At 50.4% G+C, this 68,330-nt stretch overlaps 4 protein-coding genes across 4 annotated transcripts in view; 2 read left to right on the top strand and 2 right to left on the bottom strand.

The window, feature by feature from the left end:
* Positions 1-14,075, top strand: part of REST (RE1 silencing transcription factor) — a 15,765-nt gene extending 1,690 nt beyond the window's left edge. Inside the window, exons 3-4 of the mRNA XM_067297273.1 lie at positions 5,208-5,291; positions 8,580-14,075. Of these exons, the coding sequence (XP_067153374.1) occupies positions 5,208-5,291; positions 8,580-10,294 (1,799 nt within the window). The 3' untranslated portion in view covers positions 10,295-14,075. The remainder of the gene's footprint in view (positions 1-5,207; positions 5,292-8,579) is intronic.
* Positions 14,076-17,579: 3,504 nt separating this feature from the next.
* On the bottom strand, positions 17,580-26,088 carry NOA1 (nitric oxide associated 1). The gene is made up of 7 exons (XM_067297274.1): positions 25,143-26,088; positions 24,878-25,042; positions 23,587-23,783; positions 21,570-21,701; positions 19,286-19,402; positions 18,712-18,829; positions 17,580-18,145 (listed from the first exon to the last, which is right to left on the bottom strand). Exons 1-7 carry the CDS (start codon positions 26,071-26,073, stop codon positions 17,940-17,942), a joined length of 1,866 nt encoding a protein of 621 aa, XP_067153375.1. The 5' UTR covers positions 26,074-26,088; the 3' UTR covers positions 17,580-17,939.
* A 200-nt stretch (positions 26,089-26,288) lies between these two features.
* On the top strand, positions 26,289-46,093 carry POLR2B (RNA polymerase II subunit B). The gene is made up of 25 exons (XM_067297272.1): positions 26,289-26,389; positions 26,780-26,852; positions 28,409-28,559; positions 31,794-31,906; positions 32,174-32,393; positions 33,377-33,535; positions 34,704-34,868; positions 35,425-35,621; positions 36,420-36,539; positions 36,960-37,146; positions 38,335-38,478; positions 38,758-38,897; positions 38,990-39,101; positions 39,433-39,587; positions 39,832-40,030; positions 40,543-40,711; positions 41,197-41,293; positions 42,379-42,473; positions 42,765-43,015; positions 43,103-43,192; positions 43,455-43,562; positions 43,991-44,104; positions 44,203-44,363; positions 44,802-44,997; positions 45,844-46,093. Exons 1-25 carry the CDS (start codon positions 26,371-26,373, stop codon positions 45,931-45,933), a joined length of 3,525 nt encoding a protein of 1,174 aa, XP_067153373.1. The 5' UTR covers positions 26,289-26,370; the 3' UTR covers positions 45,934-46,093.
* Positions 46,082-63,968, bottom strand: IGFBP7 (insulin like growth factor binding protein 7). The gene is made up of 5 exons (XM_067297275.1): positions 63,512-63,968; positions 50,804-50,913; positions 49,148-49,264; positions 47,824-47,950; positions 46,082-46,277 (listed from the first exon to the last, which is right to left on the bottom strand). The coding sequence occupies exons 1-5, from the start codon at positions 63,951-63,953 to the stop codon at positions 46,258-46,260; spliced, it is 816 nt and encodes a 271-aa protein (XP_067153376.1). The 5' UTR covers positions 63,954-63,968; the 3' UTR covers positions 46,082-46,257.
* Between the last annotated feature and the right edge of the window lie 4,362 nt (positions 63,969-68,330).

The raw sequence follows: 68,330 nt of genomic DNA, 5'->3' as shown, positions 1-68,330 counted from the left end.
GGCCCTGCGCTCCCCTCCTGTGTGCGTGCGTTTGGTTTGAGCCCCGCTCCGCAGTCTTAGGGGCCTGGGAAAATCTCTCGAATGTCACAGGCCCGAGAGGAGATGATTGAGAGCGTCACATCCATCCTGTTCGGTAATTTTAAGCAGCGCCTTACGAAGAGGGCATGCCGGTGCGTGGACGCGACGAATTTCAGGGTCTGCAGCGTGAGGGGCTGCACTGTAAAACCAAAACAAACGGGTTGACAAGAGGCGCCTAAATCACACAGGTGGCTTGAAAAACGGTACCCTAAGCCTGAGCTGAAACTTGACTAAGCTGTGGTTACAGCAGAGGAGGAGCTGATACACACACAGAAAGAGCCCTCTCCCATCTGCAGAGCCAGAGTAGAGGCTGAACGGTGCTCGTGATGAATGAATTTCCCTCAACGCATATGGGCCTCATTTTCCTGAGGTCTACAGCACTGCAGTAGCCAAAAGGAGTAGATGCATACTTCTGTTGGCCTGTAGGAAGCCCTCGAGGGGGACCTTGGCCTGATTTCCTGTCTTCTCCTAGCGCTGGTTTGTAATCGCAGGAAAAGTGTAGGGCCTGTTTCTACTCTGATTGATGCTAGGTGGCCTCAGAGGACCTCGGGTGGCGCAGCCCTCTCGCTCTGTGAGCTCTTACATGGGGAGTCATGCAGCAGGTAGCCAAGCTTCAGACTCCTTTGCAGCCAAAGCTAAAATCCGACCGGGGATTTTGTAGCCACGTTTCCCCTTGGGCCAACGAGGTACAATCGTTTCACCTCCTTGTTTCCTTTCGTGAAAGAAGGGTGACGACTCGTACCTCTTTCTCGCAGTTTCTCAGCAGCTTTAATTTCCACCTCGTTGAGGTTTTCTGCGGGGACAGACCTGCTGCCTGACTCGTGGTCTGCTGACCACGAGTGCTCCCGCCTTGGTCCCCCGCACGGTGGGCCATGCTAGCTGAGCAAAACGCTGCGGAATCGCTCCTTTTGAAGCTATGCCTCATCACATCGGTGACACGAGCGTTTCTGAGGCTTCGCCTTAGTTCTCTGCAGCTGTTTGGGCTGGGACTGAGCTGAAGTACGGCGAAGCATGTGCAGGGGTTCGCGTTGTGCCAGCGTGCTCGGTGTCTGCTTTGCTAGGGGCTCGGGGAGGAGGGTCTGTTTGGGTTTTAATATGTTAAAACATATTTTTCTCCTTATAATAGCCATGTGCTTTGTGTAGAGGACACCATCAGCTTAAAAATCAGTTCTGTCTTAAATATTTTTCCTAAAAAAAAGAAAAAAAAACTCAGCAAGGATTTTTGTAAGAGGTGTTAGGAAAATGATGTGTTTTATCTTGCAGTTGTTGTTTTTCTTTGTGTGTGTCTCTGGTAGGTCAACAGGAAAGAGAGCAGGTAAAAATGACAGAACAGCACGAGAAAACTTTTACCATCCCAGAGCTCAAGACCGAGTGTGAGCCCGTGCGGTCGGCGGTGCCTGTTTTACGTTTGTCTCCGCTCCAAATCCATTAGGTTGCCACTGTGACCCTGGAAAGCTCTCCTCGAGTTTCACGTGTTGGGGCGTGATCGCGGAGGAAGCGCTCCCGTGTCACTGCTGGTGGGGCAGGCGGTGCAAAAAACAAGCTGTGCGGGGAAGTCACGAGCGAAGCAGCGTCCAGGTCCAGGCTCGCCCCCTCCCCGAGCCGCAGCCCCGGCAGGGGGTCCCTTGCAGTCGGGAGCTGCTAGGTGCTTTCAGCTGACAAGTGCTGGTTGCGTTTGTTTTTTCCCCCACGATTGATTTATATCAGTGAACCATATTAAAACAAAAAAAAAATCAAGCATGTTAAACTATGTAGAGTGCTGCCGTCCAGTTCCTCTTTTCTCCTTTAAAAATAGTGGTGAAGTCTAGGTTTCCGGTTCTTTGGTTAGTCGTGTCTTTAATTATTTTAATTAAACTGAAATGAGCGATTATGAGGTTTCAGCACCTTTTAGTCCTTCTCGGGTAGTTGCTTTCTTTGCTAGCTCTTAACTTGTTAGCTGATCTTTCAGTTAGTTTTGCTTGATTAAAAACCTTTCAAATATGTTAGTAGGCTCATTTGGGAATGTTCCTCCTTTCCGATAACGCTGATTTTGTGGGGGAGGATGCTAAGGCTAAAGGAAGAGTATTTGAAGAACAAATAAGCTACTGGCAAGTGTGTTTACCTACCAGGCTAAACAGTTTCTGCTGGTACTAGTGAATAATTGTTCTGCCTTAAAAATCCCAGCAGGTATTTAATAGTCAAAAGTGTTTGTAGGCTGTTAACCTAGCAGTACTGAAACTAAAAAAAAAAAAAACCTCTCTGGCCAGTACTGAAATATCTTTGGATTATGGTTTTCTCACTTAAAACTTAAGGAAGGTAACTCTTAAAAAAAAAAGTGAGTGATGCACACTTGTTCTTTGTTTTCTTCATACTTTATGGGTTCACATTGCTAAAGAGAAAATTGCAACTGTTTATTTCTCGGTTGCTAATAGGGTTTATAATTTTGGATCGATACTTTTCTCTCTCTCTCTCTCTCTCTCTTTCCCCCCCCCCCCTTTACCTGCATTTTCCTGTGTTGGAAAAGGCCTCCGCGCAGGTGAGCGGATGCGCTGTGTTCGGACCACCCGGTTCCCTGGAACACCGACTCTGCAGAGCTGCTGTTTTGCAGGAGCAGCTGCTCGGCTGCTGCTGCTGAAGGCAGACCCTGTTTTCCCCCGGCACCCTGGCGCTTGCTGGTTCAGCTCACTGAGAAGGCAGAAAATTGCTCCCTTCCTGCTGCCCGCGTTGGTTTTCTGCTGCTTAGTGAGCTGAATCGACCCAGCCTGGCGGGAGACCGTGCCAGTCCTCCGCATGCCCGGGGACCGCGGGAAAGCAGGCAGCGGTTATCCGCGTGCTGGCAGATACGGGGCATCTTGGGTGGAGGGGTGGTTTAGAGACCCTGGGAAAGGGTTTAGGGATGGGTTAGAGTCGTGTCTGATGAGCGCAGTCAAGCTTTGACATGGTTTACTCCCATCAGCTCTCCATGCTGCTGATCCTGGGCACTTAGTGTAAGCCAGTGTGGTATTGTCCTTTTTCTTTTTTTTCCCTACCCTTTACTGGTTAAAAACAATTCCCAGAAAACTTAAAACTAATTGAAAATCGTCCTCAGGGCCGTCTAAATAAGGTACCAATTTCAGGGAGTCCCAGTCTTCAGTGCCTGGTCTTGGAGCGTCGGTTTTTATTTCGGTTTGTCGTGGGAGCGCTCTCCTGCTTGCAGCCGTGCTGGAAGGTTCACAGAAGCGGTTTTGTTTCGAGGAGACGCAGCTTTTAATAGCGTTAGAAGAAAAGCTTTAATAAGGAGAAGGTCTTAAATTTGTTTGCTGACATCAGCCTGCCTGTTCATTTCCGTAGAGTTAAGTGTCTACTTAAGATTTTGCTAGGTTGGGGCTTATTCTTTAGTGTCTTGTGGAAAGTTTTTTTCTGGTGGCTTGTTTGCATATAATGAGCTTGTAAAATTACAATAAAAATCCTGTGGGGAACAGCATTTCATAAAACAGCCCTTGCAATGTAGTCATACGTTTAATTCTCAAGTGGCAATAACATACATTTTTAAATTAGTTGCATTCATCATACTCTAAATCAAGTAGGTTTTGTTGCTGTGTAGAAAGTATCTGAAAGAATGCCGTTTCTGTATTCTTCAAGTTGTAGGTAACGCTAAAGATACGAAATGTCAGGGACGGGGAAAGAGGCATGACTGAGTATTCAAGGACCTTTGGCCACATATTTTCAGATTGTAAAGAGTCGTTTAAAAACCCAACCAGTTCTCCATAACAAAAGGCCTACCTCTCCCTTGTACCTGACAATTTTCTGCTGCGTAGGGCACCAATCTCCCGTCTCCCTTTAACGGGTAAGGGGGGCTACGGCTGTTAGGGGGAATAGTCCTTTAAGCTGCTGATCTGGTCAAGAGTGATGGTCGAGACGAACCGGTGGGAGGAAGAAATGGGGGACTGGTCTGCATTACAAAGACTTTGCTCCCCTGCTAGATCGGCAAACCAAGGGCTTGCAGCGGAGCCTCACTTCTCACGGGGGCGGCTGCCGGGCTTCTGCTGGCATCCGCATCTCGGTGATTCGGAGAGCGCGTTGGCTGTAAGCTTCAACGGATGCGGCAAAATGCTGCAGCGCAGTTCTGACCCCGACTTGAGTAAATATTACAAATGAGCACTTTTCTTCTCCCTTGCCAGCTTTGCGGCCATCCCCTGTTGGGTGCATCCACAGTGGACTAAAGAGCGTTTCTGCAACCGTAGCGGAGACAAGGCAGCCGAGATCTCTCACACTCAGATGTGTGAGTGATGTGGGACTTATCTGGACCTGCCTAACAGATGTTAATTCTCTAACCGTCTGCCTTTATTTGGGGCTTGTCTTCACTTGAAAAGGGTTTTCAAGTATCATTGTACTGATAGTTACTAGCTAATAACCGTTTTCCTTGTGGAAACCTACTTTATGGCAGGTTAGTTTCCATTACTTCTCCAGACACAATAACTCTGCAGGCGAAAGGATCAGAGTCTTCAAAACGCTGCTGCTACTCTTGAGCTTTTGCTGGCAGCGTAGTTTCACCGAGCAGGGCGTCATGTTTTCCCACACCCCGGGCTATTTTCACCCTGCCAATAAAACTTCGGAAGTGTAGTCCCAGCCTCTATCATCTGTGCTTGTACTCTGGCAAATGCGAGTGTGATCTGAAGGGGTGGTTGCTCCCCACCTTAATCTGAGTTAAATACGGAGGTTTCAGGTAAGGTGTTACATAAGGCAAGAACACACTGGGTTTCCTACGGGTGCATCTCTCTTTTGTCTCTTCCGAGTGCTGGCAGAAGTACCCTGGGGAAGTCAGCTCTGGTGGCTTAGGACTTCCCCAAAGTGGTTGTCCTCGCCACTCTTTTGCCCAAGGTTACGGCCTGACCCCAGCTGGACATGGGACATGGATATGTGGACATGCCTCTCGCATGCTCTGCCCCTTCACTGCCCTCGTTTATAAGACATGACATGTTGCACTGGTCCGGCTAAGGCACACGTTTCTCACTGCGGTCCTTTGCTGAGGGACACTGTGCCCTCCGTCTCAGAAATACAACCTGGGGATCTGGTGAGGATCTGCGATGGCCTCGTGTGTATGGCTCGGTAACCAAAGATGAGAATCGATCGGCTGTATTTTGGTAACTAATTTGCTGTTTGTTTCACAGGAGAGCGGCCCTATCAATGTGCTATGTGTCCCTACTCCAGCTCTCAGAAGACCCATTTAACCAGGCACATGCGCACTCACTCAGGTTGGTATGGAGCAGCAGCAGCGGCAGCACGACTTACTTGGGGAAGGGGAGCGGTGCAAGGCAAACAGCCCGTCGTGTTTGGCCTGGGCTTCAGCTCCTGTTGTTACAGCTGGGTTGTCCTTACCTGCCTTGAGCTTTACCGCAAGTTGAAACTGGGGTAACGTGGACTGCAGAGCAGCAAGTCTTTCAGCACAGAGGTTGGAGATGGGCGCTGTGTTAGATCATTGAACGAGACGGTTTTCCTCGGATGTCATTCTAGTCTTACCGACAGGCTTCCTTCCCTTAGCGAGAAGGTTTGAGAAGTGGGTGGAAGAGGCTAAAGAAACGCTAAGTGTTGGTTAATACAAGTGATAGTGGAAGAGTATCTCTCTTTCTTTCCCTTTGCTTTCCAAGATGTATTCTGGGGTTCAGAGGCTACTTTAGTCCTCAGCATGTCCTACGTGCAGGTATAACTTTGTGATGATGTAGAAGCGGATCAGATCCTTGCCTTCTGTCTGCTGCCATAACTCGGTGCGAATCAATGAAGCTGGGAAAGTTCTGAGCAGCTGAGAATCTCCTCTGAAACATCTGCAGTCTCGACCCATCTAGAGGCTCTGAGGAAACCCTTAGCTCTTGCTTAGTATTACAAAAAGAAGCAAAATAGGATCTGCTTATGGCAAGGAGACACAGAGGAGGGATGAGCAGACTCGGATGGTGGTTACACATGATTCAGTCTAGTGGGACTAAAAGCCAATTTAGCAATTTTTACTAGCCTTTATTTCCCATCACTGATCGTAAAGCCCTGCCTGTGGTGTTACAACCATCTCCTGCTCTCTTTCTCCTGTGGCTCTTTTTTTTTTGTGTGTGTGTGTGTGAATGAAATAAGAGCTGTTACGGCATAGGAGCAGTGGGCAGAAGTACATCTGTGCCTTGTGAACCCCCTAGGAAAGCCTCAGGTGGATCTCGGTCCGTGCTCTTGTTTTGCTAGTGTCTGGATTGACCAGACCTAGGTGAATTCCTCTTCCTAGCAGACAGTGGTGAAAATCTCCCAAATAGTAATTGTTTCCGTTTCAACAGTTGAGGCTTTTAATTGAAATCAGAAGACAATTTTAACTGTTGTGGGGTGGGGGTGGGTTTGGACCCATTAAAAATAGCTAGCTCTAAAATGACATGCCAGTATTTTGGTTTGAGAACTTTCAAATGAAACACTCTGCCTTCAGAAATAAAAATCATTTTTGGCTGAACCTCTGGGCCAATTGCAAACGATCTGGTGTGCCCCGAGCTTCAGTTCTTAGTTTAGAAACTATTTCCGGAACGTCCTCTTCTCCACTTGTCTGTGCAGAGAAATCTGACATCTGAAGGAGATGAGGAGTGTGATTTGCCCTTGCTCCTGGACTCGAAGGTCTGGGAGGGAAGGTGGGCACCAGCCTTGTTGACAAAAATGGGAGTGCGCATGGGACTCTGGCTCTCAGGGGTGTTTTATTACCAGCTCTCCTAACCCCTATGGCCCGTTTTGCCCCATCGCCCAGGCAGCCGAAACTCTTCTGCGGCAATTTCTGTGCAACTTCTGGACTCCTGCAGTTCACAGCCTGGTCTTTTAAAGCAAACTGGTGCAGATTTCAGCTTTCTTGAAGTGTCAGGCTGTGAACTGCAGTAGTTCAGAGGCTGCTTCACAGCTGCAGCTGTCTTCTTAGCCATCCTGGTGCGCGTGGTCTCTGCTTATGCAGCAGGAACCCTGCATTTAGCAGAGGCACAAACTCTTCGTGTACAGCCTCTGAGTTATCCTGTTACGATATGGTCTTAGCAACTACCTCTGGGCGTTTTGCACAGTTGGAACGGCTCATTCAAGTGTAGGCAATGGGAGAGGCTGTTCTTGTCCTTGCTCCAAGTAACATGGAGCTGATCCATGAAGTGCAGGCGACAGAGGCTCATCCCTGAGAGAGGGGTATGGTGCCTACTCCAGTGTAGCCCTCAAGGTTAAACTTGTGGAAAGGTGGTGAGAAACAGAGGAGAAAGGAAGGAAGATAGGCTGAAGATGATGGGCAACCAGCGTAGTCCTGCATTAAGCAGTAAAGAGATGCTGCAGGCACAAGTGGAACGATCTAGATTCTTAAACAAGTACCTCTCTCCCTTTGCCACGGGGGCAACACGGCCTGATACGGAGGATCGGCCGTGTTGCTAACGCGCGAGCCAGCGCCGCGGGCGAAGTCGCTTCACCTTCATCGCAGGCCGCTCCGGTCTGCCACGCCGCGCGCTGCAGAGGAGCATCACGAGCAGGGGCAGCGTCGGGGCAGCAGGACGCGAGGAGGGAGAACCGCCGCTGCACCGTGGGCAGAAGGGGCCGGAGGGGCGGGGGGTTGCGGTGTGCCTAGGAAGTGGCACGTGCTAGCTCTGCAGATCAGTTCTGAGAGACTGGCTTAGAGTTTCAGAGCATCCCAAATTCCTCAGCCGAATTTGCACGCGCACAGATGTTTGCAAAGTACTCCTGAACTTAAGCTATTGCACTAAAACTGTATTTGCTTTGATTCGGAAGTGGAAAGCTGGTTCTGCTGCAGCAGCACACGCTGAGCAGAACACTTCCAGGAATGCTTCTGCAAGAGGCGTTGCAAAAACGTAAATGCATATTTCAGTAGCAACATGATGGCTTTGGACTGGATGCGGGTGGCTTGCCAAGAGCAGCCTGCAGCCAACACGCCACATGCTTAATACACCATAACGTTTGAAATGAAAAACTCAGCAAACTGAATTATCAGAGGTAAAAATCATCTGAGCTGTGTATGGTTTTTCACATGCTTTGTTTTTTGCTAGCTTATTTTCCCTCGTTTCCTTTTCAATGCAAACATGAAGTATGCTAAATTTGTGTAAAGTTGGACTTTTTTGAAACATGTGTGTGAAATTGCTATTCATCAAATGTTAATTTCCATTTTTCTACAATGCATTCAATGGACCAGTTGGGTATGGATTCCATTTGCTAATATTACTGTAGAGGGATCTCTGCCGGTATGTATGCATAGCCAGAACCTGTGACGTTGTTACTGCTTGTTTGGTTGTGGATCCCCTTCCTCCCAGCCCTTGCCCCTTCTCTTTTTTTTGTGTATTTTTTGTTGTGTCTTGTGAACGTGTTCGTGATTTGTGGATTCCTCATATTGACTTTATTTATTTAATTTTAAAGGCGCATGGAGAAGTTTTCCTTCTTTCTTTTTTTTTTTATTTTTCTTTTTCCTCTCTCTGTATCTGTATTGGTGGGAAGCAGTTTTTTACCTCTGTGCTTGATAATCACCATCATTCCCTTCCACCCTCCTTCCACAGGTGAGAAGCCGTTCAAATGCGATCAGTGCAGCTACGTGGCCTCCAACCAGCACGAAGTAACTCGTCACGCCAGGCAGGTTCACAACGGGCCGAAGCCTCTGACTTGCCCGCACTGTGACTACAAGACAGCTGACCGCAGCAACTTCAAGAAGCACGTTGAGCTCCACGTCAACCCACGCCAGTTCCTCTGTCCTGTTTGCGATTACGCAGCGTCTAAGAAATGTAACCTGCAGTATCACATCAAATCCAGGCACCCTGACTGTTCCGACATCACCATGGATGTTTCAAAAGTGAAGCTACGGACTAAAAAGAGCGAAGCTGACTTTTCTGAGGGCATTAACGACAAAGCGGAGAAGGAACAGACGAAAGGGGATTCGGCTGCAAAGAAAGCTGAGAAAACAGTGAAAGTGGAGAAAAAAGAGAATTTGGGAAAGGAAAAGAAGCCGGCGAGCAACGTTTGTGCAGGCCAGGTGACGACCAGGAGTCGGAAATCGGCTTCAGAAAACAAGGAGGTGGACATTAAAACTGAGAAAATTACTGAGAAACCATGTAAAACAAAGAAGACCAAGAGAAAGGCAGAGGCTGAAGTAACTTCCTCAAAGGAAGAGCCTGCGAACGACACCGCAGCAGTAACAAAAAAGAAAAAGAAAGTGGAAACTAAACCCAGAGAGTGCCAGGAAGCTCAGAAGAGTGACATTGTTCCAGAGGAGGAGCCTAAAAAGCAAAATTCTTGCCTGAAGAAAAACAGAAAAAAGAAAGCTCTGAAGAATAAGCACAGTAAGAAGAGCAGCAAGTTGGATCGGGAGAAGCTGGAGGAAGAGGAGGACCGCGAGGAGTGTCCCCCCGCGGAAGAGGATGGATGCGGGAAGCCTGACAGTCAGGGCGGCAGCCAGGAGAAGGAGCGGGACCTCGCCGACGTGGTGACACTGGATGGCGTCGGTGGTCACGCTCCTCAGGGGGAGAGCGCCAATCCCGACGGGGGCCGCGTGCCAGACCCAGCACAGCTTTGCTTGCCGCCTCGAGACGCAGACATGGAGGCCGAGGAAAAAGACCGAGAAATACCTGCTTCAGCGGCAGAGAACACGGACGCTATTAGTGAAAAAGAGGAGGAGGAGAGAGAGGCCGAAAAGGGGCAAGACGCGTGCTCCGAGGAGACTCCCGGTGCGGCGTCTTCTGAACAAAGCTCGGATTTGCCCATGGATGTGCTACCAGATGCGGCACCTGGGACGGAGCTGGAGGAAACCTGCGTGGCGGAAACCGTGAGCGACCCAGACCCAGCGGACCTCGCTAAGACGTGCCTGCCGGCGCCGGAGCCGATGGGCGACGCCGTGCCGGCACCCGCGCCCCCGGAAGGGTGCGTGCAGAGCCCTAAAGCGGCGCTGGACTTGCCGTCTCCAGATAACACAGCAGCGAACGAATCTCAGGAAATGGATGAGGACGAGGGCATCCACAGCCACGAGGGCAGCGACATAAGCGACAACATATCAGAAGGAAGTGACGATTCAGGGTTGAACGGCGCTCGCTCCGTTCAGGAGGAAACGAGCCCGAAGGCATCGCAGGGAGCTGCGGCCGCGGCGGCGGCGGTGGCCAGGGAGAGCTACGTGTGCATCTTCTGCGACCGCTCGTTCAAGAAGGAAGGGGAATACAGCAAGCACCTCAATCGTCATTTGGTCAACGTGTACTATCTGGAGAAGGCGACCAAGGGGCAGGAGTAGAAATAGCTGTGGTCTGGGGGCACGTTTATCTTCTTCTGTAAGATCTTATACAGCTTATGTACAGATACTGTAGATTTCTTTTTTTTTTTTTTTTAAGCATGGTTTGCTTTAATTAGTGTCTGCATTATTATTTTTTTTTTCTTTAGTTGAAAATATTTTTTGCCAACTTTTTGTGTAATGGTGAACTCAGCTATCGGATCTCTTTATTAGAGAAGGCAGGTAGGGTATATGAGGCTGTGTCCTGTGAAATCAGTGTAAGCTTCTAGTCTACTAGCTTACGCAGTTATTTTATAAACCGAGCTTTAGGAACCAGACTGTAGCTACCCATACACAAGCGAGACGTATATAGTGCCACTGGCATTAGTTGCTTTTTGTTCTAGCAGCCAATTCTTCCTCTTTTTCTTTCTCTTTTTAGTTCTTAATGCGTCTTGGTGTTCGAAGTGTTAAACTACTCAATGGTTTTTCTACCAGGAAGATAGCTTCTATTACATAAAAGAGCACTTTGTAAAACAAATCAAAGTTGGCTAGCAATGAACATAACTGTTTAAGGTAATTATAATTGTGAACGTACATTTCAGATCCCCTAAGCGTGAATGGTGAGCCAAAATCTGGGAGTAGTCCTTCCAGCTTTTGATTGGAGAACCTCTATCTTGATTAATATCTTAATAACTATGATGTGTAATTGGCTTTGTTGTGGGGGAGCAAGGTTGTTATTTTTTATTTTCTACTTTTTTTTTTTTTGATTGTGCTTTAAGGGCTTAAAATATTGCACATTATGTTTTTGATTTTTACCTATGCAGTTTAATCCTTTAGGAATAGCGCTTGTGCAGTACATGTACACTTTATATATGCATGTTTGGTTTTGTTTGTGTAAGCTTTTATTTTGATTTTGAAACATTCAGATTCGTTGCTTACCATGGGCCAGTTTTCTGTGATACTCTTTGCTACAGGTTTTCTTGTTTTCATGGGGTATTATTAGCTGTGCATGAAATTACTGAAATTATGAACTGTTTGGTTATGTATTTTTGACTAGCTTTAAAATTGTATAGTTCTTGGGTAAAAGGATACCAATGCAAGTTCAAAACACTATTTTGAATTGTAGTCGCGACATTTCCATAGGTTTTATCCCATGGAAATGCCACTTGTGATAGTTTTAATATGTATACAGAATAGTAATTATAATTTATAATTTGGGATCATCAGAAATCAAAATACTCACTCTCGGTGGAAATGGTCTGCAGATCCTGCAAGTCGAGATGATTTCTTTCCCCTTTTCATTTCAGTGGTGGACAGCAGTCAAACTTCATGAGCTAAAAAAAATATATATATATAGTAGCACTGATATAAGTATGGTTCATCAATATCTAACATCTCACGCACCAAAAGAAAAAAAAAATTTAAAAAAAAAAAAGATAAACCAAGTGGTAAGCAACAAACCTGGCATTAAGAACTGTAGGAATTGCTGCTCCTTATTCATTCAAGTTGCAGTCGATAGGATCATCTCGCTTCCCTGCAGACGGAGAGACACGCAAGCGGTCAGACCGTGGTCTACGTGCGAGAAACGTCCCACCAGGAGTTTCTCATTCTGACCAGACTTCTCTTCTGGCGCGCAGCAGCGTAAGCGAGCTCGCGGGCCGACCGGTGGCAGAGCGCAAACAACACCGAGCCGGAGGGAGAAAGCAAACCCTCCGGTCCCGTCTGCTGCAGAAGACTCTCCGCAAGGCCCTGCGCGGCCGGAGCGGTGGGGGCGACTCTGAAGAAGCAAGCTTTGGAGGCAGGTGTCCTCCGGAGAGCGCAGAGCCGAGCAGCTTGGTCGGCGTTCGTTCGCCGAAGCGCTCGACGGCAAACCGACGGCGATAAACTCCGCTCTTCTCTGCCGGAGCCCCGCGCCGTCCTGCCCACCCAGGAGACCCTCTGCCTTGAGTGAATAGGGAACGGCAGCGCTGCATCGCTTCTGCTTCTGGGAGGGGGCGGTAAGAGGAGGCCAAAGATTCGAGAGGGAGGCATCCCTCCCTCGTGGCAGAAATAAGTCGTATAATATGTACAGCGAGTTCCTGTCCGCCTAGATAGCGTTCAGTCCTTACCTTGGCTGCGACAATCATTGTCAACTGAAGATCGAGTTGCAACTATATTTATGTTGAACATTAAGAAAAATCTAGTTGAATTGTTTTTCTAAACGACCGGTTGTAATAGTCATAGATGTGTTGTTTTTTTTTCCTTGACGATAGTGTGTTTCCTTTATGTACAAGCGTTGCCACTGCGTGTGAGCGATGAGAGCAGATGCTGGGAATTCCAGTGCTGTGTAGAGGCTTTATAGCTCCCTCCGTATCCTTGCGAAGAGCCTTTTACCATCTCGCGAGAGACGCCGAGGACCCCGGCTGTACTCACATAAACCTGTGGGCTGGCCTGGCTGTTTTTGCTTGTTCTTTAGATGGAAGCACGGCGTTGGCCGACTCTAAATCTCTCGCTGCGAGCTAAAGGCAGAGGTTTGGCTCTCCGAGACGCGCTGCCGTACGTTTCTGTGAAGCGGGCAAGGCTTGGACGCTTGCGCTGACGAGGACTCTTGGAAGAGGACAGTGCTTCTGTTCAGCAGTGTTTCTTGCCACGAGATTAGAAGCTGAAAATAAATTACTGAAACGTTAGGAAGAAGAAAAGTCAATCTGAAACCCTGCCAGCAATGTCCTGAAGTACCCAGCGTCGATGCGTAACTGCGGTGGGATTCTCCTTTTCGCTTTTTAGAAGAACTAAAGACCAAGATGTGGGAGGATGTCAAGGTAAAGCAGCAAATACGTAATGTGTCCTGTGCACCTAACGATGTTGGACATTGCTAATACTGAATATTTGACGTAGGGTTTACAGGCTAGGTAACCCGCCATGCACGGTGGTCCCTTTAAACAGTGATTTTTTTTTTTTCCTCCCCCAATATTTCTAAATTATTTTGCGTAGGTTTTGCCATTACTCGCCTTTTCCCCGTTTCTCCGCAGCGACACCTGTAGCAGCGTTCAGTCCCAAGCACGTGGCTGGAAGGATCAGCACGACGATACCCCCCACGCTGCCGGTCCCCTGGCGAGCACGGCGGTGTGCCGGGCTCTCGCCTGCGTGGATCTGCACGCTCAAACTGCCTGCCCTGAGAAGTGACCTAGATGTGGGTAGCTAGGCTTTTATAAGTAAGTCACTGTATCGTAATCGCTGTTTCTGGGTTTTGATGATCTAGGCTGGAATTTTAGGCATTTGAAAAAGAATATTTAACAACTGACAGGCCACTTAGGATATGGTAATGATGTCATTGATTTCAACAGATTTAATGTAGCTCGAAAGTATTAACCAATTCAAGAGTCTTCTTGAATGCTGGTTGTGTAGATATGTGATGTGCATACGATATTAACAGAATCCAAATAGCTAATGGAGTTGTCCTATGTGTGTATATATTTCCCTCTAAAATTACACTAGCTAACAAACCTTCGTAAGCTGGCATGGAAACATGTTTATGATGTTTGGTTGCACCATGTTTGAGGCTTTTACAGTGCAATACTTGTATTCTCTCAATTAAACCAAAGGTAATTTTTTTTTTCATGCTCTTTCTCTACTGTAGTGCATGACAGCCTTTTCTACGTTTGTAATAGATGTAAACAAGCCAGATCATACATCCTGTTTTTACCTAAAACACGTATAAGTCTTTTGTCCAAAATGTAGTGTAAAGTTAAACTAAATTGCATTATATTAACCCTTACAAGTGTATTTTCCTAAGCATAGTTATGATTAAATAAACTTTATTAAGGAACTTGGGGCTTCCATCTGCCACTTATTAATGGCTATCCTTAACGAAGGGCGGCAGCAGCAGCGCAAGCATCGGACGGAGCTCCTCGAGGCCAGCAAAGGCAGCAGATATCAAGCCAGCGTGGTCTTGCGGAGCCGGTACCTGGATGTACACGCATGCACCAGCCTGGTGGCAGACAGGGACAGGGGCTCTGGAAACATATTCATTTTCCTTTCATCCTGTTATTGATCTCCTGGTCCGCCTCAGTGAGAGCAGGGCACAACGCGGGAAGTGCATGCGTGCAGCCTAGCTTCAAGCTTAATGCTGGAACTGACCCGACTTGGCAGGAAAGGTGCAACAGCCATGAAATGTGTTTCGTGCTCCTCTTAGTGTCTCGTCAAGGTGCTCTCGGCGGGACCCTGGCAGAAGACAGGAGAAAACCTCGCAGCTTGAAAGCACGCTTACAAGCTGCTTTGTGCTGAGTTGTTCTTTTGCAGGATGGTTTAGCCGAGCACGAGCACGTGGCTGTGCGGCTCCTTGCAAGCCAGCGTGAGCCTTCTGCCCGAGCTCGAGCTTGGGCTCCAGCGCGGCGGCTGAACCCGTCCCTGCCCGCGGGCGGGCGGCAGGGGCTGTGTGAGCCGCTAGGTTGGGCCGAGCGCTCAGATTGCCTCCATCCGCAGCGGAGGCCGTGCCAGGTGCTTTCCGTGGGGCTGGGCGAAGGGCGCAGCTGGGTTTGCTTCTGCCGCAAGCAACCAAAGGAGAGTCGGGGCAAAAAGCTCAGCGGGAAGCTAGTGACGGGTCCTTTGGTGGGCAAGGTGGGGACAGGCACACGGGCAACGCTGTGGCTGGTCACAACGCGGCAGGCCCACCTCCAGAAGAGCGTGCCACCACGAGTGTCCAAAGCAGGACCTCCGAAAGGTGAAACTGCCACCGAGGAGTAATTTTTATTGACGTGGCGATTGCAGGAGCACACTCACAAGCTTCCCTGCCCTCTCACCCGGCTTTGCTACCTGCACCACCTTCTCAGTGCCCCAAGCCCTGCAATTACGGAACAAAAACCCCAAAGAAGACCGAGCCCCTTGCCCATTGCTGGGTTGGGGGACCTGGTTTTAATAAATGGCCTTTTTTTTCCCCCTCCCCAACCCCTCCCCTTTCTGCTCTGCTCCTTCCAAAAGGCATCAAGTCCTGGATCTGCATAGAGCTGTCCCGAACGACCCTGCAATGATGTGAGGGCTTTTCTTCTTCCCTCTTCCACGCTCTGGCGCTGCCTGGTAAGGCTGGGTTGGAAACCCGAGGCACAGAATAATTAAGACCTGTGGCACCGGGCACCCAATATCCATGGCGTGGGAAGTCACCACCAATTCCTCACCCACCCAGAAAGGTCTCTGCGTTGCCTGGGGCTGCCACGAGCCGACCTCGGTGGGCACAGACCTCCTCCGTTGCGTGGCCCAAGGCGCAGACCCGGTCGGTCTCCGCTCTGCCCCGAGCGATGCTGGGCGACTCCCGGCAGCTGAGCTACAAGACGTGTGAAGACAGTTGCCGGGCGAGAGGAGTTTATAGGTAATTACGAGCTGTGAATCACAGGAAGATCAGCAGGAAGCAGACGCTGGAAACTTCTGGCCCATTTGGCTCCCAGCCCCACTGCGCCTCTCCCCGCACAACAGGCTGTTTGGGACCCATAAAAGTGGGCAAAAAAAAAAAATCTCAGAGAGAGCTTTGCTTGGGACGGGTTTTTGCTCTCGCTGTGAAAAACGGCAGCCTTTTTCCTAGGTTGGGAGTGCCAACCTAGGGACTGAAAAGCAAATAGCCACCGGGCAGGGAAAGGAAGCTGCTTTTTTTGTTGGTTTTTTTTGTTTGTTTTTTTGGGGGGGGCAAGTCGGTGCCAAATCAGACGTGCGCCAAAGCAACCGATCCCGGGCTCCCGGCCGCAGCAGCACGTCGCTGCTTGCAGGACGCAGCCCTCCCGTGCCCGGCCTGGCCCTGCACAGCGCCGTTCCCCTGCTCCGGCTGAGCTCTCCGGTTCGCTGGGAAGCTGCGGCGCTGCCCCGGCCGGGGACACGCGTGCCCCAACCGCCGTTTACCTGTGTTTTAACCACCCCACGCAGAGCCCAGAGCAAACTTTTGCTCAGTTCTCCGCAAACCGAGCTGCTCCTCCCAATACTCGTTTTTCGGATGATTTCTCCACTCTTTCGGAGCAGCGATAAATAACGGCACCCAGGTAGTGAGCACTGGGAGAACCGCAGAGGACAGCTCTTCCCAGGGTTTTGGGGCTTTCCTACCCCCTTCCTTATGCCTTATTTTTGCGCACGGGCTCAAAGCACCTTTGTTTTTGGCTCCCGTGGCAGCATTCACTTAGCTGTCATCCACAGACATGTTAAATATTGCCTGGCTTTTCAGGCTGTCTGGCACAGGCGTAAAATAGACACGAACTCTCCCTTTGAGCAGCATTTCGGAGCAGGTCCTCAGCTCTAGCCCAATCCAGCCCCACGAGCTCATAAAAGACATTTCTCGGCTTTCACATTAAGCTAATTGCTTCCATGTTACAACCTCCCACACGTCAAGCTTTAACATCTGTCAGGAACGTACGTTTTTGTGCCTAACCGGGGCTGTCGCTAACCGTTCGTTGCTCTTGCGGCCCGCGGAGCCAAGAGGCATGGCGCAGCATCCGCAAAAACGCCTGGACGCCCACGCGACCTCCACCTCCCGGCGCCGCCCCAGCCGCCCCGCCGCCAGGTCTCGGCCGAGCGCAGAGGGACGCGCAGCGCAGGAGCCGGCCCCGCCGCCCATCCCCGCGCTCGGAGCGAGCCTTCTCTCCAGGCTGCCGCTCCCGCGCTCCCCGCAGCCCCCCTCGCAGCAAGGCCGCTTTCGGGAAACCGGGGGGCCTGCGACGCTGAGCACCTGCTTTGCCCTCAAGCTCTCACGTCCAGCAACGCTGTAACAGAAGCAGGTCTTTTGGCTGCTCTTATTGCACGCGCAGCTGGCCACCTTTTACGTCGCTTTACCTTTCCCGGGCTTGCAGCAGCGGAGGAATGTTATAGGGGACGCCTGTTTTATATTTGTCGAGCCAGTTGGAACAGACCACGGCCAGACCCTTTTCCTGTTTCCCAGTTTAGCTGGTGGGGTTGTTTCTTTTTCCATGCCTGCTTTCCCGGGACTGTTCCACAAAACCTCCACAAACGAGGAGACGGTAGCAGAAAGAGGTGCTTGCTGCTGTTTTCTCCCACACCCACCACTTGAATTAAACCCATAGCACAAAACATCACGTAGCTGCATACCAGCTTAAGTAAAAATCGATGTCTGTTGTTTGCTCTGGCTGGGAACGCCGTTTTAGTGTTTCTGCACACCGGCCACGCTGATCTGCCTAAACGTAGCTGCAGCACAGGCCGACAAAAAGGCACCGTTGAGCATCTTCCAAATTACAGCAGCTTCTCAGCCGGGGCCATCCTGCTGGTGCATCTGTGCGGTTAGCAGGACAACTAGACCTGCCCAGGAGTGCTTTGCCAGCGATTTCAAAAGGAGACTAAGGAGTAAACATCCTTGAAAGGTTTTATTACACACCCACAGTGTCAGAAATCTTTACACAAGCTACAGAGATCAAACCAAAGCAGCGAGTTGCAGAAGCTTCCTCTCCGCACTACCACAAGGTACCAACCACTCGGCTCATCCGAGATGGCTGCAGTTCGGGAGTCAGACCAGGACTTGCGGAGTCCTGAATCAGATGCTTTACTCCCCCCCCAGTCCGCTCTCCAGACCGCGCTCGTGTTTTAAAAGGAGTCCAAGCTCTCCTGAACATCAGCAAGCAATGAGGTTCTCCAGGGGCTTTTTTTTTTTTCCCCCCCCCCCCATCTTCTGCTTCTCTCAGACAGCAAAGGGCGCAGACTTCGGTTGCTATCTGCTCCCCGTGGTTTTCAGGTTTTCCACCAGGGAAGGAGGCCTTTTGGTCCTGTAGGCAGCCGTGCCCACGATGCGGGCACCTCTGATGTTACAGACATACGGCAAAAGGGGAGGCTCCCGCACCACCAACGCGGTACCCTCGGGGGTGTAGGCGCGCAGCAGCAGCTTCTCCTGCGCGTGAGCTGTCACCGCCACCCAGCCTGCACAGCCAAAAAGCAGAGACAGTCAGCGAGGAGGGTCGCTCATACCGCACTGAGGGCGCCCACGTAAACTCGGTGCCTCCCAGCTTGGTTAAGAACTGCCTGAGCTGCCCAGACTCGATTTCCTCGAGAAACCCAGCCGAGAAGGTAACACCCAGCCCCTCACCAGTACAGGGCAGCACTTAAAACACATCTCTTCCCGGTGAACTTGGGGGGACGGTGGGAACTACCAGGGATGCAAAGAAAGAGCTTTCTGACCTAGAGACCCTTCCTTTTCGCTTATCCAAAAGCCTGCACAGCGTCACAGCCACTGCTGATGTTACGGTACTTGTCTGGCAGCAGTAGCACGAAGCATTCAAACGCGATCATCCTGCACAAGGACGGCTGCGCGTCCCCCTCTGCTCCTGGAGGCCGCCGAGCCTCAGCTAGACAGCCACAGCTGTGCTGGCGACAGTCCTGCTCCAAGCAGGAAGCTGGGCTTGAGCCCTCCAGAGGCCGCTTCCCATCGGTGTTTCTAGGATGCAGATCCCGCACAGTAAAACTGTAATGAGAAAATGCTAAGTTACCTGCGGAGGAAAGCTTGATGTCCGCGACTGCCTCGGTGGTACCAATTCCTTCCAGTGCAATGTCCTGAGGGACAAGCGGGGGGAACTCCTTCATTCGCTCCTCACCGCCCATAGGAACCTAACATCAGGACAAGGAGAAACGGTTTAACAGCTACGAGACGCCTCATAACTCCTCTAAGTTAAGCTGGTGAGCAAGACACAAGTGGAACTGAAGCTATTACAGCTTTGCTACTCAAGTAAGAGCTGTCTCAGATACCCTTGCAAGAGCGACTCCAGGCTTGCCAAGAGGAGAACCACGGTCGCATCCAGAGCGACGCGGTGGGAGCTCAGAGACGAGCGAGTGCGGAGCGTTCACCGCAGGACCCAGCCGGCCCAGCACCGGCCGCCTCGGTGTAAGCACCAGGGCTCGTCCTCAGCGCGCGCGGGACGGGAGCTGCCCAGACCAGGCCGGCTCACCCTGCACCCGACCAGCCTGCGGGTGCTGCGGGCCTCCACGCCGGGCAGCAGCTGCGCCGAAAACGCATCGGCTCTCCCTCTGCGATCAAGAGCCCACGACACCACCTCCTCCTCTTACCTTCAGTAACTCCTTGCCAGCGTACTTCTCATAGATGGCATCTGCTTTACTCATGGTAGTAACGTGGACCGGCAGCAGATTAGAAGCCATGACAGAAAACCAGGCGGGTTTTTCTCCCTGAGAGACATCAAGAGCAGGGGATGTTACTTATGACAACAGAAAAGGACCCCAAACTGCTCCCTCGCGCTCCATTTCTCTCCTATACTTTGGAAGCCTGTTTGGGTGACATCCCCTCCCTGGCTAAGGACAGGTCACTCGCTGCCTCTGCGTCGCTGCAGAGCAGCCAGGGTTTATCGCAGAGCTGAGCTTTCAGGAGAGAAGCACCCACGGCTTCACCACGCCACCCCGAAGCCTCCCCGACACCGCAGCCCCTGCTGTATCTGCCCAGCTCAGGCAAGTCATCCAGAAGAGGTCTCTCCTCGAGTTCCGTTCTCAAGAACAAACTCATCGCAGCTGTTTAGCAGGAGGGGTGGCGGACATCTCCTCTCGGGTGCGTCCTCTCCTATCGCCTCGCATCTCTAGCGCGTAACTCTTGTCGAGCCGCGCTCGGCTCCGAGCTGCCTTCGAGCTTTGCGAAGGCTGGTGGGGGACAGTTTCCAGCAGGTGCTCTCACAACCTTCGCACGCCAAGCAAACGAGGCTACGGAAGGGGGGGAGACCTCTGCACGCTCTCCCGGCAGCCCAAAGCAAGGGCAGCAATTACTCTAAGTTCATCGCAGACCTCATGCGAGGCAGGGGCTCCTCTGCCACGGCCTGGGCACAACTGTCCTCCTTCGAGGTCGCTGGAGGATGGAGTTAGGCAAGGCTGATACAGCAGCGGGCTGAGGCAGATGCTGAGGAGCCGCGGGGCCCCAAACGGGGACAGCCCCGCTTGTCCGGAGCGCCGCTACACGGAGACCAGGCTTTCGGCACAAAGCCCCGACACCAGTCCTGCCGCCCCGGGCATCTCTCCGAGCCTGATCCTCTCGTCTGGGGATGGCACGACGCTTCTTTGCCCCGGCTTCGCGTTCCCCAGGCCGCCAGCACCAGCCGTGCTCTTCACAACTCGTAGGAGCAGAAGTCGTCGCTCGGGACGAAATCATCCCGGGCTCGGTCCCGCGGCCGGAGCGCCTGCCCCATCCTCGTCCTCTGCGTCGCACGAGAACTCTCTTGGCCTCATCCGCACTCACGCGCCCTCCCGAGTCTGCAGCGCTTCTGTGGACGGTGCCGGCCGCCGGCAACACGCGGCCTCTTCGGGCAAGGTGTCGCCCACATCGCCGTCCCGCTCAGAAGAAGATGCGGCGTTTCCTCAAGTCCCCGCCAACGTCTGACCCAGCTCACCAGGAAGATGGTGCAGGTAAAGGCCGTTTTTGCCGCTGAGTTGCTCTCCTCGCCAATAGCGCATTTCCCGAGCGAGGCGCCGCACCTCCGTGCCGCCGAGCTGGTTTTCGGGCCGGGGCTCGGGGTCCTCCCCATAGCTGTCCTGGAGCTCTCCTGCCACACAGCATCCCACTGCCTTCACCTTCCCGCTGCTCCTCCAGCAGGCCAAGAGCATCCTCAGCAAAGTACTCATCCAGCACTTCCACAGCGATCCCGGAAAGCTGGCGGAAACACAGGGGTTGTCCTACGCCTCCCCCTCCATTATAGGTCCTCCTTCCCAAAATGGGGCAAACTATTGAGAAGGACATTATCCTTAGCACTAGACTCAAGTGGGAACCACTCCTTCCGGAGGTAACGTCATGGGAGGCCAGCTCCACGCTGCTCAAAGATGCCTCACACAGGATTTCTAACACATGGAAGAGGTTAGGGAGAAAAAAAAAAGAACCTTTAAAAAATAGTTTTTACAGACACTAAAATCCACGTGTATCTCCTCACTTCTTTGGGTAAATTCCTCAGAGGGCTCCTTGTCAGGACAGACATTTTTCTCTCTTGGCAGAGAGCTTTCACGAAACGTAGGGAAGAAGAAAAACACCTTTTCCAGTTAATTCTGGCACTCTCATGCCTCCCTGCTTTGTGTTAATTTGTACATCGTGGGAAGCCCACCAAGCTGAAAGCATTGGTCAGCGTTCAAAAGCAGTCAGCGTTACACAACGCAGTTATTCCAGGCTGGTAACCAGTATCAGACCCTTCAACTGCAACTCCCCACCCTAAGACACTTTCACTTTAGGCAGTGCTTTATTAACAGGTTGATCATCTCAAGAGCAGCAGGTGAGGAAAGAGGGGAGAAAGCTGCCCAGACAGCCCCTCATCATTTGGTACTATAACGAGAGATGGAGCAATTGCTCACAAAATCCTTTCCCCCCTACCTGTAAGTAGTCTATACGTCCCAAGGCTGCTAAAAACAAGACCATTTCTGGCTTGAGGATGAAGGTCCGCGGAACGATGGCACGCGTTGGCAAAACCAGCTTCACCTCCTCCTCTGTCAGGAGATTCAAAACCTGCAAAAGAAATTGCACAGCCGTGACTCGCTCCAGATGTTTCAACAGGGACAACGAAATTAATACTTCATAGAGGAAAAGGATCGAGTAGAGCAGTGCGGAGAACGTCCAACAGAACAGTTCTCCAGCTCTGGTCCGCACGGCAAGCGATGAACGGGAGGCGGCAGGGGTGCGCCCGTTCTGCACGGCGATGCGAGGTCCATAACGAAGGCCAACAGCTGCCAGCAGCCTGCTGGACCAGGGATTCGAGAATCCTGGTCCGGCTGAAACAAGCTCACGCCGGTTTTACAAGCTAGCACCACAAAGTACGTAGCTCACCCTCAGCTGGAAAGCTGCTCCTCTTCTTCTCTTTCAAAATATGCTCACACTCTTAACGACTCTGCCTGCACTACCAAGAGTACTGGGGACCAGTGCCTTGCAAATCATAGCTAACCTCAAGGAACGACTGCTCTCCAGGCTGACAGCACCCCTTCCCTAAGCACAGGGAACCGACAGCGGAAACGCTTCTAACTCTGCCGCCCAACCATGCCACAGCCTCGTGAAAATTCAGCTTCGCTTAGCTGCTTAGCAAGGAGGATTCGTCTCATTTCGGCACTAAAAGACTGAGCTACAAGGGTTGTGGTGCAGCCGGAAGCACAAACGCTCTTCCTACGTCGGCAAGCGGGTGATCTCTGGTTTGAAAGCCGCGGCAGCCTTTAACATGGATTCTGAACCACCAGGAGACTTTGCCCTGCCAGCTGCAGGTTTTCTGATACCTTTAGCAACGCTTGAACCAAAATTTGAGAGTTACCAGGAACCCTTTGCTACGCTTTCCAGAAGTTTGGCTTTGTAAGAAGGCATGAGGAAGCAGCTAAAAACGAACCTCTATGGAACACGGACAAATATGTTAACAGCTGCTTTCTCTCCCTCTTCTTCCAAAATATAAAAAACTCCCCCCGCCCATAACTGGAAATTTCCCCTGCCAAAATCTGGCACACAGATCACCCTGCCTGTCCTCCAGGCAGGGAGAACGCTGACTGCAGAAACCAAATCCGATCTGAAACGTGACACATATTCCACCTACCCTCTCCAAAGGCACAGCAAGGATAATCGGAATCAGAAATGGCATCACGATCTTCCTGGATGCAGGAAAACCCACTCATTTTCCACACTCGTTCAGCTTCAGAAGAATGTGCCCAACCTCTAGTTACCAAGCCAGGGCTCCGAGCCCCTGACTCCTTTTACACCAGATGCTTAGCAGCCATCAGAGCGTGAAGTGCCACGGCAAAGTGGGTTATGACCCGGCAAACCCATGCATTAGAAAACATAGCGGCGCTTGTAAAAGCAGCGTCTGCACTTGCGCTACGCAGCCTCAGCGTATTTCCTGCACTTCATTCTCTTTGGAACTTTCCTACCTCCTTGCACTTTTTAACCTTCCCAAAAAGACGACCTTCAGCTCTGCACAGATACCAAAACAATCAAAAAAAAAAAAAAAAAACCAAAAAAACCCCCAAACACAGCATTTTCAGACATGTGCAATACATCCGCACTAGTTTCAGAGCTGCTGCTCTAGCGAAACAGAGTCAGGCCTCACATACTGGGGCTGTTAATGGCAACACTGCAGATCCTGTTGGCTTCAGGAAGATGCTTCAGGTCTTCCTCAAAGATTTGGTCTGGTCACACAATACTGGTTATTCTCCTAACGCTCCGTATGCGATAACTTTGCCTTGTTCAGTAGGCTGGCAGAGCTAAAACAGTGCAAGCTTCCTTGGGCAACACTGGAAACCCAAACTGAAAGAATCCTAAACCTAGGAGCGCAGCAGAGATACTTTTCCGCGCGCACAACTAAGGCAGGACAGCCCTCCCGAGCCCCGATCCCTGCGGCACAGCACCCCAGGGCACCTACGCAGTTTTCCTTTGCGATCCCCGGCGTGTCGAAACACCAGCGAGCATCCTTCACTTCATTGTGCGTGAACTCTTCCTTCTCCTCGCGCTTCTGAGGGGAATGGCCAGGATCTTCGTCTACGCTGTACGAGAGCATGTCGGGGTCAAAGTCAACCACAGGGCTAGCCTTCGGCCGTTGAAACGTTCTTCCAACTCTTCCTGGATTAAAATGAAAAGTTTCCTGGTAATTAATTCATTAACTTGCATTTCCCTCAATTGGATGTCTGTCCCTTCCCCTCCCTTCCTTACCTACCTAACAAGAGGTGCATCACAGGTATAATAAGAGTGACAAAGATGATACGTGGCTAGAAATGCGGCTGCTCAAGAGCCAGGGGGCTAATGAATTCCTTCTGCGTTTCTTGCTTAGCCCTCCCCAAACCCAAACCCTTAGCAGCGACCAGATCACAAATACCCCGATATTTCTTTTAATTATAAAAGGAGATTTTTTTTTTCCTCTAGGGCCTTAAGCTTTCAAACGCATAATTTATTCAGATGCACACAAACTGCAGTACAGTGCAACAAGGTCCTTTTTCCATTTTAGAGAAAGTGAACTATTCCTCTTGGAATACTTGCTTCATGCAATTATTACCCTAGTCTTATGATACAGGTGTCCAGACACAGGCCGTGCCTCCATTTAAACATGGACGATTGCGTCTGTGTCTTTTGCTCTGGATACAGTGCGACGAAGGATGATCCAAACCACAGCTTTATGGCTGACTACAGATTTCACAGACATTTCAAGCTCCTGAGGTCAAAGCCATCTTTTAGCAACCCCCTCTTTCGGCTACATGCTAAATTAACGTACAGCCACTGCGGCCTGCTACCCAAACGTCATCATTAAAATTCAGCTTCCTTGTCTTTTTAAGGAATGAAAGAGATGTGCTGTCATGCAGCATCCTTGTAACCCGCTACGATATCTGGACTGATGGGAGGTGCACTGCACAGAGAAAACCTCTGGCACGCTACCGCGACAGCTGAAAAATAAGTACTCAGAAGAAATACTAACGATACTACTTTGGGAGGAGCTAGAGCTCTTGCATACATTACTGGGGAGAAGAACTGGTCAGAATAACTTTAACGCCTATTTGGAAATTCCTTATTGCCACTGTAGCAGCGTGTTCTTCCTGAAAATAAATGAAAACGAGTTGCTTCAGGGTGGGAAGAAATTACTCATCAATAGCTGGCCTTTACAGCAAACTAAGGCATTAACAGTCCTTCCTGTAACGCGGTATTTTCATGGGGACAGTACTCACCCACTAAGTAACCTTGCTTTTTAAGGTGGTTGAGGTACTTTTTTTCTTCATCGCTCAGCTGGTCTTCTGTTTTTTCCGCCTCCGCTTTCAGCCTCTCCCGCCTTCGGAATATCCTGTCGCACGTAGGGTTGATGATCGGGAATTTTAGGAGGTCGAGCGTCGTTCCTGGAAGAAAGAAAAGCACCCGGTGTTTGGGTCTCTTGCGAGCTGGGATGTTTAAGCTCTGCATGGGGCGTCATGCGTGGGGTGTCGCACGGGCACTGACCTGGCCAGGGCGAGACGGTGGCGGGGGCGACGGCGTCGGGGGCGCGGGACTTGCAGTAGTCGGAGCGCAGCAGGGCGTTGAAGAGCGTCGACTTGCCCGAGTTGGTGGCGCCCAGCAGCAGCACATCGCCGGCGGCGCGCCACGAGCGCTGCAGGCGGCTCACCAGCCCCTCGAGGCCGAAGCCCGTCTTGGCGCTGGCCAGGCGGACGCCCGCCAGCGCGGCCCCGCGCAGCCCGGCGCGGGCGCACGCCGCCTCCACGCGCCGCCGCAGCCGCTCCAGGTGCCGCGGGCCGTCGCGGGGCAGCAGGTCGACCTTGTTGCCCACCACCAGCACGCCCGCGACGGCGGCGGCGGCACCGGCGGCGGCCAGCAGCACCGGCAGCTGCGGCAGCACCGCGTCGGGCAGCTCGGTCACGTCGAGCACGTAGAGCAGCAGCGGGCCGCGGCCGTGGCGAGGCGGGCGGCGCAGCGCGGCCAGCACGGCGCGGCGGTGCTGCTCCGGCGGCAGCTCCAGGCGCGGCGCCCGGCCGCGGTGCGCCAGCAGCCAGCAGCGCTGACACACGGCGCCGCGCAGCCCCGCCGCGCCGCCGTACTTGTCGGCCGGCAGGAAGCCCGGCGCCGCGCCGTCGCGGCACTGCAGCTCGGCACCACAGCCCGGGCAGCTCACGCCGCTCGGCGACACCGACGGGTCGGACCGCCCCGTCGCCGCCGCCGCCGCCGGCCCCCGCCGCCGCTCCGCCGCCGCAGCCTTCCGGCGGGGCGCCGCCACCGCCACCGCCTCGCTGCGCTCCGGCACCAGCACCGGCTCCAGCTCGTACTCGGGGAAGACGAACTGCTCCTCCTCGCCGCTCGCCGCCCCCCGCCGCGGCACCGGCCGCCAGGCCCGGGCGCGCACCAGCCCGCCCAGGAGCGCCCGGCCCAAGCGCTGCATGGCGCCGGCCACGGGGCTCCGCGCGCCGCCGCACGGGGGCGCCGCCGCCGCGCGGCCCGGCCAATAGCCGCCCACCGCGCGTTGGGAAGGGGAAGGAAGGGCGTGGTTCGGCGCACGCGCACCCGCCTCCCGCCTCGGCGCTTCCGGGCCGCGCCTGCGCGCTGTGCGCGGCGCGCGCAGGCTCCGCCCCCTCTCCCTCTCCGTCTTCCGGCGGCCCGGCGGTGGCGGCCCGCGCTCTCGCCGCGCTTCTCGCTCCTGCGTCGGCCGCCGCCCGCGGCTCCCCTCCCCGCCGCCGCCATGTACGACGCGGACGAAGGTGAGGCCGTGCGGCCGTTCCCGGCGGAGGGGCCAGGAGAGCCGTTGGGCTCGCGCGCGGGCCGTTGTTGGGGGGGGGGGGGGGGCGGAATAGCCGTTGGGCTCGCGCGCGGCCTGTTGTGGGGGGGGGGCGGAAGAGCCGTTGGGCTCGCGCGCGGCCCGTTGTGGGGGGGGGCGGGAGAGCCGTTGGGCTCGCGCGCGGCCCGTTGTGTGTGTGTGGGGGGGGGGGGGAGCTACCGGCGCCGCCGTGAGGGGCTCCCGCAGCCTCCTGCGGCCGCGGTGCCTCTCTGCCGCAGCCCTGCGCCGGCCCCGCGTTAGGAGGCAAATAGAGGCCGTGATTGATTGATTGAGGTGATCGAAGCCTGACCTGAATGTTATGCTTCCTGCGCAGATATGCAATATGATGAGGATGATGATGAAATCACTCCCGACCTGTGGCAAGAAGCGTGCTGGATTGTTATTAGGTGACTTTCTAAAATTCACTTTTCTTAACGCTTCGGGTCTTAAAGGTAAAATCTAGTTTGGTAGCAACGTGTGATGGAAACTCCAGAATTCTTTGTGCTAAATGGTATCGTTTGTCACTTTTTGGACAGAAGGGCTTTAAGCACAAACAGCAGGGTTTTGACTGCTGGCCTTGTGTATAAACTGTTAGAGAGTAAGAAGCCCTACTGACTCCCAGTTCAGCTAGACTGTTTTGACTGAAATATGAAATGGTTTTGATCCCAAATCACACACATCAGCCTGCCCATTATTCTTGCAGGGGGTGCTGGCATTAGGAGGTCAGTACTTAACAGTTTGCCGTGTTAGTATTCTGTTAGTACTACATGAAGGCCCAGGCCCTGCAGCTTCTTGTGCCTCTGAGAGAGTGGAAGGCTGTGTGGAACTAGGCAAAAAGTGTTTCTCTGGGTGTCTTAGAGCAGCAGTTCCCAAACAGAAGCGTGTACCTGCAGAGCTGGTCCTGTAGTTTGTCTGGATAGAGAGTAGGGATGAGAAACTTTGGAGACAGAAGGAGGTCCTTTTTCTTGTCTGGCAGCACAGTGAGGAGTGTTGCATTTGCTTTGAGTCAGGTGGGAGGGAACTGGGCCAAATCCTTCAGCTGGAGCTGGAGCTCATTCCATATGAGGATTTAGGTTGCCCCTTCCCTCCTTCCCCCCTTCCCTTTATGCAGTGGCAGGCTGTGCTGACAGGGTGCACTGTGGCAGCAGCGCAATAGGCAAGGCTATGTTTCCCTTCTTGGGGAAGCCTGAAGTTACTGATGGGGGGTAGTTGTTACGAGTTTTCTCCAGAGATCTTGTAGGTGGTGGGGCAGAAGCTGGGGTAGTAAGGGTTCCCTGGCTGCCTTCAGGAATGCGGGATCGCTGGAGGAGAGGAGCTTGCAGGCAGAAGCTTATGCAGCAAACATGTTTAGATCATCCTGATGGAAGCTAGGATGCGGTTTGGCATTCAGGTTTGGATTGCCACAATTAGGGTGTCTTGGGAGGTGGCACAAAGGTTAGGCAGAATCCAGAGGCTGCAGGAAGGGGTGAAGCTGGGAATCTCTGTGTGGCCAGAACAGAGGGGATCCGAGCTAAGAAAAGTTCTGAGAACTGTTATCTTGAATTAGGGGCCTACAATTGCATGCACTCAGTTTACTGCAGCTTGGAAGATGATCTGAAGCAAAGTAATTGTCACGGGCATTGTAGAAAATATTAGCTGAAGCCACCTTTACTGAGGTTTAAGTCATCATGTTTCACTCCTAATTTGAGATGGACTGTGCATACAGCCATGGCTTAGCCAAGAGTGGGCAGCAAGTCTGTCACCTTGTTGTGTCTGCGCCTTCAAACACTGAGAGAGAATTTATTTTTTAACATTACTGAGCAGCTATTTTTGAAACTTATGCCTCAGGAAAATTCAGTGTTTGTGTTTTCATATTGTATTTAATGATTTCTAAAGGTTTTGTAATAAATAGATATTGAACTTGTCGAGTGTGAGTTAAATTAAGAGCTCTTGTTGAGTAATGTACTTTTTTTTTTTTTTTTAGCTCCTACTTTGATGAGAAAGGTCTGGTCAGGCAACAGCTGGATTCTTTTGATGAGTTTATTCAGATGTCTGTGCAGAGAATTGTTGAAGACGCTCCACCAATTGATTTACAAGCTGAAGCCCAGCATGCCACAGGAGAAGTGGAAGAGCCAGTAAGTGGACACCCTGCAGAGTTAATTTGGTTTTGCAGTGCAAAATGATTTTCTGTTATTTAGGTGGGTTTTATTGATTCCCCTCTCAAGAGTCAGAAATAAGGCAAGAGATCTGACACTGCTCTTGCAGTGAATGGGACAGAAGTGTGAGATGTCTGTATTCTGTGATGTATATGCCCAAGTTTTCAAATAGTCAAGCTTACTGCCAAGAAAAACACGCAAGAGCATTGTTATCCATGGATTCAGACTTTCCTCTTCTGTGCGGTTAGTGACTCCTGCTAGTTAAATTGTTCTTGGAGTCAAGGAATGACCGATTTGCTGCTGTAGATCATCCTGTCGGTTACTGTATGATACCACTCGGGGTTGGGAGTAAGCATCACTGACAGGGATGTAGCGGAACAAGCCAGACAGCTGAAAGCAAACCTTATTTTGATGGGATTTTGCATTTTCAGTAGCTTTATCATGGCAGGAAAGGTTTATGGCTAAAATGTTCTGTGCTAGCTTTCTTAACTGAAGTTAGGCCCTGGTTTTCAAAAGGTGCTTTGCTTGTCATCTCCCATTGGTACCGTGTTCCAAAGGAGAACAAATTGTCTAAGGTCTGTTCTGTGTGACAGCTCTTCACGAATTGTGTGTACCTTCTCTGTGGGCCACGGTGCTTTCATCTGTTTGTGCCATATGGTGTTTTGATCCCCATTCTGCAGGTGCAAAGAATGATGATCCAGTCCGCTACCACCAGTCACTACCTTGCTGCTTCCCCAGCAGAGATTTAAAAGAACTTTAACAGCCCAGTTTCTTTCACAGCTTGACTGTCCACTTGCATTTTTTTGTGGGCAAACAATTTTATACAGAGAATAAGTACGACTTCTGTCCTTTCTTGGCTGGACACACAGTTCATAAACGTTTTTCTTACAATAATTCCCCTTGATGTTCCCTCTGTTATTCATACCAAGTTCTCTAGGTGTGCAATTTGTAAAAGACCTTTGCTGTATGCAGTTAAGGTTCAGATCCCAGGTACGGTACATGCCTATGTTCTTCTCTACCAAAATATGGTGTTGAACGTTCTCGAATCAGAGAGCTTAGGTTTCTTATTTTTACCATCATATTAAAGTTTTTTAGGGTTAGGTCAAGAGGCAAGAAAAAGGAAACCCGTTTTTTCCTTTAGGCTCACTTAGAGGTAACCTTTTGCCACATATGAGGATACTTGACTCATTTAAGGAGACTTTTTGATTCTTCTTCTTCCCTCCATTTCACAGTCTTGAATTTTGAAGGCTATTTGGGCTGGATTTATAGCACACAGGAAGGCTTAACAACCATGCTGAGCAATAAGAATTACAGTAAATGTATTTCATTGCTCCCAAGATAAATTGGGAAACTTGGTGCTTCAGACTGGTGCTGCTGGAAATCCAGGGAAAAAGGTGTCCATTTGAGTAAGAAATGAGAGAATGTTTTGACCTACAGAATGTTTGCCAATGAGGTGGGGAGCAGCTCTGCTACCTACCATTGTAGGAAGCTTTTCTGTCTTGCATTTTTTTTAAATCAGGTAGTTTTCAGGTCTTTTCAGATAATTCAAGTCTTATTTTATTTATTGATCTTATAGGATCATCCTCGGAACTGATTTTACCCAGCTTGCTATGTTTTCAGATGCTGAAAATGGTCACCCTTATCCAGTAACAGTTTTGGTTAGTAGTAAGAAAAAGAGAAGATCCTGAATACAGAAGGCTAGTTATTAGTATTTCTTGCGGATAGCAGCAATGAGACTTCCATTTTGTCTGAAGGTTGTGTTGATTTGATACATTAATGCAATAATCTGTTTAATCTGTAGAAGAAACAAAACTATCTACCTCAGATGTTAAAAGGGTGTTTTCTGTAGCCCTGTGTAGGACAAAATGGATGGAATGGGTGATTTCCTCCTTTGCCTGTAATAGTGGGTCCAGAGAGAGGGTTGAGTGCGAGGACTTTGAAAAAAGACTTTAGAAAGTCTACAACCACCTGCGGCATTACCATAAGCTGACTTTTTTTGCTCTGTATTAGGGCTCGCTCTGCTAGAGCAAGTGCTGCTCTAGTGGCAAGCTACGGCAGAGTCCTTATAGCTCAGATACGGTAAGGTGCCTACATGGAATTCAGGTTCTGTTGCAGTAATAGCTGGCTTCTAAGCAGATACTTAATTGGGGTGGCAGCACTGTAGTTCTTTATTTGGGTAAGCTTCTGTTCTGTAAAAGGACACGGTGTGAGTTAGGAACTGAAGACAAAGTTTTAAGTCAGTGGGTCCTTCATGTTGCATACTTGCAGGTCTGATGATTTGCTTATATTTCCATGCGCCTGGATTTCGATCAGTGAAGAAATGCTTTGTGAATGGAGTGTCTCATCTCTAGGTCACTGGGCACACACGCAGGCCAAGCCTGTGCACAGTTTCCATGTGTTTGTGCATCAGGACTGAGACCACGCATGCAAAACACTTGAGCAAAGTTACTGTTGTGTAACTGCTGCTTTCTTTTAAGTCCTAGGTCCCATGCCAAATCCACAAAAGCACTTTGATTGGAGTATTGTTTTAAAACTTATAGACCTTTGTTTTGAAAGCCAGGTCTTTGGTTTAGGTAAGGTGAATGTTGTCTCATCACAGTAGGATTCTGAATGAGATGAGTTGGAGGTTGGAGCAAAGTGAAGACGCTGAGAATTCTGTTGCTGAAGGTGCTGTAACAACCTGAAAGGATTTTGGTGGAGCTAAAATAAAACTACTAAATTTGATATGTTCTATGCAAGGGAGCAATGCTTTATGAAAACCAATACCCTATCTAGATATGTAAACCATCTCATTGTGAGTATTGAAGAACTTGCAACTTTTTGCTTCGTAAAACTGCTAGTGTTAATTAAACCTACATACAGAACAGATTTCTAAAAAAGGCATATTCTATTTTTTTAATATACTCATTGACTTGGCAGATTTTGGATTTGTTAGCTGTTTCACAGGAGAAGACCTATTGGGACACTTTATTTCTCTTCTTTTGCCAAAGGTTTTGACCTGTCAGTTTTCCCTGTATGTTTTTATTAATGATCTGGTTATAAATTATTGACAGCTTTTAAGTGCTTTTTCAATGTAGCCATTTGAAGAGGGATCGTTTCCTTACCCTGAGCTGAAGACACGCAGCAGCGCTGGATCTTAACCTCCAGGGCTGCTCTTACACAACCAAAACCGATATTTCTTCTGTTACAGTTAAATGTCGTCTTGTTTTCCAGCCCCGGTATCTGCTGAAGTTTGAACAAATCTATCTCTCCAAACCAACGCATTGGGAAAGAGATGGCGCACCGTCCCCCATGATGCCCAACGAAGCCAGGCTGAGAAACCTCACGTAAGAAAGACCTCTGTAGAGGGTAACGCAAGGAAGGAACAGCTCTCTGCATTATAAACCAACAGTCTTCTTCAATTTAGTCATACACTGAAAACTTAATAATTACTGCTCCATTTAAATCACAATGTCTAGTTGTTGAATGCAGATGATGATTTGGTAATAATGCTTAATATTGCCAGTGAGTGCTTGAATAACTGCTTTCATCATCCTTCTGCGCTGTCTGGAGCAATAACTGAGAGATAATACGATGCTGTTTTTATTCTGTAGGTATTCAGCCCCTCTGTACGTGGATATAACTAAAACAGTCATTAAAGAGGGGGAAGACCAGTTACAGACACAGCATCAGAAAACTTTTATAGGAAAAATCCCTATTATGTTACGTTCAACATACTGCTTGTTGAATGGCTTAACTGACCGTGATCTTTGCGAACTGAATGAATGCCCTCTTGACCCTGGCGGCTACTTTATCATTAATGGATCAGAAAAGGTAAGGGATGATATCTTGCACAGTCTGCGTTACAGACGCTGAAAGTTTTACATTACGTATTGACATGTCTTTTGCCAGGAACACAAGCACTTTTATCCCAGTGTGCTACGTTTACCTCAGGTTCTCATACTCTTGTAGAAAGATGAGCTTTTAGTCCTCTGTTTAGGACTTCCTTGAGCCATCTTTTCTCCTCCTTCTGTGACACACATTTCTTTCTACAGTTTGGTAAACTGTTTTGTATTGAATGCCAAGTACTTAGATATTCTCCTTTCCATTTTCAACACTGCAGGGCAACATTCAGTTTAAACCTGATCATCTGTTGGAGGAGGAGAATTCCTCACTCGCAATCTTTTCCAGGTTGTTCACAGCTGTGTAGGCTCATTTTGTGGTAAGAGTAGGTTTATACTCTTCCTTTCTTCCCTTCAAAGCTGCAGACCCAGCTTTAGCAAAGCATATCCTCTATATTGCTGTGCCCCATCAATGAAACTGTCAGGTTTTTGTGACTGACACCTGGGCAAGCCCAGCAAAAGAAGTAGAATTGTATTTTTGTTCTGTATCATTCTTACCAAAAAGAATCTGGCTTTGACCGTTGGGGCTGGCATTTCCGTCTTTGTACGTGTAGTGCATTGGCCTTGGAAACGGAGAGGTAGGGAAATGCTTTCTTTATCAGTGTTGCGGCTAAAGCTAGCACAAGTGTCTCAGCACAGCTGGCGGCTGTGGTAAGTGCATCATAGAGAATACAGTGTTCTCCGTGTCTTTTGTTTCTGGTATTCCACCTTAACTGGGTGTATGTTCTGCTTAATACTGTACTTCTAAGGTGTAGAGAGTAATCCAGGTGAGTTTGGCAGCTTGACTTCATACTGTGTCGCTGGCAGTGCTCTTAAAAGTAAGGCACCTGAAGGAATGGAAGAAACACACGGTGCGTGTTGCTTTCAGCATACCTTTCTGTCAGTTATTTACTAGCATTCTTGTTTCTAACACAGGTTCTGATCGCTCAGGAGAAAATGGCTACAAACACAGTGTATGTGTTTGCAAAGAAAGATTCAAAATATGCCTACACAGGAGAGTGTAGATCTTGTCTGGAGAATTCCTCTCGACCAACCAGTACTATATGGGTTAGCATGCTGGCCAGAGGCGGGCAGGTATGCCTGAGCGGTAAAACACTCTCCCCCCTCCTCCCCCGCCCCGGTGGAAACAGCTAATGCTATGTTTGGCCTTATGTTAAAGATTGTTTTAGGAGTTCTGTTACTGTCCCGTCGCTTCATGTCATTTCCTTTGGGGATTTTGAGAAGAAATTTATTTTGATGTAAAGTTGCGAAGAAGGTAAAATTGTATGAAAATGTATTTCGTTCATCATAGATCATGCTTGTCTTTGGGGCAAAGAATTTGGTTTGGGGCCTGAGACGAAGACTCTCTTTGTGGCAGGCTGGGAGACGTGGCTAAAGAATCTGTTTAGAATTACTGTAAATGAGTTTTTAGAAAATCCAAACCAACTGCTTGTTTTTTGACAGAGGACAAGAATAGGAGTAGGGACACTGTCTTTGCTGAGAGCCAGGTTAGCATTTAGGTGTGTTTTGCAGGCCACGTATTAACTCGTGTTTAGCATCTTAAAACTGTGGCACCTGGCAAAGTGCAGGCGCTGTGCAGTGGTTTCCCCGTACCAGAGTAGTCTTGTGAGGGGGAATAGGTGCTATTCATAACATCATATGCAGAGGGGCTCCGAACCCATCTACCGCTACTGGTGGTTGAATATTCCCAAATGCGTGCAAAGAGTAACTTTACCAGAAGCCTTGCCACACTTAGAGCACCCCAGGCCCGCAGGCGTGAGAATGGTTGTCTCTCTGTATCCCGCCACACAAATAATGCAAGTTACTTGCTGGGGAAGAAAGAGAACAACGGCTGGAGGAATCATGGGAATAGGGAGTCTCACACAGTGGATTAGAAAAGTTTGATTTATTTAGGCTGTCAAAAGGCAATCTGAAGGTGAAGAGGATTGCTCTCTATAAATACACGGGGCGGGGGGGAGACAGTGATGCGTACTGCTGAATGAAAGGTATTATTTAATTTTTTTGTGCCAGGAAAAAACCTTCAAGTTTTTGTAGGCTTAAAGGTGGAAACGTTGGGGGGAGGGGAGGGGAGACTGCTGGAGCAGGGTTTCGGAACAGCCCCCTAGTTAGCCTGTTGAGAAGTAATGTTTTCCCGTAGTGCTTGAATCAGTGCATTTGTAATGTATCATTGAAGTCCAGAAAGAGATTTTTGTTTAAAGGCAAAATCGTTCAAGACTAATGTATTTTTTTCCCTATCTTTTAGGGTGCAAAGAAGAGTGCTATTGGCCAGCGCATTGTGGCAACTTTGCCGTATATCAAACAGGAAGTGCCCATCATAATTGTCTTTCGTGCGCTAGGCTTTGTGTCCGACAGGGATATTTTAGAGCACATCATTTATGATTTTGAAGATCCAGAAATGATGGAAATGGTAATAAATAGAAATAACTTATTTCCTAGCTTAACATTAGGTGATGTCTAGGTGTGGCAAATTTCACAGTATTTAAAGTATTTTGTTCCTTTCCCAATTGTAATTTATTTTTTCATATTTCTGTGGGTTGTGTATTAGAAATGACAAAAGCTCTCTGCCCAAACCCATTCCGATAGGTGCTTTAAGTGAACAAAGTGCAGTGGAAATTTTAAAAGGCTAATCAGTATTTGGAGAGGTAGAGTCTTATCCTGCTGCCATTGATTTTACTTTTAAAATCCCCATTTATATTTGAGGCAGCAGCAGGCCAAGAAGGTACTTGAATCAGAGCCATCTTCTGAAGTCTGAACTATTGTTTTGTGTTCTTCCTGCTGCGATCCATCAATGTTTTCTGCTTAACGTTTTAAAAGAGCTACTATATTAAAGACTGAAACTGTTGTTAGAATTGGATCTGTAATTAGCAGTCCTCAAAAAGAATCGTCGACAAATTGCTGTGTAGTTTTCTTCAAACCCAAAGGGCAGGGGATGCTTCAGGGTTTTGCTGTATTTTGTGCATTAGGTCAAACCTTCTTTGGATGAAGCATTTGTCATCCAGGAACAAAATGTCGCTCTGAACTTCATTGGATCAAGAGGTGCAAAGCCAGGTGTCACCAAAGAGAAAAGAATCAAGTATGCTAAAGAAGTCTTGCAGAAAGAAATGCTCCCACATGTTGGTGTCAGCGACTTCTGTGAAACCAAAAAGGCCTATTTTCTAGGGTATGTCAATTTTTTTCTTAGGTGCACTGTCACACGTCTGCAAGTGGACACTGCATACAGATTGTTCCATAGTTTAGCTGCTTATGAAGTATATGATTGGTAAAAACAAACAATGAGTACGAGTTTTCTTTTAACTACAGTCCCTGGATACTCAGTGATAAATCCTAGGGCACTTGCACATTTTCCCAGCTGAGAAAAGGCAAATAATGATAAAATAATAAAAAATTTGAAAACAACCCCTCCACATACCCTGAATCTTAGTTTAGGTGTGATGGTCGTGACAAGGAACTTTTCTTGACATCACATTGCATGGACAACATGTTTTTGTCATGGCTGATAACTGTTGACAATCTGTGTGTAATGTAATCCACTCTTAAAAACTATTAGCCTGTCCCCGTGACCACTGCTTATTGGTAGGCAGATGAATCACAGCATCAAGAGACCTATCATTCTACACCTGATTCCACGTTACTTTTGATACGCATCTCGTCCACAGTCCCCCCAGTTTAAATCTAGCCCGTCTTACTGTGTGGGACAGACACGTAGCAGAAGGCCAAGGTGCATTGCCGTTGTGATACAAGTATTAACTTCACTTGCAGTTACCTGAACTTGCAGTGGGTCACTCAGCTTCGAGGATCTGTGTGTTGAAGAGGTCTGTGTTAGAACAGCAATAATTTAATTCGATCTGGAATTGACAACGTTTGTGGAACAGTTTACTGATGTATCTTATAAAGTATGTAATCTTTGTCATGAATGTCAGCCCATGGTTTAAAATATAAACTTGTCTTATTTGATTAGGTATATGGTTCATAGATTGTTGCTGGCAGCACTGGGAAGAAGAGAGCTTGATGACAGAGATCATTATGGCAACAAAAGACTGGATCTTGCTGGGCCACTGTTAGCTTTCCTGTTCAGAGGGTAAATAAAACAGATAAATATTCTTTGGAGATACATAATGGGAGCTGCGTGGCAAATTCTGCGCTTCTAGTTAAATCAGACTGTTCTGTCGTGTCTCATAGCCGGTCTTGGGCAACACAGCCTGTGTCTGATTATGGCTTTGTTTGTGGAGTGGGGGTGGATTTCCTTTAATAGTAGGTGATTAATAGCAGCTTATGTTTTGAAGCATAAGAGGTTGATATCTTGCCGTATTTTTAGCACTTTTAATGTAACTCAGCCCAGCCCTTACGCACATTTACAAACAGATGAGTTTTTTTTCTCTCTAGTTATGAATTACTTGCTCCTGTTTGGGAGGCCAGTGATGTTTTTTCCAAGTAGTGCTAGATAGGCTGAATTGCTACAGTACTGTTTAATCATATTTCTGGGCATCTTCTTTTGCAGAATGTTTAAAAATTTGCTGAAGGAAGTGAGAATATATGCACAAAAGTTTATTGACAGAGGGAAAGATTTCAACTTGGAACTGGCAATTAAAACAAGAATTATTTCAGATGGATTGAAGTATTCATTGGCGACTGGAAACTGGGGCGATCAGAAGAAAGCTCATCAGGCCAGAGCAGGAGTATCTCAGGTAAGATGGCTGAATAAGGCATGATGCCGTTTGTCAGGTTTACCTGAGAATAAAGTTATATCGTGGAAGAGTTTAACACTGCAGCCAGGGGCCACTGTTGTGTCTTAAATAGAACTTTCCTCTGAAGGAAATTTCTATACCTGAAACAGGTGAGGATCCAAATAGCTGAAAGAGGTGGTTTTTTGTGGGTTTTCTTGTTTTGTTTTTAACTATTGTGTTCTCTACAGGACGGTTGGTGTTATTCTGTAATCGCTCCTTTTTGTGTTAGAGCGCATTCTTGTGTGTCTGGTCAAGTCTCAGGCAATATTTAGGGAGGATGGATTTCTTTCCTTTAATTATTTCCAGTATTTCACAGCGGGCTAAAAAAACTTGAGTAGCACCTTGTAATACTACAGGTATGTGTTCCACAGCTAATGAGGAGAAGCACTGACTTCATTAGCCCAGAGCGGTGCTTAGTTGAGCCTGTTCCTCATAAAGTTGGAAACAAGAAAGAAGTGAGAGTCCTTGAATGCCAGTTCATTTTGTTTTCTGGGGCCCTTGCGAGATTGTAACTTGGGGAAAGCAAAGTGAGGAAAGAGGGGACATGGTAGCTGTCTCCAGATGGCTTGTTTTCTGTGTGTATGTAAGGGGGTTGTTTGGTTTTTACGTACGTTCTCACGATTTAGGCTGTAAAATTAAATTTTCTTAAATTTCTGAGAAACTTTGAGCAGGCTCTGAAAAGATAATACAAATGTTGATTTGCTCCTAATGACTAAGCCTGCAGTTTAAAAGATCTCTCAGTATCACTGTACTGGCAAACCCTCCTGGTGAAAATAGAGCTTAGAGAGTATTTTTGCAAGTATCATTTATTTTTATTATCTGATCAGAGTAAGATATATTACCAAAAACACCTCTCTACTTGGGTAACTGCATGGGTGCTGGGGCTTGCCATGGTATAAGAATTCTCTAAAAAAACCCCTTACGTTCCTAAGCAGTGCTGTAATGGCAAAAGCTTTTAAGGGTAGAATTAGCCTAAGATCAATGGAGGTGGACTGAAAAGTGTAGGTAACAAAAATCGGAGGTATTTTAGTTCTTTTCAAAAACATTAATTTCTCAAGGGTGTTGATCCTTTCCTCTAATGTGTTACAGTGCCTGTTAGGACAACACAGCTAGGAAGCTTTCGCTAACTGAATTCATTACTACGTGCAGGTGTTAAACCGTCTGACTTTTGCATCTACGCTGTCCCATCTGAGGCGCCTGAATTCTCCAATTGGTAGAGACGGTAAACTAGCAAAGCCCAGACAGCTGCACAATACGCTGTGGGGCATGGTTTGCCCTGCTGAGACTCCAGAGGTAATGAAAGTAATATTTACAGTAGTACTTACTCATTCCTAACTGCTTTTGTCTGGTTGTCACTTCACAGCCTTAGCGCTTCCAGTGATCACTTGCACTTTATTTGAAATACTGACGTTAGTATTTAGCTTTATAGCTAACTCTGTAGTTGAATGGTAGAAATTAGTAGAGTAAATACATGTTTTGTGTCCAGTTTCTTGAGGACTCAAAGTTTAAGTGCTTGTCGTCTTGAGGGATCTGTTGGTTTGGAAATACAAAAATATTTTGTGTTTCTATTAGGGTCATGCAGTAGGGCTTGTGAAGAACTTAGCCCTGATGGCTTACATTTCTGTGGGGTCTCAGCCATCCCCAATTTTGGAATTCTTGGAAGAGTGGAGTATGGAAAATCTGGAAGAAATATCTCCAGCAGCAATAGCTGAGTATGTGCAAATAAAATTGTCTAAACAGGCTTGATTTTTTTATCCTGCATAGTGTTTCAAGGTTTTTTTTTTTCCTCTCTCTCTCTTTCTAGTGCTACCAAGATTTTTGTTAATGGCTGCTGGGTAGGAATACACAAAGATCCGGAACAACTTATGAATACGCTAAGAAAGCTGCGTCGTCAGATGGACATCATTGTGTCGGAGGTATAACTTTTCAGCTAGACTTTAGATACCCCTTTAAATGAGGAAGGATAACGGACTGAGACTACTTTGCAAGCTCCAAATAGAATTACCTGCAAGTCTCTTTTTGAACATGTGTCATGTTGCTTTCTTAAGAGGTCCAGCTGTGAAATGCTCTTACTAAAACAGTCTCTTGAAATACTTCTGTTTATAGGAGCGTGATAAATTTTCTGTGCTGCTGACAGCAACTATAAGGTCTTTGGTTTAGGGAACTTTGTTACCTTATTTTGTGTGCCGTAGTTGTGACTCGAGGCTGTGACTCTGCTCACTGGGTACTCACTGCTTACTCCTGCAGGTCTCAATGATTAGGGATATCCGGGAGCGAGAAATCCGCATCTATACGGATGCAGGCAGAATTTGCCGACCCCTTTTAATTGTGGAAAAACAGAAGTTGCTGTTGAAGAAAAGGCATATTGACCAACTGAAGGAGCGAGAGTATAACAATTACAGGTGAGATGTGTTTCTGAAATTCAACTGAATGCCTAGTTTTCCATACTGGAAGCTGCAAGTTCCTTCAGATTTGAAGTGAGAAATTTTTAAAGCTTTGTGCAGCACAGAGCTGCTTTTATATATATATATTTTATCATGCTGCGCCGGTGGTGGCGGTGGTAAGGTGGAGAAGTTCTTGTTCTTGATACTGCTGAGGAGACCCATTTTATGTGTTAGTTGAGTATTTCAAACATTGGTTGTTTAGCTGGCAGGATCTTGTGGCCAGTGGTGTAGTGGAGTATATTGATACCCTGGAAGAAGAGACTGTGATGCTGGCGATGACTCCGGATGACTTGCAAGAGAAAGGTGTCGCGTATTGTTCAACGTACACACACTGTGAGATTCACCCATCTATGATCCTGGGAGTATGTGCATCTATCATCCCTTTCCCTGATCACAACCAGGTTAGTAGCATCACTTCTGACATCCTGTTTTTAAGGTTGATAGAAAACCCACGGCTATATGTGTAAAGAGCTTGGTGTGTACGTACGTGTGTGTGTGTGTGTACGAGACCTGGATGAAGGGACAGAGTGCGCGCTCTGTCTCTCTGCAAGTTTGCCGAGGATGCAAAACTAGGAGGAGTGGCTGGTACACCAGAGGGCTGCGCTGCCGTTCAGGGGGACCTCGATAGGCTGGACTATTTTCGGTGGTTCCCAGCAATAGCATGAGGGGCAGCAGGCACAAACTGAACCGCAGGAAGTTTTGTCCGAACATGAGGAAAAACTTCTTTCCTGTGAGGGTGACAGAGCCCTGGAGCAGGTTGCCCAGAGAGGCCGTGGAGTTGCCATCCTTGGGGACACTCAAAAGCTGTCCTGGGAAACATGCTTTAGGGGGCCCTGCTTGAGCAGGGGGTTGGACTAGATGATCTCCAGAGGTCCCTTCCAGCACACACATCGTTCTTTCTTTGTCTGCCTAGTCTCCTAGGAACACATACCAATCTGCTATGGGTAAACAGGCTATGGGAGTTTACATTACGAACTTCCATGTTCGTATGGATACGCTGGCCCATGTGCTGTATTATCCTCAGAAGCCCCTTGTAACAACTCGTTCTATGGAGTACTTGCGATTTCGAGAGTTACCAGCAGGTATGTTGTCAGTAAATGTTTATTAAAAAATATTACTGTTGCGTTTAAACTAAAAATGTCGTGGGTATGTGTTGCCTAAATACTTAGCAAATTTATTTAATTCTTAAATGAATGGTAAGTTAAAATGTTAACTTGCAGCTTGGCGCCTAGACTGCAAAAACCATTACTAGGGTATTAGTGTTGCAGCTCAGACTATTTTTCCATATAGTCTGCTAATGTCTAAGTGAAAAGTGCATTTTTTGCACTGGTATTTGCTAGGTTCTCCACAAGGGGTCATTCTTGTCCTGATAAAACCTCTAATCTCTTTACCCACAATTGCACTTACTGATTAGTAAGTACATGGTTTTCACGTGTGGTTTATGGAGATTTTATCTAAGAAAGGGTAGATCAGCTTCAATGTAGAAAATACAACTTATTTTGAGTTATAAGTGACGCTCGTCTGGTATGCATGCATCTCTTCAAAGTATTTGCTCTGCGTATTACAGGTATCAACTCGATTGTAGCCATTGCATCGTACACAGGCTATAACCAGGAAGACTCTGTCATCATGAACCGTTCTGCTGTGGATAGAGGCTTTTTCAGGTGTGATATTTCGAAGAGTTTGGAAAAAAAACAGTATCATAAGTTGTCCAGAGGCTTGAGAAAAGCTCATCCTACACCTGAAGACACTGTTCTCCAAATTTGTTCAGATTGAGAAGTGTTTAAAAAAAAAAAGGGGGGGGGAAGGGAACAACAGCACAGTGAAAATGGTGAATGTTGTCTTGTTTACTCTATTAAATGTTCTTTGTATGGTGATTTAATGGAAAAATATTTGGATTCTTTGCTGCCTGAGTTGCCAGGTGTATGAACTCCTTGATGCCTCTATTGCAGCTTTGCAATATAGTCGTATCTTTAGTAGCTTGACAGTTGCTTCCTGTGAGGATTGGCATGTTCCTCTCCTTAATATTGTAACTGCTGTTGGGACAACTGGCAACTGATGCAATTTTGCTGCTCTTTAGATGACAGTGATGTAACTGTATAATATCTTGGTCAATGAGTTTCTAGTTTTATTCACTTTTGCCTGAGGTGAACCTGAAAGGTGGATGCTTGGTGCCTTCTACTGCTTGCATCTACTGCCTCCCAATGTAAAATGAGACTATTGGATTTTACGGCCCACGTGACAAACTTTTATAGAACCTCCCGTGTTCACAGGAGCATATAAATGTGTTTTCCACTGCAGCTCACTTGTACTGAGAGCGGAGCTTAGAGGTAGCAGTAGAAGCCTAAAAATGCTTGCAAAATGGCAGGTAGAAGGAAAAAGTAATCTTAGAATGATGAGACAAAGATGTGAGTAGTCCCTAGGAATAAGAACTACTACTGAGGGATCATGCAGATCTGAAGGTCTCTGCAACTCATCGATTACTAGTATGTTATCTATAGGTATTTTGGCAGTGTCTGAAAAGTGACCATTCAAACGCCACCTGAAACTGTTTTTTCCTTAGTGACAGTCAGATTAACAGGACTTCAGAGTAAAGTTTGTGTGGCATGTGAATGTTATTAGCTTTGTTTGTCGTTAATAGCAGTAGCCGCAGTATGTGGCAAAATATGGTTATAATGAAATTGAGATGTATAGGTTGAGGAAGAATGAAGCTGGTCTCATAGCAGAAAGCTTTATTACTTTGTTTCAGATCTGTGTTCTATCGCTCATACAAAGAGCAAGAGTCCAAAAAAGGGTATGACCAAGAGGAAGTTTTTGAAAAGCCTACCCGTGAAACTTGCCAAGGTAAGATACAGTAGTATATAAAGACTGCGGTTGTTAGTTAATTTTTTTTCTGGGCGAGGTTGTTAATGTTGAGCTACTTTTTTTATTTTTTATTTTTGAAACACAGTAGCAGAAATGTCTGTATTAGCAGAGTGCACTGGCTGAGATGTTCATTTAGGATGATCTTTGGACATTTTAGCGCTGGGCTGAAGTTTGCAAGCGCCCCTGTTGAGTTTCTACAAAACGTCAAAGTCAGTGTGTTGAAAATTTTGGGAATCTAATTTTTTTTTTTTGTTTTCTTTCCTTCCCCAGGCATGAGACATGCTATCTATGACAAACTTGATGATGATGGTTTGATAGCACCTGGGGTACGTGTGTCCGGGGATGATGTCATTATTGGCAAAACAGTAACTCTGCCAGAAAATGAAGATGAACTGGAAAGCACCAACAGACGTTTCACAAAGAGAGACTGCAGCACTTTTCTGCGAACTAGTGAGACTGGTATTGTAGATCAGGTCATGGTAACCCTTAACCAGGAAGGATACAAGTTCTGCAAAATTCGGGTGAGCACTGACATGTGTGCATTTTCTACTTAATCCTTTTTCTTCAGGACTTGAGTTATCCATTGAATGTTTACCTATGGCTTACAGGTACGCTCTGTGAGAATCCCACAAATTGGAGATAAATTTGCCAGCAGACATGGTCAGAAGGGAACCTGTGGAATCCAGTACAGGCAAGAGGTAGGGGGTTTTTTGTTTTGTTTTTCTACCCTCCTTCTTTTGAACATTTTATTTCTGACCTTAAGTGACTTGTCTGGAAAACTACTAGAATGTGATATATTGATTTAAATTTTAGCTAGAATGTTTAGAAGGGGACACAACTTCTCCTTATCTTACTGGAGTGCCCCTGAAATGCTTTAAAATATTTAATGTGAATCCATGGAACTGCTTTTCTTAAAGCTGGTGTTCTGGGAGGTACTGACCATCTCTTTTCCTGCTCTAGGATATGCCCTTCACCTGTGAAGGCATCACACCTGATATAATCATCAATCCCCATGCCATCCCTTCCCGCATGACCATTGGTCACTTGATCGAATGTCTTCAGGGGAAGGTAAAAAGAATGACTTCTGCTGCATGTCTGAGAAACATGAATTAAAACAGTTTTCTTTTTTTAAGATACTAAATACCTGGTATTTGTTAATCCACTAAAAAGTCACAATTGTTCTCCATTTACTTGATAGCAAAAGCAGGTTTCTTGAGGAGGACCTCCAGCCCTGTGAGTTTTGTCCAGCAAGTGTACTCTGTAATCGGTTGTTTTCATTTACTCCAAATATTCCCTGTCACTTAAGAAAAGGAGTAGCAAGATTGTTGATATTGTGCATTTTTGAAAATCTCAGCTATAAATTGTGTAGCTGATAAACAAAGCAAGATAGGCTACTGTCTTGGGCATGAAGTCTTAAGTTCTGGTATTAAGAGTTAAAACTGTTTGATCAGCCTTTCAGAAATCTTGACAGGCTTTTGCAAATCTTTTCTCTGTAGGTATCGGCAAACAAGGGAGAAATTGGTGATGCTACACCTTTTAATGATGCTGTCAACGTGCAGAAGATTTCCAACCTCTTATCAGATTATGGCTATCATCTAAGAGGAAATGAGGTATAACCAAAATATCAATTCATTGTATTTTTTTTTTTTTAATATACGTTTTATGGACAGTAGGGCTTATGATTCAGTGACTGCATTGACTACTTCAGGTCCTCTACAATGGATTCACTGGCCGAAAAATCACATCACAGATTTTCATCGGTCCTACTTATTATCAGCGATTGAAGCACATGGTAGATGACAAAATCCATTCTCGTGCAAGAGGGCCAATCCAGATCCTTAACAGACAGCCCATGGAAGGTAGATCTCGGTAAGGATGTCTGTTGGTTTCTATGCAGGGTTTTCTTTTTCTTTGGAGTCTTGGCCCTAAAAATTAGCTGCCTCAGCTGTGCATCTAGAACTTAATTGGCTTACCCTGATTAGCTACCCGTTTTGGTGTGTTTGGTTTAAGATGAGTACAGCCTGATTTAAGCACTTGCATCATTTTGCTGTGGGGTTGGGCTGTGGCTGTTAGCTGTCTGACATTTGTTTTGGAACTGCTTGGCCATATGAGCGCAGCAGCTATAAATGATTGTGTTAGCATTCTCCCTAACAGTTTTATTCTGAAGAGTTAGAGGAAAATTAATGCTTAGCTTATTCCTGCCTTGTAATGCTGCCATTGTGATTCTGCCAAGTTACTTGTCCCAGCAACAAGCACTGATGTGTTTTGCCACTGAACTCAAAAGGTCTTTTTTTCCTTCCTCCTCAGTGATGGTGGCCTTCGCTTTGGAGAAATGGAACGAGATTGCCAGATCGCTCATGGAGCAGCCCAGTTCTTGAGAGAGAGGTTGTTTGAAGCTTCAGACCCATACCAAGTCCATGTCTGTAACCTCTGTGGAATCATGGCAATTGCAAACACAAGGACTCACACCTATGAATGCCGGGGATGCCGTAACAAAACTCAGGTAGGTGCGAGTTTCATCAGCCAGTGTTTCCCTTCGTGGGTAAGGGGAAATGTCACGCGGGTGAACAGGACAATGGGGAAGTAGATGGTTAAAGAAACACCAGAACAATTGCTAGGTTAGCTTCGTAAGTACAAATGTTTAAGTGTTTATAGTGTCCTACCTAACTCAGATGTTTCCTTCCGAGTTTGCAGTGTTGGCTTCTCACTTGGCAGGAAATGTCGTTCAAGTATTTTGCCATGCAGGGTTTTCAGAGACTTGAAAAGTAAAGACTTGAGAGCTTATTGCTAGAATATTGAATAGTAAAACTCAGAATCACAAGAATCCAGAGCTGTCACCCTTGTGACTGTCCCCATGAAGATGTTATGTTCACAAAGCTCTCTAGCGTGTGCTTGGCTACAGAGCTATCTCAAGGGAGTGGCAGCACAGATAAAAATAGTTATCTTGAACAATCCTGTTCTTGTTCTGGGGACTAACTGCTGCAGTTCTAACAGTGGCTTGGGCTAAAGAAGAGATGTGTGCCGGAAGTCTTAACTGCATTTCGTGCGTGCCAAACAAACTTTCCTATGCACGTTTTCCCTTGTTAAATGGCTCTTGTTTAAGATCAGATTTCTTGGCTGCAGGTTTTATCACTAAAAATGAATTCTGAGTAACTGTTGTGTAGCCTCTACAGACTGTCTCAGCCTCCCTCTTGCTTTGTTATTGCCTTTGAGTAGTTCTCATTAAATGCTTCCGTACGTAACTTCAGATCTAGCTTTGAGCCAAAACTTGACAAGTTATTATGGAGAGGGTGGCAGAAGTTCATGCTTTAGAAGTGCTAACCACAAGTCTCCTGAAATGTGTTTCCAGATCTCTTTGGTTCGAATGCCCTATGCCTGCAAGCTCCTTTTCCAAGAACTGATGTCTATGAGTATTGCGCCTCGAATGATGAGTGTTTAGCCTTTAAAAGGATTTTTTTTAATGGTGAGACTGAAGTGCTCCGGTTTTGTTTCATTTTGTGTAGGTTGTATTCAAAATACAATTTTACGCATCTGCTATCTACTGCTCAAAAGTATTGTATGTTTATTTCCTGTAAATAGAATTAAAATTTGTAATCAAACTTGTGAATCTGTTTATTTGTATATGTGCAAAAAAGTGTGCAAGCAAATAGGTATTCAAGGAATAATGAAGGTAAGAGGGAACTGATCAGTGGGCTAGAAAAAGCCAGAGGTTGCAGCTTTCCAAAATACTAACTTAAAACTTGTGTAAGTGAAAGTCCTCGCATCACAGCTCTGCACCATCATCTGTGGAAAAACAAAAACACGTTATGCTGTGTATTGTTCCAAGGGGTAATATCACAGCTCGGGCATTAGCACAGGCAGTGAGGTTTTGATGTCTTAGCTGAGGACGAGACTTGACAACTTGGTCCTGTCCTCCCTCCCTCCCTCCCTCCCTCCCCGCTCGCACGAGTCCAGCGGTATGGGGTGGGAACTGACAGCCTTTTTCCATGCTGAGGTCACTCGAACATGGGCCACAGACTTCCTAAACGTGTAGCCATGGAGGAGTGAGTCTGAGAGTTTAGCTTCCGTTATCAGTATCCTTTACCTAAGCGCGGACTGCCAGCTTATTGCTTAGCTATGGCCTGCTTCTTTGAGAGCTTTCCTACAGCTGAAAAGAAGCGGCAGTAGCACGTGGGGTGCGTACCGGAAACCAACCATGAAGGAACAACGCTACTACAACCTGGCAGTAGTGTCCCTATGAGAGGGAGCAAATCTTTTCTGAGCTGGGGCCAAGTGTAAGTGTGCGGCTCATGGCACAATTCAGTAAAACTCAATTTCAGTCACCTCTCTAAGTAAGATGTCTGAAAAGGGATAGAGAATAGCTAAAAAATCCTATGCGTAAGTGATATTGGGATTCATTTTATGCTCTTATTTTACTGCCAGGCACTGTTAACTGTTCTCCTAAAGGAAATCTTGCGGCTATTCAGGGATAGAAGGATCCAGGAACTCAAGACTACCATCCTGATAAAGGTTAGCAAGCAGCAACAAAGCTAGCGGGATTCAAACTGGGATTCTGCTCTAAAGAGGGCTTGGGCATCCCAGTACTCTCCAGCTGGATGCTTGGCCCCCGGTGCCTCTGCCTTCAGCACTGTTATCGTTACTGTCCCAGCCTTCGGGATTCACTCCTAAGCGCAAACAACGCTGGTACTACGCGATCCTCTCCGCAGCTGGAACGCGGATGGTTGGCTTGCCATCAGCTCTGCACGCAGCCTGGCAAACGGCAGCCGGCTTTGAATACTCGGCCAGGCTGGAGAGGAGAGGCTACAGGTCTTGCCCACAGGCCTGTTGTGGTCCGACACTCCAGGGTGCAGGGGCTGGCTTGTTTTCAGAGGGGGGAAGAACAAGGAGGTGCAGGGACTTGGCAGGAATTTAGGTGTGTGAAGTACCCCTGTGTCTTGTGGATGGTTATGCCAGTACTGCTCCCAGGAAAGTAGATGGCACGTTTGGAAGTGTTCTGAGAACACTGAAAGGTATCTCGAGGATACAAATCTAGGGCTAGAAAACCACTGAAGGTTCTTTTGTTAAAAGCCCCAAATCTATTTTTAATTTTGTATCTTAATCTCCAGTATTTAACAGCACTTGGGGACTATTTGATCTTAATCCCTTAAGAACTCTAGCAGCTCAGACTTGCTGGGAATGTTTTGCCAAACAGGAAAAGCTGCATGTTAAACTGTTATTTCCAGTGTAAACTTTTTGCAGAAAGCAGTAAATAGAGGCGATCCTTCTGTATGAGAGGGCTGAGCAAACTTTTAGGGGAAAGAGCTGCTGACTGTTTATCCGCAGTACCTACCTTTGGTCAGGGCTATTTCATGTAGAGTTTCCACAACGTGGATTTTTGCAGAAGCTGTTGCTTCTCCTTTGGCATTCGATGCGTGACACTCATATTCTCCAGCATCCTCTTTGCTCAGAGGACTTATCTAAGGGAAGAAACCCGCCCCTCAATAAGTATCCTGTGTGGAGTTAGGAGTGCTTCTGTTTTAAGATACCTTTTATAACTTCTGAATAGCTCAAGATGGATAACGCAGCAACAAACAGAGGAGAGAGAAGCAGCTAGTGGAAGAAGCAGCAGTTAACCTGTAGGGACCATACTGAGTGCAGCACAGTTCAGGCCTGATTTCTTCTGTCTGCAGTTAATGGTCTGGTTCAGATGGTGGTGGCTTTCCCCTGTCAGGTTTGGGAGGCAGCAGACCCCAAGGACAAGCCCCCGCTCCCGCTGCAGTTCAGCCAGGCCTGGGTTTGGACTGCTCTGCTAGGCCAGATGGAGCATGCCTTGATGCTCTCTAGCGTTTGCTTAGTTTGGAGATGTGCTGGAGCATTGCACGCTTGGCATGGGGAGGGAGGCAGGGAGAAAAAAGCTTTCACGGAATGTGCTGCATGCAGCATGTTAGCTCAGCAAGGTCACAGGCTCAAACCCTTCCCTGTCTGCTTCCACCTCCGCTTTGGCAAGCAGTCCGGGAATGAGCTGTGCTCCCCTGCTGCCAGCTCCTCTGCAGCTGGGAGCCCTCACCAGGGGTGTTCTCATACCGCCCAAGCTCATCTGCTTGCAAACTGATGCAGTTCCCTTACTGCGATGCGCGGCAGCCCCCTTTGGCCTCCCTACCGCTTCCCTCCGGTGTGGGGCAACGATTTGCTGAGCTGCAGGTACTCCTCTGGCACAGGAGGCCTGCTGAGCGGGCGAGCAGCTGCATCTCCCCTGCGCCCTTCTCGCGCGATGTGCTTCACTAGGGCAGCTTAGCTCCGCCAGATCTAGAAGGGTTCCTCAGCCACGGGTCTTTCTTAGCGATGCCCTGCCTCTGCACTGATTGCTTCCTACAGCAGCAAACAACTGGCGTGCAGAAAGGAGATCTTCTTTTGAAGTCTAGTTTTCTCTGATCACAGGGCGAAAAGACCGCTACGGACGCTTTCCGCTGCCCTTAGGCAGTGGTGAAAACTGCAAAGGGCGAGACTGGAGCCAGCAGCTGCCTTCACCCTTTGCGTCTGATTCACGCAGATGTTTTCTGCTCCTAGATGCACCATCCCCTGCCATGTGTTTTCTGTACTGTTTTTTGTTCAGGAGTTGTTTGCGAACGGCACTGTACTGTTTATGCAGCTCTGGGCACGCACGAAATACTTACCAGTACCCAGCCAGTCACTTCGTGTTTCTCGGGGCCCCCTCGGGTCTGGATAGCCAGGTTCTCTCGGTCCCCAGGCAGAAGCTCCATCCTCTGGACACCATACTGTCCCCGAATTATCTAAACAGAAGGGCAGAAAGCATGAGGGCTTGGGGGCTTATTTGTGCTGGAGCTGTTAGGACCTCGGCTGCGCACAGGCAAGGTGCGGTACTAGTTCTGCATGAGTGTATTTTGTGCAGTAGCAGTGTTTTTCTAGAGCCTGCTTTCTACCTTGTCCTGCGTGTTTTGCAGCTCCGCTACGGCGATGCCTCTGTGTCTGCACTGGGGCTGCCTTCCCCCTTCCCCAGCAGGGACGGCTGGAGCAGCCCAGCGTTGCGTGGGTGGGGCTGGGCAGCGGGGTGTGCAAACATGCTCCGTGCTGACCCTGTCTCGCAGAACGCACGGTCCCAAGGGAGCATTTAGCCCAGGAAACGGTGCCTGCGCTGAACGAGGAGGCTCCAGCTGCCTGCAACTGCTGCTACCCATATGTCAATCCAGCTCACAGTCCAGGCCAGAGCATCCACCTTTTGGCTTGGGGCAGGGTGTGGGGGCAGCAAGAGCTGACTGTTGTCCTCGTTAGGGGAGGCCACGCACACAAAACTCTTTCGGTGATCAGGCTTTTTAGTGTGGCAGCAGCAGAGAACCGAGCGTGCGCAGGTTCCCCCTTGTGTGACCTGCTCTCTGCCACGGAGGCCAGGGACAGACGTGGGGCACTGCTGCAGCAAACCCAGCAATGCCTCCAGGCGGGCACGGCATCAACGAGAGCGCAGAAGCGTAGTCCCTCCCCAGGACTGGCGACCTCAGCCCAGAGCGTAGGGGATGAGTTGTGCTCAGCCCTTGTTACCACCGGGACAAGCAGCCTCACGGGCATGAAGAGCAGGGCATCGCTGACAGTCAGCGTAAGCACAGCATCTGAGGACAAGGGGAAAATGCTGCCTGGGTCAACGTGCCTACACTGTAGGCTCACCCAAGAGACTGGTCTGAGGTCCTTGGGAATAGGGTTTCCTGCCTCAGAACAAATGGATCTTTGGGTCAATTTAGTCTTTCTCCATAGTATTCTTAATGTAGTATCCTTTCGGCTCAATTTTAAGACCCCTCCAAAGTGTCCATGAGCCTGTGGTATCTGAAGAGGCCAAAGGGGCCAGGCAGTGGTTCTCAGTCCCAAGGCTAAGGTCCCCTGTCCTCAAGACTGGCCCCTGCTCTAAGCCAGGTGTTACCAGCACACTGCCAAACCAGCTGGCTGCTGGAAAAAACCACCCCGTGCAGCTCCCATGGCTGACCTGGGTGAGCTGCACCCAGCTGTCTCAAGAGTCACTGCTATCAGCAGTGCGAGAGCATGTCAAGGGACATTCTCTGCATGCTCTGAATACCGGGCGCTACCAAGAAAAACATAAGTCTAGTTCCACATTGGGATCAACAAGAGTTTAGGAAAAGAGATGACTAAACATTAAACAAAGCCAGATGTTTGGGGGTGGACAGAATTGCACAGATGGGAGAATTCATCCGAGATGTGTGTTTCTAAGGAGGGGTTTGCTGTGGCCTGTATGTCCTGCTGCTTACCAGGTAGTTCCACCTGCCTCAGCTTTGCTAGTCCCCAAGAGCTCCTAGCAGGACCCTTACCTTGTTCCAGGTGAGGACAGGGGTCGGGATGCCTGTCACTTCACAGCTCAGGTAGATCTGTGCGCCCGTCACGTTCCAGATGTCCTTAGGAGGAGTCACAATGGAAGGTCCTGCAAAGAGGGAGAAATGCTTTGAGGCACTGGGTGACTCCAAGCCCATCTCCTCGCAAGCCTTTTAAGTGGGGCCGGTCACTTCCGATGGGTTTTGAGGACAGGGTGAGCGGGGCTCTGTCTGGAGCAAAGCTTGCTGGACTGCTCTCGTATCACAGCATTTCTCTCTCCAAAGCCTGTACCTGCAGCCAGCCTTAAGCTATACAGGCTGATGACTGGCCTGGGCACCTGCGCCAGATGGAAACTCAAGCGTTGAGCAGTTCAGGAGATCACTCTGGCTGCTCCCAGGACTGATGTTAAAGGTAAGATAGCATTTGTGTTCTGGTATCTTAGGGACTGGGCAGGATTTTACTCACCATGGGGCTGCCGCGTGCATCTTATCACTCGGCACCCGGCTGGTGTGGGGAGAACCCCCTGGGTGGCAGGCAGATGGGGGGGCTCCCGCTCTCCCACGGTGGGGAGAGCTCGGCTAGCTTCACAGCATCCTTTACCCACCAGGATTTCAACACACAGCAAAGCCTGTGGCAGCTGTGTAGTGGGGTCTAAGTCAGTGCCCTGCTGCTCCTGTCTTACCCGTGTGCATATGTTCAGCAAAAGGGGGGCTGGCTGGAGGGTCCCAAAGCTCTCTGTGTGGGGGATCAGGGAAGGGACCAGGTGAAGAGCAAGCTCTCAGTTCCCCAGAGAGCTCTGATCCCTGGTTGAACAGGGAGTTGCTTCTAAGGCCAGACAGGAACAGAGCTGTTTTACAGATCTGGCTGGAGATGTTTATCCCTCAGGCTGGGAACTGTCGGAGACATAATTCATATCTCGGGAAAGAAGAATGGCCTTTTCTGTTTAATCCTTCCTTAGCAGGGCTGCTTTGCAAATTGCAGCTATTTCCCGCAATAGGAAGTGCAGCCCGAAGGAGCACAACATAGTGTTTATTTCCACTCGTTGATATAGCTTGAAGAACACAGATGATTTTCCCCTTCTCCTCCAAAGAGATGGGGCTTCTTTCCTCCTCGGGATCTGGGAGCAGATCCGCGCTGGCGTCACCAGCGGGAGGACATCAGCCGGCCCTCTGTCTCAGCATAAAGGATGGCAGCACGGCTCCCCACTCATGGGTGGCTGGTGTGACCCCAGAGAAACGCTTGCTCCTTTCTTGCGCGACTTCCCTGCCGGGAATGACTGTGCATGTCTTGGTGGTGGGAATCCCCGCGGAGACCAGGGGTGGCTGCAACCCAAAGCCCCCATTACAGAGGTATCCCAGTCCTGTTGGTTTTAACAGGAGGCAGGTGCATAGCAGCAGGGAGGAGATCTGTGTGGCCCTAGGGAAGGGTGAAAACCACACCAGAGATCGGTAGGGGCTGGGCACCGCGTTACCTGGCAGGCGTTACAACCCAGATGTGCTCTTTGGCAGCACAGAACTGGCTGATAAAAGGACTTAAGTGTTTCGTTAGGTAGCTACAACCAACCTGCTGGTGGTTGTAGTGTTGCAGGGACTGATTCCCTGCGCGCTGGCCAGCTCGTGGTATCGCCGTCCCTGTGATGGGGCCACCTCGGGTCGCACAGTCTGCTCCCCTGCCCCGGTGGGGCTGCTGCCGGTGGAGCCCTGCTATTGTTTTTCTGGTATCCCTTAAACAATAGGGCGTTTGGCAGTTCCGCTGGGACCCGGATGTCCCCAGGCTGCTTAGCTCATCCTGTACCCCGCAAGAACCTCCTACAGGTGTGCACTGACTGTAGCAGGTTGCTTTCCGCTCCAGGCGTCCCACACCCTCCCCGTGCAAGGTGCCCTTCCCAGGGCAGAGCTCAAGGCCCGTCCCGGGGAAGCTGTGGGAGGTGGGGGTAATTTCACCCCTGTGTGACACCTTCCTCTTTATCACCGTTTGCTGGGGTTCGCTGTGATGCCGGAGCAACGCAGCTGCCATAAGAACGGCCGCCGCCTCCCTCCACAGAAAAGAAGAGACCCTGATTCTTACGTTAAAACACAGGCAGATTTTAAGGCACCATTATGCTCTTTCATGATCTGGCTCAGTTATTGCCTGGCTGGGAACTGGCGGCATTCAACACACCACTAAATTCACTGATCGCAGTGTCTCAGCCTCGGCTGCCACTCAGTTTAACCCTGTATCACTACGGACACGGAGCAGGAGGGAGCCAGCAGAGGTGAGCTGATGCGCCGAGCGCTGTGTTTGGGAGCTCAGCGCAACGCCTGCTCCTTGCCACCGTGTGCCGGAGTCCCCAGCCACCCTCTGCCCGTGGGTGTTTCGCTCGCCCTGCAAGATGCAGGCCACGCTGGGCTTTTTCTGCAGCAACTGCTGGCAGAGGAAAAGAGAGAGGGGATTTCAACCAGTATCCTGGTTGGGAGGAGAAATTGCTCATCTGCCCTGGAAGCAGGAATACAGCTTCATAGCTAAGCTCTGGCTAGCTTGGCACAGAGGCCAAAGCATGTGGAGAGCCCGAAGGCAGCCCTGAGCCCGGTACGCAGGTCTCGATCTAACGAGGAGCAATGTGAGCGGCTGCCTTTGGCTGCAAAGCCCGGCTGCGAAACTGAACGGGAAGCGTTCACAGGCCCCTGTCTCCATCCGACATCCTGGGAGAAGCACCAGTGTCGTGAGAAGAGTCAGTTTGGTCTCCTGGGATATTTTACTTGAACGCAGATATCCAGAACTCTGGAGTCAGACTCTTTCCTCCGCTAAAAATAAATGAGGAAGGCCAGGAAGTCAGCAGATTTAAACCAGGACTGCAACAGACCATGCCTGATTTTTTTACACCCTTTAAGGAACACCACTTGGTTCCCGTTAGGAGAAAACCATCATAATTCAGTGACAGCGACACCCCCGACACAGCTCGTTGATACCCACAGGCATGGAAGGAGACCCTAGTTACCGCTCATGTCGGTACAGTGTCACACTCTCTCCCACAGCCCCCCCAAGTACCCCTCACCCCAGAGATGGGCAGGGGACCCGGGAACAACGGGCGAGGAAGCAGATGCCTGGGCATTGCGGGGACTTTGGAGGATGGGAGCACCTTTCCTCCTGCAAGCAGCCCCTCTTGCTTCAGGGGTCTGGTGAAGGGAGCAAGGCCACCGTGTCCTTGGCAGGACTGAAAACAATCCCACCTTGCACAGAGCAAATTAGGTGATTTCTGCCAGCAAGGATCCTGCAAGTCCTGCCCTCGCTAATGAGCACCCCTCTGGCCCTCGTTAGGCATCCCGCATCTTAACGGCCTTTCTGCTCAACTTGATTTTTGCTGCAGCGCTCCCCACGAAGGGGGATGTTTCTCCGTCTGCCTCCTTTGGGCTGGGAACTTGCAGCTTACGCCTGCTGATGAAAAGGGTCACCAAGATAGGAGCCCCCCAAGACGATGGAGACATCAACTTGGCCAAGTGGTCTCTGTTTCCCCCCCACCGGGGACTGACTCAGGGGTGCTGTGGATGCATAGGACGTTCCCCCCCGGTTCTTGCCCTGACTCCGCAGAAGCTTTTTGGCTGAACAGAGAGTGCAGGATGTTCACGGAGGGTGGCTGCCCTCCACAAGCGCTGCAGGCGTCTCCCTACGGCTCTGCCCGCTGTTCTAAGACAAATAGCTCCCCATGGCCAGGGAAGGAGCTTATTTACAGAGCCAGCGAGCTCGTTCGCCCCGGGAGAGGAGCCTGCAAGCCCAGGGCCTGTTTTTCTGCAGATCGTAGGGAGCTGATGGTCTGTGTTGTGTCACGAGCAGCAGTCGGAGAGGAGTTCCCATGGCTGTTATTTAGCTGCTTTTCCACCAAAGCACCATGTGGCAGACTTCCTCGATGAGGTTATCATTTGGCATTTGCTTCCAGCACCCCTCAGGCGCCTCTTCCCTGCTCAGCCATGCATGGAGTTGCCGGATTTCTGCCTCTCAGCACCCAGCCCACCCATACGCCCCTCACTCGCCCCACAAGGATGGTCCGTCGCAGCGCAGAGTTAGCCGTTCCTTGCAAATATCGATGCTGACCTCTTTGCAGCGCTCGGCCCTACACATCCTCCCTTGCTCTGGCTCTTCCTCCTGGGAAAGCAAGGACAAAACCTACAGTTGCTGGGGGTGAAGTGCCTGACCATAGTGGGGACAAAGCCGCCCTGCTCCGCACCCCAAGGGGTTGCTCTGGGCGCACCAGGAATAAACTGCTCCCAAAAGGCAGTAGACGAAGACTGCACAACCTGGAGGCTGTTGAGCCTTCGAAAAAGCTACAGTAAAGTTCTCCCCCGAGCCCCCCCAAAACCACAAGGTCAGAGGAGCACCTTAGAAATCACAAGCTTTTAAACACATGCTAATTCAGCCTTTTAAATTCTTGGAGTTTTCCCCAGTGAGGGCCAAAAATCTCACTTTGGCCGGTCAAGAAGCGAAGCGCACACCGACTGGCAGGCTTGGCCTTTCTCCTCCAGCTATGCCAGTGAGTCCAGTTAAAGACGGTTCCTCTTCCAATGTGCTTTTACCTCTCTGAACAAAGCATCTGAGATCTTTTAAGACTCAGGAACCTGTGGCTTCTTTAAAGCAAAACAGTTTGAAGAGGCACAAGGAGGCGACGAGAACTAGGACACTAACCCCCGCGACATGCCTCTGCCTGGCATGCGGACAGGACACGGCCATTTACTGGACATTTCCCTTCAAAATGACTTTATATGGAGAAGGGGAAACCTTCTGTAAGCAGCGTTTTCTAATTCTAGCTTACGTGCTGTCAGCTGCTCCTCCCCAGGGCAACGCTCTGGGAGGAGCAACAGCAGATGGGAAGTCTCAGTAGCTTCAAAGCAGTTTGTCTTTCCCCCGTCTCAAAGCTGCCTGCTCTTTTCTGGCAGATTTACAAGCACGGTTCCTTCTTCTGAAGGTTTTTTTCTCCCTCCTTGAACCAGAACTCAAAGAGATCAAGGAGTTACAGAAAGGTCCTCTGAGAGCAATGATGTGCTGCAGGATGTCCAGACCAAAAGAGATAACAGATGCTGGACCTCCTCGGATACCCCCCCTGCTCTTCCTCTCAGACTTCAGCAATCCGGTGACCCTGGAAAGGCTGCAAATGCAGACGCAGCCTGGCCAAAGAGCCATTCCCTTGCCCCAAGCCCCGGAGAGTTGAGGCTGGGGCAGCACAAGGCGAGGCCCAACAGCTGGGATACCATCTACCACAGACCTCCTCCTGCTTCCCACCCCTCTAGGCCCAGCGGGGAAAAGGGACCTGCACGGCTAGAAATCCCACTCCGGCTATTTTACCACAGTTCAGGCATGCTACCTTCATCACACAGAGAGACCTGTGTGTGATATAGCTGCTTACCAGTCCTCCTTGGGGGTTTATGTGTGGGGTAGAAGGCAGGGGGGAGGAGGCAGCATTGCAAAGCGCGAAACCCAGCCCATTTTTCCCTTCCCTGACAAATTCTCCATCGGCTCCAATGTTTAATACAGAGAAGAGGCTGCAGTTCTGCATGTGCCGTGCCAAGCACAGCCCTCCGCCGCATTCAGCAGCACCCTACATGCAACCCAGATCTCAAAGCTGCAACAACTGGGAAGCCGGTACGGCCGAGGCCATAAGCAACAGGTGTTTTCGGCGCTTGTGGTGTTGCGTGATGGGGAAAGGCCAAGATCTCTGAGCAAAGATGAAACAGCCCATGCTAACGGACTGCGACAAGCCAGTCTATGACAACTGCCTTTCCTTTTCCCTCTCTCTCCTGCCCTTTTTGCCCACCTCGTCTTCCTTGTGTTGGTCTCTAAGAGCTGCTGTCCCTGTGGTCAACACATGCTGGCTTTCTGCAGATGCCTTCACAGCTTCACAGCCACGTCTGTGTTTTGTCCCTGACCTCCTCTCTGCAGAGAAGCTCTTACCCTCCCGGCCTCAGTTTCCCCTCTTCTCTCTGCGTAACCTTGGCTCAGTTTTATAGAGAAAACTCGTTATGGCATGAGAAGGACCATGAGCCGAAGCCAAGGAAGCCGAGAGCTAATCAGCAGCTCGGTGGGTGCCTCTTCCAGACGGCGAGTGTGTTAACGCTCAGCCTACCTAGCAATTCGTTAGCCCCAGCGTCACGCCAGCGCGCCATCCAGAGCTGCTCCCTCGGGCGCACGTGCAGCTGGGAGGGTTACGAAAGGTATCGCTGCACGGCTGTGGGAGCGCTCCGCGGCGAGGCAGAGGAGAGCCGGGAGGTGGCTCAGCAGCTCAGCCGCCGAGAACACCCTCGCCGGCGACCCGCGCTCGCAAGCCACGGGCTGAGCCATTTGGTGCCGTTCAGCACGCCGCGCTGGTGCAGGCCACCCTCTTGAGCTGGAAGGACCCCGTTCTTGCAGGGTACCGGTTGCTAGTCAGCTTGCCTCCGTTCAAGAGCCCTCTTGTCAAGCAGACGTAAAGCTGGAAGGAATGGGGAAAGCTGGCAGTGTGAGGGCTGGGGCATGGCAGCATTTATTCATGGTGAAGCGAGCAGGGCTTTCAAAAGTCCAACCTGATTAGACTTGTTACTTGGTAATCTCCAGTTCAGCACGAACCTCAATCAACCTCTGCCCAACAAAGGATTAGAAAGATTTTTTTTTAAACACAGCATGCCTTTCCAGCAGCAGAAATAACAAACAGGGGGAGGAATTTGCTGATCTAAAATCATTCCTCCCTAGCAATTTTATCATGCCATGATTTTGAATGAAGACACGGGTAAAATATGGAATACTCTTGCTTAGCTGGAGTGTCGAAAAGCCCCAGGTACGCTCGTTCCTTCCTAGAGGCATGCCAGGTAATGTGCTCTGAGCTGCCGAGTTATATATTAAACAGCTTCCCTAATGAGATCTTAGCATGGTAACCATAAAAGCTCAAAGAGTATTAAGCTTCAGTGAACCAAAACCTCTCCAAATAACGAAATGCCTTTTAAGAAGGAATTAGGGCCTATCCTCTAACAGTGGAAAATCCCAAAGCTGTAGATGAATTTTAAGAATTCAAGCACACAACTTCATCCCTACCAACAGCGTCTCAAAACCCTAATCCGCTGCGTGCCGGAAGAGCGAGCAGGGCACTGAAGAACAGCCGCTTCCGTGTCCCTGCAACGCGCCATCTGAGAGGGCCCTGCGGTACGAACGACCGCCTTTCCCCAGCGCGCACACGGCTCCACGGTGCCGCGATCTCCGCGGACCCTGCACAAGGACGCTTGCGAGATCCACCCACGAGTGCAGAGCTCTTGCTCGCGGTGGGAAGAAGCGGGTAGCAGGCTGCTGCCGCAAGAACCCCACTCCCACCCGATGCAGAAGCCCAAACCAGCTGCACAGGAGGAATGGGGAATTTTTTCCGCCACGGACTTAGCAGAAACTGCCTAATCCTCTCTTTCACCAACAGCTAGAAAGTGCTCATAAAACGTGGATATTATTTGGAGTCCCTTAAAATCCAGGGAAGGAAGAGCAGCAGGAAAGAGCTAAAGCAATCCAAGCCACTTGAAAATTAAAAAACACAAAGCCAGGTGTTTCTTGCGAAATGCGATGTGATAGGGGCTACGCTCTCCAGTGCCTGAAAGACTCAGGAGCCTTTGAATGTAAGGCAGATGTGTCACGAGAATATGAGCCTATGCCAGTGATAAGCAGAAGTCCGCCATCTCCCAAGATCCTTCCCTAAAATACCCTGCTCCTGCTCTACTCTGGCAGTGGATTTAGAAAATAAATAAAACAAAATACCCTTGGCAAAGCCTGCACAGCTGAATTTGGATGGAACAAGCCAGCAAGTGATTTATGTTTCTTATTTTAAAATCAATCTGTGGGAACTCAGTTCCTCTCTGTTTGCAGAGCAGAAGTAGCTTTATGGGATGCTGAGGCATCTGCAAGGAAAAAGCACCGCTGGGGTGAAGCGGCAGGAATTTGCAGCGGGACATTTCCCCCCAGCGCTGTCAATCTCCAAAAGAGCCTGGTAGGCCCAATCCTGCATCCGTCAGCCCATTTTTTAATCCTTGTGGACAGCTGAGAAACCTTGCACCCACCTCTTCCCGAGACCCCGTGCTGGCTGGATGCACCCACCAAAAACCCTTCTAGGAGAGATGCCACCTGGGCGTCTGGCAAGCCAAAAACCCACTCCTCTGCTGCAGCATCCGTAACCTCCTGGGGAAAGCACAGCCGTCGCGACTGGGATCTCCCCAAACCCCTTTGTGAAAGGAAACAAATGTGACCCGCAATCGAATATCCAAAAGAAATCACTGCGGAGACTGGAGGAAGGTTGGGGGGGGAGAGGGGGCAGGTCCCCGCTTTGTTGCTTCCTCACAAGCTCCGCAGCCTGCAGGATGGATCCTGCAAGGTGCTGCCTTGTCTTCCCGGTGATGGGCCCGATCCTTACGCTGGGAAAGGACTTTAATGGGACGTGGGATGTGGGTTTTCCCGGCAGTAAAACGCTGTTCTCTGCCATCCGCCAAGAGCTGCTTTGCGTTATGCTGCGTTTGTGCAAGAACTGGCGCTTGGCCGGGGTTTGTTCTGCATGGCTTGCGCTGAGCCGTGCAACCCTAATTCCCTGTGCCAGCTGGCTTTGAATGGCACCGGATACCACGGTCCTCGTGCCCTGGGTCCTAGCTGCCTGTAAGCAGCCTCAGCGCATGTGCTGCGAGATGAATTTCGGCCTGAAAAACAAAAGCCGCCAAGTCCGTAAGAGGCTCTTCCCGGCATCCGAGCGCGCCTGGGCGACGGCAGCCGAGCGGCCACCGAGGACAGCTGCCAGGCCGTCACCGCGGCCTCCCGCCTGGCCAGAGCACCGGAGCCGGCACAGCGCTCGTCCCGCTGGCAGCCTTCTGGTTGCATCCCTGCCTGCCAGCGCTGGCAGCAGGCGTGAACGCAGCTATTAATATTCGCAGGCAGAACAAAGCAGCAGCAAAAGCCAATCCATTTAAAGGCAATGCTGGAAAGCAGCTTCACGGCATCCATCTCCCGCGGGGCCTCCAGACCAGAGTTCCGAAGAGGCTCCCGGAGCACAAGGAGGAAAGTGCTGCGGGTAGCGGCTCCCGGGCAGAGAGCGGGGTGAGCACCGCAGCGTTGCAGCCTCTTCACCCGGAGCAAACGCGCGCAGCTCCGGCGCGCCCTGCCCACGCAGCCCCGGAGGCAGGCACGCGGCCTCGAGGAGACGGGAATCGCGGTGCAAAAAGTTAAAATCTCGGGCAAAAGAGATTATGCCTTTCTCCAGCCCCTTCCCCATGGCCCTGCCTGTGTGCAGCCCGCTCCAGGAGGGACTGGCTGCACTCCTGCACCTGCCAAACACGGATCGTTATTTCCATCCTCTCAAGCCCTGCTCGACTGATTTCCTTTGCTCTCTAGCAGGAAACTTTGGCTTCTCTGGAAATACCTTTTTCTGAACCTTTACTCCCTCGGAAACAAATCTATGGTGGAAAAATACGTGCATCTTAAGTAATAATTTGCATGCTAAATGTTACGTAGCTCCCTCTGTAACGAGTTCTTTGTTTCTGGGCTGCTTTATTAGGCCTGCAAATGATCTCTGGTGAGATGCGACGCAAGTACTCAAGTGGCACTGCCCATGCATTTTAATCTCTGAGTGTTTTGTTGGCCGCTTCTGTGCACACTGACCTTTATCACGCACAAAACTGGCCGGGTAACAGAGAGAAAAAGCGTGCTCTGTAAGACTTCCCTCTGGGGTGGTTAGAAAGACGCTTAACGTCTCCTTAAAGTGGGACTATTCAGAGGGAATGATGCAACAGATTCAAACAGCAGAAGCGGTAAATAAATCAACTTACCAGGGCTGCACAGTGTCGCCTACCATAAATCAGCAGGACTGACCCTGCCAGCAGGTAATGAGATGTTCAGACCCTTTGAATACCCGGTATATATGCGACACGAAGGGAGACAAGGCGGGAAGAAGGGTATGAAATGCAATCCCAGTTAAACAAGGAGTAGGATACCAAATCTGTTAATTGCTCGAGGCGATCCCTGTGTCTCACGCACGAGTTTGAGGCCGGAAGGAGGCTGTGGGAAGACCCGCTGCCACCTTGCCCAGGAGGTGAAGTTGGGGCAAATGCCGGCAGCAATGACGAAAGGAATGAAACGCCAGCATTTGCCCCACTTGCATCTCTGTGTCCCGTCTCCTGCCCTTCAGCCCCCAGCACGCCGCAGTGGGCGGGTGGGTGAGGAAGAGCATCCAACAATAACCTCTTCCCAGGCTCGTTCCCTTCTTCCGCTGGACGCCCCAGCGCTAGCCACCTCCCTTCCTACTGACGACAGCGAAGGCCAGCAGCAGCCACAGCTCTGCATTTCCTCCCGCACAAATAAGCAACGTTAAATCAAAACAAGCCCTCTCTGCGTGGCTCCACTCGAGGAGAAAAAAAACTATATATATATATATATATATATATCCAACACAGTCAACATGTAAACATGTTTTTCTGGATCGCTTCGCAGACTTCAAAGGCTGCTCCCGCTCGTCCCCAAAGGACACAGGCCCAATAGTCCGAGGACTGCACACGGACACTTCAGCACCCAGTCTGCCGTGAGCATGAAGCCCAAGTGCCCCCGTCCCCCAAACACGACTTTCTGCGCAAAACACACTTGGAAGCCATCACACACAAGACTGATGGAGGCAGGATCCTGCCTGGTTGGGGTCCTTCTGTGCTGGATCCCACCTCGGCGAGCTCCGTAAGGAGACTTGTGACCATTTGTGCCGGGAAATGGCAAAAGGCCGAACTTTCACTTTTTGAATTCTGCAGCACTTTCAAGTTTCTTTAGAAACCCAGAAAAGAGTTAACGCCTATCTGCAAAGACACAGAGAGATTGTGTCCTGAGGGCTTGATGGGATGGGATGCTCCTGTTTCCAAATCCCTGCGGAGATTTACAACTCCACTTTCCTCCCCACCCAGAAGTCCTAGGAGCTGGGAGGCGCTCCTGCGGGCCACGGAAATGCTTCCAGATGTCCTGGCACCAGGTGTGGGGGCTGAATCTCTGCCTCTCAGCTGGGAGCCCGAGGGATGCCTACCACCAGAGGAAGGTCCGCAACGCAAGGGAGGATAACGCACCCGAGGGAGTCTCCTGCAACACCACTGCTGAGCGGACTGTGCCTCTCCCACTCCCTTCCCTGCGATGCCAGGCCAGAGCTCTCCTTTCGGAAGGAAAGCAGCTCCCCGGAGCCATAGAGGAGGGGATATTTTGCCAATGACTCATCACCACATCTCCAGCGGAGTTTTTAAACGCCAGATAACAGAGAGCCAATGCCAGCCTGCAAAGGTATCTTGCTGCAAAGCTGCACAGTCGGAGGGTCCTTTTCCAAGGAAAGGATGCAGTTGGTGTGTGGGGTGGATGTCCCACACATCCTGGTCCTGTTCATAGCTCCCCAGCTGCCACAGCAGCCACCCACCGACCCCAAAGCGAACATACCACAAGACCGATGCGACCCCTTCCAGAGGCTGCCGGCCTGGCAGCGTGTTGGCAAAGGCCAGTGAGCCTGCAAGGATCCTCCTGCTGCAGAAAGCGTAGAGAGACCCAGGCTAGTTTTGGCTCTCTGCTAGCACAGACAGCAGGGTACGTGGCAGAGCCGTCTCCACTCGCACTAACGTGCTCTGCCTCTCAGCGCATTCCCTCCAGGGTTAACATTTTGCATCGCAACATTTCTGGCTAATGCACAAGCCTGATCTTTTGCACAAGGCTCGCGCAGAGCCACACAAGGTGTTGGTGGGGAACAGCGAAGCGCATAATCCAGTCCTTGCCCAGCCTTCACCACTTTCCTCGGGCTGTGGGTGTTCCAGAAACATTGTTTTGCAAGACATAGTTGGCCTAAGTTATGGGAAGAAAGAGAAGGAGGAGGTGGAGGCTGTGACCCTGCACACACTGTTTATGAAAACACTCCTCCAGCAAAATAGCACTGGCGCTGCAATAGCGTCCTTGAGACATGCTGCAAACAGCACAGCTGGGGCGTCCGCTCCCACCCTGCCTCCCAGCAAAGCCCACTCGCACAACTGCTCGGCTGGAGGGCGGCTCGGAAGCCAGGATTCCTAGCAGAGGCTTAGCAGCAGAAACTGCTCTTCCTCGAGCACTTTCTCTAAGCAAAAGCCTGGGAAGAACTGGGCTCCTGCTGGAATGCAGCCCTTCTGGCTGGAAATGCTGTGAGCCCAAATCGCTACGTGCTGATTCGAAGCAAGCCGCTATCTGTTTTCACTTCAAACCAGAACAAGGCCACGACGATAACATTGGCTCTGCATTTCTGCGGCTTTCACGGCCATTTAACTGGAGGATTTCCAGACCTCCTCTCCTCGCTGTTTGCAATCCCCCCCCCCCCCCCGGCGTGGCTCAAGCCCTCTGTCCCATGTCGCAGCATCCCAGATCGCGAGCTGCAGGCAGGGACCATTGGAGCACCGCAAAGCGGGGCTGCGCGGCTCTCCCACCGCCGGAGGCCCATGGGAGAGCGGCTACATCTCCGTGTGCTTCTGGGACGCAGCTCAAGTTTTACCCCGCGTTTCGTGTGACTCGGACTCCCGAGTCCGTTTAAGGTGGTTTTCGAAGTCGCTTGGACTTTACAAGAAGCGTCCCGATAGGATAAGACACTCCGAAGGAGCACTCGGGACGGGCTGTTTCGCTGCGGAAGGACAGACGGCAGAGGTGGACGTGTGCCCTAAGCCTAACCCTAACCCTAACACCCCCCCCCCCCCCCCCCCCCCCCGCGGCGCCCCGCGCACCTTGCTCGCAGGCTCCCTTGCTGCGCTGGCCGATGGCGGGCTCGCCGCGGCTCTGGGCGCGCAGGCTGGCGGCGCGCAGCTGGCAGCCGCTGCCGTAGGTCTGCCCGTCGCTGCCGCACACCGGGTAGCGGCTCTTGCACACGCACACGCCGAGCGGCGCCGAGGCGGCGGCGGGGCCCGGGGCTCCGTGGGCCTTGCGGCGCTTGCGGCTCTTGACGCACTCCAGCCCGGCGGCGCAGCGGCCCTCGCCGCCGCACGCCTCGCCCTCGCCGCGCCCGCAGCGCCAGCAGCAGCCGCAGCCGTCGCGCACGCGGCCCAGCGGGCAGCCGCGGACCGGCAGCGCCGGGCACCGCGCCGCATCGCACGGCCTGCACCCGCCCGCCGCCGCCGCCGCCGCCTCCCGCAGCGCCGCCAGCGCCGCCAGCGCCAGCACCAGCAGCATCGCGGCACCGCAGCAGCACCGCGTCCCGGTCCCGGCGCCGCCGCTTAACGCCGCCGCTTAACGCCGCAAACCCCTCCCCGGGCCGCCCCGAGACCCCGCCCGCGGCACCGGCGCCGCCTCCGCGCTCCGGGGGCCTCCGGGCAGCCCGAACCTCCCCGAAAAACGCGGCGCCCCCCCCACCCCCCCCCAGGGCAATGCGGAACTCGTCGCACCACGGGCAGCGGGGCTCGGAGGTGGCCGCGGGGGGGGGGCCTCTCCCGTCCCCGCGGTAGCTCCCCTCCGCCCCGGTTTGGTTGGTTGCATCGGGGCGGGGGGGGCAACGCCGCCGCCGCCGCCGCTTGTGCAGCCCTATGCGCTGCCGGGCTCCGCTCCGCCCGCTCCGCCGCGCCTCCGAGGGGGCCGCGTCCCCTCCCGCGTGGAGCAGCCCGTGCCCCTCGGGGCCGTGACTTGGACGGGCCGGGGCTTCGCGGGGCGGGAAGGTTCCCCAAGACTCAAAACCCTGCTCCGCAAGGAACGCCGATCCGGCTGCTGCCCGTCCGGCTGCTGAGAGCGTGGGAACGGACTGCCGCCGCTCTCGTCCCCGGCTCCCTCGGGCCCACACGTCTGCCCCGAGCGGTGCAGGGAGCAGAGGCTGTTTCCGAACCGCGACGTGACAGGGGGGGAGGCTTCGGGATGCGAACGGGAAGCCTCGCACGGGGCCGGATGCCTTCGGAGAGCACGGGCGAGGAAGGAAGGAAGGAGGGGGAGGCACGCAAGATGCAGAGGGCTGTAAACGAGGGAAAAGGCGATGCTAGGAAAAGAGACGGGGCACAGTGCTAGGAGAAGGGACGGTGCAGGAGAGAGGCACTACGAGACGGCATTTCTCCAAGAGCTCGGCCTGCGAGTGAATCCAGGAGAGCTCAGTGCGCCTGGATGTCCAGAGATGCGCTGTGGGCACTGCTGGCCCTTCGCGGCCCGACCTCCCAAAAGCCTGGTGCCCCCCTCTCTCTGCCCCCCCCCCCCATCGGAGCTCCTGGGACGCTGTCTCATCATTTTAGCTTACACGTGAACGTTGAATTCTCCGCAAGAACTGGCCTTGCAGGCGGGAGCAACTCAAGTAACAGCTGATTTTTGTGGCTTTTGCACACATTGCATGGGGTTTGTCCGTCCCCGTTGCCCCAGCAGTGCTCTGTGCTCTCCTCCCGAAAAGCGCGGCCTCCTGCAGTCCTCATCAAGCGCTGTGCAAATCTCTAAATGTTTGAAAAGTTCTTTTTGCACTGGTAACTTGCTGTAAAAGTGGCAAATTCTGGACCAAAGTACGGCCACGTCTTTAAAACTCAACTCTGGCCGTAGGAAGCAATTTGATTTCGTAAGCTGGATATGAAAATCATTTTGCACAGTTAACCTCTCTCGCTTGCCCTGTTCTCTTGCCGGTTCCCGGGCATCTCTCTCGCAGGTCTCCAAATTTCTTTCGGGCAGAATATCACGAGCCCTGGCATCTCTGGGGCAGCAAACCGCAGGGCATTAAGAAGACCACCATGCCTTATCAAAGCGAACCCTTCCAGCGGGAACTCACCGTCAGAAGTCCCTTCAGCAGGAGGAAAATGTAGCTCAGTGAGGGAGGAGGGCATAAATAAGTTTCCTCTCCTCCCCTGCAGCTACTCATTCCTGTGTAAAACAGGAGGAGACTGCCCTTTCCTCTGCCTGGGGCACATTTTCCCTTGGAGAGGATGTGTTAGCTCATGCCTTGGGATAGGAGGACCTCTAGTGTCTCTCCACATCTCATACTTTGGCCTCGCAGCTGTAGCTCGGTATTTCTCTGTCTAACGTGTCTCAAACATACTCCTAAACCAATTTAACTTGGTAGCACGGCGGTGGTATTTGCAGCATGTTTTTCGGGAGAGCGGCTGTTGAAATATGCATTTCACACTTTGCGCTGGGGACAGGGGAAGAGACCAGTCCGGGTGCCCCTGCAAACGGGAAGGTCCCGCTCTGCAAGCCCTGACCCATCTGCACCATGCCGGTGTTCTGCAGGGCACCGCACTGAAGGCTTCCCCGGAAACCGGCGGGGCAGGATCCGAAGGGAAAGCATTTGAAGGGTTTACTTCATCTTCCGATCTGGTGGCAAAGCCAAGAAAACCCTCTCTGGATTTGAAATTTTGATCGTCACCATTTGCAAAGGCTCCTAAATCCTCGGAGCTGCCCAGCCTTGGCGCCAGCCACCGCCGCCGAAAAGGCAGAGCGGAGGCGCTGGGCAGCAGGTGACGACGCGGGAGCCCGGGCGGGTTGGCTGCCCCTTGGAGGAACCGGCCCCGTGCCCAGGCAGGGGTGGTGGAGCTCCTCGCGCCTTTCAGAGACTCGTTCCCAGGGAAGGGAGCCGCGTGCTTCTGCTCCGAGCTATTCCGCTAGCTGGAATGGGGGAGGTCCGTGCTAAACAGTTTCGTATTGCTGGAATTTGTGTGTTTGGGTTTTAGGTGTATAAACAGAACATTGGTCAAAAATCTCCCACTATTTTATAAAGTCAAGTTCTCAGACGTTAGGAAATTACCCTGATGGAAGGTTACGTGTTGCGTTACGCTCTTAATTCACATCCTGCCAAGTCCTTGCCGCTCTCAGCGACTCAGGACAGGAACTGCTGGTGGTTGGAGGCTGCTCGAGGAATGGACATGGTTTTGCCGTCTCTGAGATGCCTGCTTTGGTCGTTGTGAAGGTCGTAGTGTACAGAAGGCAGAGCACTACAGCGAGGAAAGGACGATTTCAGAGTTAGAGCCAGCGGAGGCTGGTCTGGGAAGCTGAATTCTCTCCTGCCCCCACCATGGGGTCCTACAAGACGCTGAGCACAGCTGGCTACCCAGTGGCAGCTGAGGAATTGCCCTGGGAATCGCGACCAAATGCCGACTGGAGCAACGCACCGAGCGTGCCAGGCCCCTAGGCGCTCGAGGAGGACACGTGCCCCGGCATCTCGAAGGGGGCAGCCGTACTTCAGAGACACACCGAGGCTTTTCTTCCCCCAGGCTGTGTAACTAACTGGGGGCCTGATCTCATGGGGATGCACTGAGAGGGGGGTTCATCAGTGATCGCGCAATGCTTGGCCAAAGCAGCGAGGCCACCATGGGACCCCTCCACCCCCCCCCCCCCAAGGCATGGGTCAAGAAGAAGGTGAGGAGTTACAGGTGTGTCACTTCATATGAGGACATCCCCGAAAGGTTTCTGTTTGTCAGCGTTGCAAGGCACCTGCTCTGCAGAAGGAGACCAACGACTGTCTCGTTGCGATGCTCCCAAGACCTTGATTTAGCCGTTATGAAAGATGTTTTGTTAATGAATATCTGGTGGTGTTTTCAGCTAAATATGAGCACAGCTAACAGAGGCAGCAAACAGACGCAGCAGTTTGCGCAGCAGTGTCTGGGCTCTGACTAGACCTTGAGGACCTTGCTGGAAGTTGTGGGCTTTCTGAGGACCCCCGAGGAACTAGCAGGTGATTGCTGTGAGCAGGAAAGGGGAAGCTGGGCAAGGACAACTGCAGGAGGCCTTGACTTCTCCTGGGAGAAGCTCTAGCTAGGAGTGGCTGCTGCTAACGAGCTCTTGGTTGCCCCTGACCAGAGGGAGTTGGGGCCTTTGATCCAGGTGGCCCTTGATTAGGGCAGGTGAAGCACCCTGGGAGTCAGTGCTAGGGCGAGGCCTATATAAGAGCCAGGCCCAGAGCTCAGTGAACACAGGCAGTGAGCAGATGCAGCAGTTTGTGCAGAAAGGTGCAAGGAGGCACCTTCATTTCCAGTCCCAGCAGTGTACGCTTCCTCAAGTGTGGTCATGACACACCGCAGAGCACATTCCCCAGTGGCTGGGACCCGGACAGACCCTCTGACAGCAGATGCAGCCCTGCAGGTCTTGGGCTGCAGGGAGTGCTTGGGGCCTCTCCGGGAGGCCTGGGCTGGCAGCCAGCTCTCCTGCAGGAGGTGTGCTGCTGTTGACGAGCTGTGTCGTCAGGTAAGGGAGTTACGGGAGGAGGTCAGTAGGCTGCGCAGCATCCGAGAAGCAGAGCAGGAGATAGACAGGGTATTCTTGGAGACTGTGCAGCTTCGGGAGTCCCAACCCCCCGCAGCAGTGGAGTTGCCAGAGGGCTCTGTGCCGTGTGAAACGGTACATCATAACACCGTAGAAGAAGGCTGGAAACTGGTCACTGCTCGTAGGAGGAGAAAGGCTCCTACTCCTCCCGAAGACCTGAAGCTGAAGAACAGGTTTAGTGCCTTCCAGGATGAGGAGGAGATGGGCATGGCTGCCAGGGAAGTACCTGGGACAACAGACCCTGTGCCTTGCCGGAACGCCCGGAAGAAGCAGCGGGTGGTTGTTGTGGGGGACTCCCTGCTGCAGGGGACGGAGGCATCTATCTGCCAACCTGAC

The sequence above is a fragment of the Apteryx mantelli genome, chromosome 5 (genome assembly GCF_036417845.1).
Source record: "Apteryx mantelli isolate bAptMan1 chromosome 5, bAptMan1.hap1, whole genome shotgun sequence".
Lineage (NCBI taxonomy): Eukaryota > Metazoa > Chordata > Aves > Apterygiformes > Apterygidae > Apteryx > Apteryx mantelli.
This window is presented reverse-complemented; position numbering and strand designations above follow the sequence as displayed.

Bases quoted from the DNA above. Each gene is read 5' to 3' on its own strand.
- NOA1 (XM_067297274.1), bottom strand. From the start codon at position 26,073: ATGCAGCGCTTGGGCCGGGCGCTCCTGGGCGGGCTGGTGCGCGCCCGG. The intron at 21,702-23,586 runs GTAGGTGCCCTG...TTTCTTTTGCAG, and splicing joins GGATCGCAAAGGAAAACTGC to GTTTTGAATCTCCTGACAGA. The intron at 18,830-19,285 runs GTAAGAGGAGGA...TCCTGATGTTAG, and splicing joins CTGGCAAGGAGTTACTGAAG to GTTCCTATGGGCGGTGAGGA.
- POLR2B (XM_067297272.1), top strand. The intron at 31,907-32,173 runs GTAAGAAAGACC...TTTATTCTGTAG, and splicing joins GCCAGGCTGAGAAACCTCAC to GTATTCAGCCCCTCTGTACG. The intron at 44,998-45,843 runs GTAGGTGCGAGT...ATGTGTTTCCAG, and splicing joins GATGCCGTAACAAAACTCAG to ATCTCTTTGGTTCGAATGCC.
- IGFBP7 (XM_067297275.1), bottom strand. From the start codon at position 63,953: ATGCTGCTGGTGCTGGCGCTGGCGGCGCTGGCGGCGCTGCGGGAGGCG. The intron at 49,265-50,803 runs GTAAGGGTCCTG...CCTTCTGTTTAG, and splicing joins CTGTCCTCACCTGGAACAAG to ATAATTCGGGGACAGTATGG. The intron at 46,278-47,823 runs GTAGGTACTGCG...GTTTTTCCACAG, and splicing joins TGAAATAGCCCTGACCAAAG to ATGATGGTGCAGAGCTGTGA.